The 71842-nt window shown below is 31.0% G+C and overlaps 6 protein-coding genes and 2 pseudogenes across 8 annotated transcripts; 1 reads left to right on the top strand and 7 right to left on the bottom strand.

The window, feature by feature from the left end:
- Positions 1-25510: 25510 nt before the first annotated feature.
- On the top strand, positions 25511-28907 carry LOC105134562 (E3 ubiquitin-protein ligase RMA1H1). Of its 2 annotated transcripts, none has more exons than XM_011039019.1 (2): positions 25511-25809; positions 27830-28907. In XM_011039019.1, exon 2 carries the CDS (start codon positions 27870-27872, stop codon positions 28659-28661), a length of 792 nt encoding a protein of 263 aa, XP_011037321.1. In that variant the 5' UTR covers positions 25511-25809; positions 27830-27869; the 3' UTR covers positions 28662-28907. The 2 variants fall into 2 exon arrangements, with proteins under 2 accessions (XP_011037321.1, XP_011037320.1); XM_011039018.1 differs by lacking the exon at positions 25511-25809 and adding an exon at positions 27568-27611 and having other exon boundaries at positions 27793-28907.
- A 3517-nt stretch (positions 28908-32424) lies between these two features.
- On the bottom strand, positions 32425-34399 carry LOC105134662 (serpin-ZXA-like; annotated as a pseudogene).
- Positions 34400-34545: 146 nt separating this feature from the next.
- On the bottom strand, positions 34546-37654 carry LOC105134561 (pentatricopeptide repeat-containing protein At2g20710, mitochondrial-like). Of its 2 annotated transcripts, none has more exons than XM_011039016.1 (2): positions 37253-37654; positions 34546-36419 (listed from the first exon to the last, which is right to left on the bottom strand). In XM_011039016.1, exons 1-2 carry the CDS (start codon positions 37538-37540, stop codon positions 35298-35300), a joined length of 1410 nt encoding a protein of 469 aa, XP_011037318.1. In that variant the 5' UTR covers positions 37541-37654; the 3' UTR covers positions 34546-35297. The 2 variants fall into 2 exon arrangements, with proteins under 2 accessions (XP_011037318.1, XP_011037319.1); XM_011039017.1 differs by lacking the exon at positions 37253-37654 and adding an exon at positions 37171-37252 and having other exon boundaries at positions 34919-36419.
- A 2161-nt stretch (positions 37655-39815) lies between these two features.
- LOC105134559 (pentatricopeptide repeat-containing protein At2g20710, mitochondrial-like) lies at positions 39816-41072 on the bottom strand (annotated as a pseudogene).
- LOC105134560 (pentatricopeptide repeat-containing protein At2g20710, mitochondrial-like) lies at positions 40300-44140 on the bottom strand. The gene is made up of 3 exons (XM_011039015.1): positions 43846-44140; positions 42219-43499; positions 40300-40717 (listed from the first exon to the last, which is right to left on the bottom strand). Exons 1-2 carry the CDS (start codon positions 44101-44103, stop codon positions 42252-42254), a joined length of 1506 nt encoding a protein of 501 aa, XP_011037317.1. The 5' UTR covers positions 44104-44140; the 3' UTR covers positions 40300-40717; positions 42219-42251.
- A 1886-nt stretch (positions 44141-46026) lies between these two features.
- On the bottom strand, positions 46027-46923 carry LOC105134661 (pentatricopeptide repeat-containing protein At2g20710, mitochondrial-like). The gene is made up of 2 exons (XM_011039155.1): positions 46534-46923; positions 46027-46389 (listed from the first exon to the last, which is right to left on the bottom strand). Exons 1-2 carry the CDS (start codon positions 46921-46923, stop codon positions 46027-46029), a joined length of 753 nt encoding a protein of 250 aa, XP_011037457.1.
- A 5550-nt stretch (positions 46924-52473) lies between these two features.
- On the bottom strand, positions 52474-54660 carry LOC105134558 (pentatricopeptide repeat-containing protein At2g20710, mitochondrial-like). The gene is made up of 2 exons (XM_011039014.1): positions 54237-54660; positions 52474-53798 (listed from the first exon to the last, which is right to left on the bottom strand). Exons 1-2 carry the CDS (start codon positions 54534-54536, stop codon positions 52719-52721), a joined length of 1380 nt encoding a protein of 459 aa, XP_011037316.1. The 5' UTR covers positions 54537-54660; the 3' UTR covers positions 52474-52718.
- Positions 54661-55605: 945 nt separating this feature from the next.
- LOC105134556 (probable LRR receptor-like serine/threonine-protein kinase At3g47570) lies at positions 55606-60061 on the bottom strand. The gene is made up of 4 exons (XM_011039013.1): positions 59810-60061; positions 56428-58992; positions 55905-56321; positions 55606-55818 (listed from the first exon to the last, which is right to left on the bottom strand). The coding sequence occupies exons 1-4, from the start codon at positions 59958-59960 to the stop codon at positions 55811-55813; spliced, it is 3141 nt and encodes a 1046-aa protein (XP_011037315.1). The 5' UTR covers positions 59961-60061; the 3' UTR covers positions 55606-55810.
- Between the last annotated feature and the right edge of the window lie 11781 nt (positions 60062-71842).

Raw genomic sequence — 71842 nt, 5'->3', positions numbered from 1 at the left:
TGTCTTCTTCATTTCATTTTTTTTTAATGAGTAATATTTAAGAATTCAAACTATATTTATTTCTATAATCTATATCTTGAGTATTAGTATACAAAAAAACTTCTTATGAAAATTTAGTATAAAAGTTTTTCTATAAATATTTTTTCGTATTCTCTATTCTAGGAACTCTATAGATTTGAAAGAAAAAAAAACCAAACAAAACTTATGAACTTGTAAAAATAATAATATTTAATTTATACAATTCCAACATTTTTCTCTAAGAACTACCTAATCACCAATATTGGATTGCAGTTTAACGAATATTAATTTAATCTCTCTTCGTTCTTAAAAGTTGGGTTTAGTTAGTCTCACAAGATGGAAAAAAAAAAGGGTGGGTGGGTAAATACAAAAATAGCAGAAGAGATTTTATCTCTTCAGACCTCTTATTTCTAGAGTGGGTAAATACAAAAATAGCAGAAGAGATAAAACCTCTTATTTCTAGGAAAAATACTTTGAGCTGGTTGTTGAAATATCAAAATATAATTTATATTATTTTTTAATATATTCTATTAAGTTAAAGTTTTTTAGACTTGAAACTTGTACAATTCAATACTATTTTATGCTTAGTTTTTATCAAATAAATAAAGAAAATGAGATTTAAATCCATGATCAATTGGTTATGAAAGCTCCAATATCATATCAAAAAATCATCTTAACCCAATAACTTAAATTGTTAAATAAAATTTTAAAATATAATTTATATTATTCTCTAACATGTATTTTTACATGTTAAATCTACCAAGAGCCACACACCCACGACTTGGAATTTTAAATATAACTAGGTAAGTTTATATAAATTAATGGTTATTCAAAAACATAATAAAATTTAAATGTATTGAAAAAAAGGAGTTAGAATTTATTGTTTTTGAAAATTTCTATTCAAATACAATATTTTCTATCTAAAAAAAATGAAAAACTAGTTTCCCACTTTCTCAAATTTGTACTAAATTTGAAAAATGTATTCCAGAGGTTCCCATAGTTTTTCTTTACAAGTTTCTCAGTGTTTTCAAATGAAGAAAAGACAAGAACAAAATATTTTTTTTCTGTTCTACACAATTACTTTTTACTAATTTATAAGATTATTTTTTATATAAATGTTTTCATATTTAGTTAGTGTCTTAAATTTAATTTTTATTATAATTATAATATAAAGATTCTTCTAGTTAGTAATATAGATTTTCTTATTATTATAAATGATAAGTTTTAATTTTAATGAAATATAATTAATATTGTATAAAATATTGAAATGACTATTTATAAATTATGGTTTTGATTTTTTATTAAAAAAATTTGTTGTAATCTTGATGTATTTTTATTTTTTGATGAAAAATTTATTTTCATTTTTAAAAAATGAATATCTTTTCAGTTTTTCATGGAAAAAGAAAAACTAGAAAAGAAGAAAAAGTGAAAATGAAAAAATAAATTAAAATAGTTTTTTAATCATTAATGAACAGACCGATCTAGCATCTCTAGTCTTGAAGTTTCAATCGTGGAAACCTTTTGATTTCCTTTGCTATTGATGTGCAACAATTTTTAGCTTCTTCATGGTTGTCTTCCATTTCAGTCATCTTTGTTGTCGTTTCGAGTCTGAACAGAAGAACCTTCAAGTACCGATGTTTAAATGTTCTGTTCTTTGTCTTCCTTTTGCTCACTGTTAGTTGGTTTTTGTTTGTGTCGTTCTCCTAATTAGTGGCTTAATCTAGGCACATTTATCGACTGATTAATCGATAAAGCAAAGAATTAAAAAAACATAAAAAATAATTAGGACAAGAAATGGTTTGGATTCTGAACTGACTGTTTTGCTTTCATGGTAAGAAACAAACTATTTCATCACAAATAACGTACACTTCCTTACATCAAGACAAAAAATGTCTCTCGTTGATTTTTGGCTCCCATGTCTTTGTTTGTACAAATTTAATCATATTATAATTGTAGTTATCATACTCTATAGTTATCAAACTTAGCTGGACTTAGTAAATTGATATAAAAAACTTGAGACCCTGAGCTTAGTCCGGTCAAGTTTGTAATTGAATTAGATAAAAAAAATCACTACTTTCTTAGGAACTTTATTAATTTAACAAAATTAAATTTAAATTTGATTAGGTCAACATAAAAAGAAACAGAATATTATTGCTTTAATAAAAATAATTAATTTAAATTGACTCAATAACTCATGAATTGATTAAATAATTTAATAACTCATATTTTTCTAGATTAATTCCTTAATTGGTTAAGATAACTATGTTTATAATTATTTTTTGGATAAATGACAAATTCTATTGTTTTAAGTTGGTGATTTGGTAATATTTTCCGGCCCTTTAATTATCGAAAAGTTTGCTTGAGCTACAGAAGCTTCACACTGCGAGATTTAATGGAATTTTGTCAATTTAACTAGCGAGTGCTCCTATATATTATATACATTCATCACTATTAATTAAAGGGTCTTTTTTATGCCTGGTGGAAAAAAAAAAAATTGTACAGGGATGGGAAGCTGGGCAATGTCATTTTAGGTATCCCTCTATGTTTCCAGTCTTATTTATTCGCCAACGAAGACATTTCAGTAGTTAAAGCTTGAAATTATCATTTTCAAGTCTTGATTAGTTAGGTTAATCTTGAGATTGATGGAGTCCACGTCACTTTCCTGCAAAATAAGGCTGATGCTTAAGTCAAGAACGGTAAAAGGAGGAGTGTGGTGTGTGTGAAAAGTAACGTATAGTGAAAAATGTATAAAGAGAAATACTCAAGCTTGTATGACATGGAATGATATTCTTTCATGACCGGCTTTTATGGCATGAATGAGAATATATATTGCCATATATGGCCTTCAATGTTTGATTGGGACATTAGTTATGAGCTTATAAATGTTAGGTGATCATAAATGTGCTATATAGTGTTTTTTTTTTTTATTTACATGAGGTATTCGGGCCAGCTTGCGCGCATCACGACTAATCCCCACGGCCCACTAAATACCCTGCAAACCCAATAGGTATATAAGGCACCGCGGGGGTGACAGACGTGTACGCCAGAGCTCGAACTCAGGTGCAGTGGAAGGAGACAAGCCCTTTCCACCACTAGGCCAAGCACTGGAATGCTATAGTGCTTTTTTTTAGATGCTTTAGTGGAAGATTGATAATATCATATCTTACATTGAGAGAAAAGTGTCTAGAGTTAGGGTCTATAAAACAGGTGGTACCTAACCTTGTAGAACGTGTTTTGGAGCTTATGGGCTGTCAGAAACAAAACCGTAAAATATGAAAGTCTGGTTGATATTTTGTAAAGAGAAGTTGGTCGGGCCTTACATATGATATCAGAACCAAGGATGACTTGTTCTTAAGATGAGGGAATTATAACATCTCACATCGAGAAAAAAGTATCCAAAGCTAGAGCATACAAGGCAAGTGATACCTAACCTTGTAAAACGTATTTTGGGGCTTGTGGGCTGCCAGAAACAAAATCATAAGGTGTGGAAGCCGGGTTGGGCTGAGCTAAAGTGGATAATATTCTGCAAAAGGGAGTGGGTCGGGCCTTACAGATGACATCAAAGAGACTTTACTATATATGATTGGAAACAAGGGTGTCATTATTTGGTTATACTGGCTTCCTCTACCTTAATATAGTTTTTCATTGCATGTCTAATGCTGACAAGAGTTCTGTAATCGAGAGTATATAACTTTTCCTATAAAAAATAGTTATAGACTCCCATTAATAAAAGCTTATGTGATAATGGGCTCGAGTCTTTCTATATTGAGATTTTCTCTATTGAACCTTTAGAGATACGCTATGATGCTCTCATCTTCTTGTTTGGTGGTGATAAAGAGCTATATTGTGCTTTTTTTGTTGGAATGCTTGTGTTAAAAAAAAAAGATAAGTTTAGTGCTGATATCATAAAAATAGAGGATAAAGTCAAACTCTAGGCTATGGTACCATGAACATATAAATAGACAAAGCATTGCTTAAAGAACTTTGCTCATAATATATCTATCTTTTGTGACAAGCTCTAGGGTCTATGAGTCATTTTTAGTTGTCCGAGTTGGCCTTTGTAGAGATATAGTGTTTGGAGAGTTATGTGTATAGTATTCTATAACAAGGATGGATATTCTTCCACTTGGCATGAATTGTATTCATCCTAAAAAACTTATAGAGTCATGAATCTTGTTGCTACCTAAATTTTTTACTTTATATTTTGATTTTTTAAAAATAAAATATAGAAAAAACAAAACAACAAAAATTGACTTTGAAAAATACATTCTTGACATATTTATGTTATTTTCAGCATCTTTTTCAAAGAATTTAAAATAAAAAAATTTACTTTCAACACGTTCAGTAGTTAATGTGCTTTTGAGTTATCATTGATGTTGCTATTTAGAAAAAAAATCAAAATATAAAAAAATAAATAAAAATTTACAAAGGGATTACATGTTAGAAGAAAGAAGTTAAGGGACCAAATTGTTTTTGGGTTACTTGGTCACCAAGTTTGTATTGAGACCTAGCAATTAAAAATAACAAACTTATTTTCACATGTAAATATGTGGTTACACATACACACATAATAGAGAAGGAATCGAAAAATAAAAAAAGAAACAAATAGGAAAGTGATTCCTACATATGCTCTCCATCATCTTCACCAACCCGTAACACCCCTTTTACTGCTAGACTCATCGCTAACCCAACCATCATCTTCTTCAATCAAAACCAACAATTCGATTGCCAGCCTTCATTTTCAACTACACACAGCCCCTAACTCCTCTTAAACCTGAAAACACCAACCACTCACATCACATATATCCTTTTAACTAAATCCACACTTACTAGTCATCAACGACTCACCATGGGCTACACAACCCAAATTTAACAACTTTTCAATTTTTTTTTACAACATTGTTAAGCACCAAGACAACGATAACAACTCAACAACCAAAACCAGCTTCTTTTTTATTATTAGCCACCAAACAATCACCTTCGTCACCTTATGATTTTCTCTGTTTCAAACCTCACAACCTCTTTCACCTTTCCATTATCAAGATCAAAACTAGAAACCTTTACCATGAATACCACCAGCAACCCTTTACAAAACCAAAGCAAATGACATCTAGCACCATGGTTTGCGAGTGAGAAAAATCATTGTTCTAATCACTAACAAAAATTTTCGCACTCTCTCCTTAGCCTTCTCCTGTCATAACTTATTTATGGATTATTCCTCTAAAATTAACTCTTTTTCATTTAAAAAAAATAAAGTAATAATAGCAAGAAGACTGATAATTTGACAAAAACAGGCGAAAGAGGATTTCAAATGTATAAAAGAATTAAGTTGCAATTTTGGATGTAATTAGGAGTTTAATCGTACCCTATTGTACTCAAGACTAGAGAGACAATATGGATTGAAGGTCAAATTAAATTTTTGTTGGATGAATTTGCATAAAAATTAATTTTAGAGAATTAAATTAGACTTTTAATAGGCTAATTTGATTTAATCATGGCCCAAATTAAATTTTTAATTATATTTAAAAATTAATTTGGATCAAATTAAAGGATTTAATTACATGTAATGACTTAATTATACTTTAAACGAGTCAAATTAATTTTATTAAAAACTTAATTGGTGAAGAATTAAGTTTAGGAGTTCAATTTAGACTTAATTGAGAAAATTAAAATTTTAGAGGACCAAACTATATTTTTTCAAAGTCAATTGCTTGAAATTAGGGGTAAAATTGCAAGAAAATCAAAGTTGAGGATTAATTAGGGGTTAAATTTTATGAAATTCATAACAAAAAATATTTTTAAAAAGAGCGTGAAATTCTAGGGACTTAATTTGATTGAAGGCAGGGGAGAAATTGAAAGTTTAATGGTCAATTTATATAAATCCAAAATTAAGAACTAAAAAAAAAAAGACATTAAAATTCAGGGCTGATATTCAAGTTGGACAATGACAAAATTGCATGAAATTAGAAGTTCTAGGCCAATTAAGGATATAATTGAAATAAATTAAAAGCCAAAGAACTAAATTGCACTCTAGCCAAATGCTAAATTAAAACCCTAAAGCTAAAATGATGTCGTTTGAAAAAAAAAAAAACAGATGACATGTCGTTTAGTTATTGTTCATCATCTTTTTTTTTTATCCGGATTACATGAGTAACTACTTTTTAAGAGCATTTAATGTTAGTTTCTCTCATTAAACTAGGCAAACCATGCACTACTATGATGGCCTGACATTGCATTACACTTCATAGTAGGTCTCGCCTACTAAATATCGCTATGGCCATTACGGTGCCACCCAAAGAGACCAACTCAAGGGCTTTTAGCTGTCAACTTTTTAAATCCATGATTGCATCTTTAAGCCAATGTTGGAGATTATTTACAGTTGAATCAAGGGTCAAGTTTTATCTCAAGTAAAGACAAAGTGCCCCTCTTTCACCATTATAAACATGGATGGATTTCAGTCATTAAGCATGAAGAAATTATATGCAAAAGATGGAAAAAATCAGCTCCTTCCCCTCGGTTTTTTTTCCTCTCTCGATTAGTCTTCTCCCCTTTTTCCTTCAAAACGCCTCCATTATCATTGTTGCCACCAACTAGATATCAGACTTCCCAACATCACTAGGAACGCCACCAGCAACCCTTCTCTTCCAGCTAGGCAAGGTTTGTTTTCTTTTCTTGTTTTCTCCTCTCAACCATTACATTTTGCATGTAATGACATAAATAATTAAGCATGGTCATTGGACTGGGCTAGTAACCATGCAACAATGGGTTGGACTCGTATCAACCAAACCTAGAATGTTAGACCAGATTCATCCCAACATAAAAAAAGAGAGAGGTTGTTGGGCTATTAGTCAACTCAACTCGATTGAGTCGGGTTGGACCCGTTTCAGCCCACCCAAGATAGTTGGGTCAGGTCCAACCTAATATATATTTAATAAATAATATAATAGTATTAAAATATGAAAATATATTATTTTTTTAAAAATAAAAAAATTAAAATTTTCAAAAGGCATTTTAAAAATATTTATGGGTCCCTCGCATGTTTTTCCAACTATTTTGCATAGTATCAGACTATAGACTTATATTATAAGATACATATCCAATATTAAAAATATATGCAAGCATTGATGTGAAGGGATTAGTAAAGAAAGATTATGCTTCCCATTTCAATTCACCATCATTACCACCAAAAAAAAAAGCACAATCAGGCACAAACATTGGAATTTCACGGGCTTCAAGAACAATTTTTAGTAATCCTAGCCTAAGAAATTAATTAGTATTTCAGTAAAAGGTCCCCTCTTAAGCTCATTCAATTCAAGTGGTAGATAGATGGAAGCAGCCGGGTAGTTCTGGTCCTGAAATTTTTATGAATAATCTATGCTCACGCTTCATTAAAGCATAATGTTGAAATTGAAGTTTGTAATGGATGGCCAGGCATTAATTCTAGAAGGTGAAGAAAGTACAAGAAATATTATTTCTTAATTAATACGAGTCCTCTAACCAAGCATGTTTGTCAATGCATGGTTTGAAAATGAGAGCTGATGAGACCTGTCATGGACCAAATCCAGCCTTCATTTGCTCCAGCAGGCAGTGGCTGTTCATGTTTTCTTCAAATCTAGAACTTTTGAACTCTTGACTCAATTCTTCATCTAGATAGAATGGCTGATGACTAAAACTCCCTGGTATTTCTTTCAATATCAGGCCAAGTACTGCCTTGCAAATTCAAACTTGATCATCTTTTTCTGGGCCGTTCTGCTCTCTCTCTCTCTTTCTTGGTGGAGAACTTTCTTTCTTGATGTTGATAGGTTAGACCGGGTAATGCAAGGCAGCTTTCTCTACACACGAATGGTATCGGTATGGATCCCATACGTCCACTTTGAGTGCTGGTTGAAAGGATTCGCCATTGCTTTACATTGTAGGAAGAAACAAAGGGTTGTCTGAGCACCAAAGCCATGATCTTGTCAGAAAATTCTGTGGTGATAGAAATGGATATCAAGTCAGTCCAATATTCTCCACCCATACAAATATGAATTTTTAAAAATATAATTGTAATTATTTTTTATATTAAAATAATATCAAAAAAATTATTTTTAAAATTTATTTAAAATATAAAACATTTAATTTTTAATAAAAACTTTTTAATAACACGAGTTCCATACCAGTTAGTCAAACATAAATTTTTTTATGAAACTTAGATTTATATGAATAAGTAAACTCAATTCTATTATTTTTATTTTTAAAAATTATTTTTATTATATTAGTTATTTTATTGGGTTTATTTAAAAAATAAAAGAAAAAAAATAAAATTCATATCTCACAAAAAATAATAAGAATTCCTTTACCTAATATTTCTTTATTTTACTTGTTCCTATTTTTTTTTAAAATGAATTTTTAAAAATGCTAATATGTAATTTTATGATAGAAAAATTCATTGACAGACCATAAATAACCGATAAGAGTTTTACTAACAAAATATTTCCATTCATGAGCTTATTAGTAAAAATAGTGCTGATGAATTGAGAATGTAAATACCAATAAAAAAAATATATCAGTAAATCTAAAAATTCTAGTTGTGTAATAAGTTAACCCAAGTTGTTTTTCCTATCTCTTCTCATTGATTTTTTTATTTCATTCTTAAATATTAAATTGGTTGAAAATTAAGTTTTATTTTTTATTTTTTTATAGGGTTATCTCAATCTTATGTCGCAAGTCATGAGTTTAACAGGTTAACCGAGATTATCTCGAGTAATTTTTTTTTATCATTTTTTAAAATTGTATCCAACTTTGGCTTGATTAAAAAAAAAATTATAATTTTTTTTTATTAATATTATATAAGGTTATAACGGTTTCATGACTCGAGTTGTAAATATAATAATTATCTTCCAATCCAATATATCATTATCTTAATATTTAAAATATAAATATATTAAAAAGATATCTTTCATTAATATATATTATATTTTAACTTCATGATCAGTATAGACCGATTCCCTCTTCAAGTTTGCCTCTTTGTTTTTGTTTAATGTTTTTGTTCTCAAGAAAGGTGATGGCGAATAAATTAATTCTTTTAAATATTTGAAAATTCTTTGACATCTTAGATAAATTCATAAGAGATTTAAAGGTACATTCCATTGATCGGTTTTATAAAGTCCATACATCACTTCGATTGAGTCAATTTTTTTATCGAGTCAATTATTCACTGCGTACTTAATCATATGTATGCTTACAATTAAACGGACCGCGTGGCACCATTTAATTCGATATTTCCCCTGCAATTTGGAAAAATAAAATAACGTTAATCTTCTAGTTTAAGAAACTGTTTATTTTTATATTTTAAAAGTATTAAAAAATAATTTTTTTAATTTTTAATTTATTTAAAATTAATATTTTTTTAGTGTTTATAAATTATTTTAATGTGTTATGTTAAAAATAATTTTTTAAAAATAAAAAAATAATTATTTTAATATATTTTCTAATAAAAAATATTTAAAAAAGCAATAAGAACCTCACTAATATATTATGCAATCCTCTGGTTTTTTTACTTCCTAAATCCATAATAAAATTTAAAGTTGTTTTCCAACCACGCAAGGATCATGAAAATTTCCACTTGACAATGAACATGCATTCGTATATATATATATATATATATATATATATATATATATATATATATATTTCTTAATTAAGATTACTGTAACCAAGAAATATTAAATAAGCTATCATTAGTAACTTCTTTGAGTGGAGCTTAATAATTTCCTGTGTTTATCCTAATTAGCTAAAGTTTCAAGCACATATGAAGACAGTCAAAAGAGGATTAGCAAGAAGTTAATTATAAACAGCTACCCAGCATAGATTATTATCAAATTAATTGCATGCGCGCTTGACCTCAGAGTTTCTCGAGTTAAGAGCAAACAAGAGCTTGAAACGTTTTTTTTTCTTCTTCTTCCCTTTCCTTTGGCAATGGCAGACAATTTCAACTAGTTACTAGTAATGATAGCGAAACCCTTTCAAGAACATTAACCTAATTCATATGCAATTAGTAATTTAATTATTGGTATTTCTTTAATCAGTCAACCGTGGAGTCCTTTCATAATACAGAACTCTCAATGTTAAGTATTTACAAAATATTACTTTTCATAAAATAAAAATCAGACTAGAATATATAATTTTACTGATAGTGACTTGCTTACAATTAGTAATTAATACTTTAATTACTGGTTTACAAGTTGAGTTTCTATACAATAAAACCCAAATCAAATAAATTATAAATTATAAATTAATAAATATCGAGTCAAAACACATCTCGTCCCTTCCATTTCTTTGTCAATTTTATACTTACTCCTCTGATTGCTAATTGACCTTAGGATTTATATATTAACATGATTAATATTTAATTACTTTCTCTTCTTTTTAAATTCATCAGCCAAAATCTCAATCAATATTTTGTAATACCATTTCAAGAGTATATAGGACTATGATATAAGAAAATGATAATTAATCAATTGGGCGTAGTGCCTTTTGCTCTGGGTTCATTGGTGTAGTGTTTAATTTTAACTTTCTGGCACGTTGGTGTTTAGTGGGTTTTTACCTGCTCCTTTATTTTAATGAACTAAACGTGTGCCTGCGCTGCGGCTTTTTTTTTCCCCTCATAAAAAATAATATTTAGGATTTATAAGCTTTTTTTTTTTGAAAAAAATCAATGAGTCAAGTTGATTTTATTTTAATTAAGCTATTAAAAAATAAAAATTACTAATATATGGATCAAAATTAAAAAAAAATAATAATAATATAAAAAAATTATTTAAAAGTACAAAATTAAATAAAAAATAAAAAAATTACCCCTCAAATCAACCTGAGATAGCATAACAAATATGAAATTTAAGTAACTAAAAGCGGATCAATTTAAGTTAACATGTAAAATATATAGTTTAGATCATGAAAATAAAATAATTTGATAGAAAATAAATCAAAGAACCATAAAAAAATTCAAAATAAAAAAATAGTAAATAGAAGAATAAAAGATAAATTATTGAGTATCTGCAAAAGGAAAAAAATAATAATAAAGACCAAATTAAAATATATAATATATCATAAATTTGAATTGGGGAATAAAATTGAAAATTAATATAAATTGTATAAAAATAATAAAATTAAAAATAAAAAAAATTAAAATGAAAGGATGAAAATAAAAAAAATATAAATTGTATAAAAATAATAAAATTATAAATTAAAAAAAAAATGAAAAAAAATGAAAGGATGAAAAAAAAATAAATTATAACATGATGAATATTAAAAATTTATAAATAAAAAGAAAAGAGATATCTGTTGAAACCGAGAGAAAAAAAGAATTGTCAGCACCAAATTGGACTCTCATTGATGACACGCTCCATCGAAGGCTGGAGGTGCGGTATATATAAATTGGATGCTGTTGTTGTGGTGCCAGGTCACACCGCATATGCCACCATTCAGGTGTTAACATGTGCAAAGCACATGTTTTTAATATTTATTATATAGTGAAGCCCACATTTCCACTAATCCCACTCCAAATATATATATGTATGTCTGTATATATATATGTATGTATGTATATATATATATATGTATGTATAACATGATGAAATGACAAAACATGACCCTAGAGTCTAGACCAGAGTTCCAAGAATTTTCAACCTCAAGGGCAACTGAGTAAATGCGATGTGCATCTGAAATTGAAAAGGCGAAAATGCATTTCGCAGCAAGGTTTAATTTTGTTTTGCTCCGAGGATGATTTTGTAATTTAACTATTCAAAATTAACAAAAATACTGTATAACACCTATCATCCATTACAATCTATCGCGCTACCGAGCTTAGAGCTACAATGATTTCCATTGTGAATTTTCCACTTCCTTTCTAATTTTTAGTATATTTTTTTACTTTAGCTAAAAAACATAAATTTTTGTAATGATATGTAAAAAAATTATTTTAAATTATTATAATAGATCATTTTATTTAAAATTATCAAAAAAAAATCTCAACTTAATAATTTAAGCGATTAAGTAAGTTTTCAGGATATAAATACATACACACTTTATTTTATATTTATTTTTTATTAAATAAATAAGAATGATGAAATTCAAACTTGTAATTGTTTGTTTAATAAAATTTTAATATTATGTTAAAAAATCATCTCAACCTCATAATTTAAGTTATTAGATAAAATTTTAAAATATAATTTCTATTATTTTTTAATAAAAATATGTAAGAAAGTAAATTTTTTTGAGAAGGGACCAAGAGAGATTGGTTGCAATTTTTTCATGGAATATTTTTTTGTAATAACTTTTTCCAACTCAAAATCTTAATTTTGTACAAATTTCTTTACCATCACCTTTTTTATTCTCTAAATTTTGATGATAAATTTATTTGTCAAATGTCATGAAATTGACCCAATGAAAATAAAATACCAAAGAAAAATATGATGACATTTCCATGCTTTTTTAATATATAGAAATTATTTATATATTTGAGTATTGTGAATGAGATGTTATAATAAAAATAAATTTATTTAAGCTTTAGGAATATTAAAATTTATATTTTTTACAAAAAAAAATTGTGAGGATTTTCGTTAATATAAAAATATTAGTAAAATAAATGTTGTATTGGTAATAGAAAAGTAAAAAAGAGCTAGTTACTACTCACTATTAGGGTTAAATAATTAAATTCTAGATTTCCAAACATATAAGATTAAATTATAACTGGGATTAAAATTCAAGGAGTAAAGAATAATTTACTTATTGTATATCCATATCTAAAAGTTAAATTATAACTGGGATTAAAATTCAAGGACTAAAGAATAATTTACTTATTGTATATCCTATTGGATGTTGTGGTTAAAACGTTTTTCATTTTTCTACTTTAAATTAATTTTTTTCTGTTTTTGAATTGTTTTAATATGGTAAATATAAAAATAAATTTTAAAAATAAAAAATATATTAATACATTTATAAAATAAAATCACTTTAAAACAAATCCACTATCATATTTCTAAACCGTCCCCCTGGATATCCAGACAACATATGAAGGTATTATTTTTCAATAATATTGGCCGTCCAGAAGCTAGTAGAAGGTTCGGGACTATGATATGGAGGTCGGACTCGAGAACTTGGGATCTGTGGTCAAAACGTTGACGGAGCCATTGTTTTCCAGTAGGATTCTGCCGCGTATCAATCTGATAAACACAGATTAATCCTCAGTCTATTTTCCACGTGTTCTTTCTTCTAGAATTTCAAATGTAAGGAAAAAGAAAGGCAGAAGACTACTGGTATTTAGTAAGAAAATAATTCCATCTAGAAGGGGATTATTTTATTTATAAACAGGAATCTAGATATTTTTTAAGCATGATTGCTTGTAGATAATGTCAATTCTTTGAGGATACACTAATCATTTTAACATATACTTATTATCACATGGCTGTTTCAGACAATATTTGGATTGTTGGGTAATTAGCTTAATTCATGAGTTATAGATAAATTATTTTTAATAAAATAATAATATTTTAGTTTTTAAAATATTGATTCAGACAAGTTTGAATAAGATTAATTAAATTTTTAAACAGTCAATGTTATTAATTGAAGTTTTTTTGTATGACGTGTAATTTTTATTTGTAAATCTATAGTAATTATTTTAACATATAATTTTTATCATATGACTGGTACGGGCACTCTTTGGATTGTTGGGTAATTAGCTCAATTCATGAGCTATAGGTAAACTATTTTTAATAAAATAATACTATTTTGTTATTAATTCAGCAATTTCAGATCAGATCAATTAGATTTCTAAATGCTTAATCGGGTCAATTGATGTTAATTGTTTTTGGTTTAATGTGCATTTTTTTAGTTTTTTTTTTGTTTTTCAATGTAAAAAATACTAGTTAAAAAATAAATTTCTTGTTAACATAAAATTTCTAATAAACCATCTCAATCAAATTGATTGCTAATCATAAGCTGTTAGCATGTATACAACTTGAATTTTATTACATTTGGAGGGTGAACTCTTCCTCTTCTTATAATGATATAAATTTTAATTAAAAAGAAAAGTTGAGATGGTAGGATTAAACTCATGAATTTTTTATCATTCAAACTTTAACTTTAATAGTCTAATAAATCATCTCAACATAATATTTCAACACAATATTTGAGTTGTTGGATGAAGGTATAGAATTACTATGGTTCTATTATATTTTGTGATGGCGAAACAAATAATTTTTTTTGAAAAAAAATAAAAAGATTTCTAGACCATATCACATGGAGTGTAAAATTTCTTTCCTCTGCTACAACTAAATTTTTTTAACTTCATCTCTTGATAGAATAAGGATATTAATAACAATTAAGTTTCAACATATTAGTTGTGAAATTTTTTATTATTTTTTTACTTTTTATTAAAGAATGATCTCAATTCAATAATTTAAACTATTAGGTGAGGTTTTAAAAATAGTTTTATATTAGTTTCTAACACATCACCTCAAATAAAAGCCTTTTAGACTCGAGTTTTGAATTCATGATTGCTTGGTCATTAAAAATCTAATACTATTGTAAAAAAATCATTTTAATCTAATATTTTAAGTTGTTAGGTAAGATTCCAATAATAATTTTATATTATTGATGAGGTGTGTATGAGAATTATATAAATCATATCGAATAATTTAATTTTTTGGATTGAGATGTTTTTTAGACATGATATTAAAATTTTATTAATCAAATGATTATAAATTCAAATCTCACTATTTTTGTTCTATTTAATAAAAATTAAATACAAAGTAATGTGAATATATATAAGTTTTAAATCTAATGGATTTTCACTTGATTAAGAGGTATTTTAAAAAATAATATAAAATTATTCTTGAAATTTTATCTAATAATTAAAATTTTTCAATTGAGAAAATTCTTTTATATAATATTAAAGAAACAATCACAGTGAATTAAAAGATCTGAAATGACAATCATATAGCATTAATGAGGTCTCCCGGTGGTGATCACAAACTTGCTTCATGCATGGAGTCATGTTTTTCCTTGCTTCGATGTGTAGCCTGCATGCGGAATCTGCAGATTGTCAAAGTAACTACAACGGAATGCTTGTTTCTCATTTATGGTAGCTAGGTCAATGTTCATATAACCTTAACCCTTTCATATATATATATATATATAGACACAGACACACACACACACCCTTTTATATTTCAGTAAACCCAAAGGACAAGCAATACAATTTCTGAATCAACAACACACTCCTAATCCAGTTATCATGAAAGCATATCACAGATATTAAATTAACGATTATATTTTAAATAATTGGAATTAAATACATATAACCAATTAAGTTCTTTATCTTCTTCTCTTAGTCTCAACCTGTAAGAACGGCTATTTATGATTTGCTTGTATGACTAATTAACATCTCTTTCAGAACAGCAAAAGCACGGCTACCCGCTACTTTTATATATTTCAAGTCTGCTTAAGACTTTTCTTTCCCCCACTAAATTATAGAAGTTGAAGAGGCGTGCAAGCAAGAAAATTGGAGTACGTACGTACTTACACAAGCTCTTGAACTTGCATGGGTAGGCAAAGCCATGCCACATCTTGGCAGCCATACAGAAGTTGGGTTCCAAGCATCCCACATGGTTTTGTAGCTTCAGAGATGTCAAGTCCATTTTAATTTTTCACCTTGTTGATGGCTTGTATCTTTTCAACCTGACTTATAGCTTAGTCTTTAGTCGCGACTGTGGAAAAAGCAAAATTAATTTCTCATAAACATTACCCATATTGTTGGAGATCTAAAAGGAAAACAGAAAACCACATGTATCAGGAGAAGCTAAATAATAAACAGAGTAATTGCCATCTTGTTGACAAATCTTGATAAAATATGTAACTTTAGATTACACCAAATTTAATTTTTGTTTTTAAAATGGATGCAAGAAATAACTATTCATAATCACTTCTTCTCAGCTATATTTATAATACTCTTGTGATGTATAGGAGAGGGACCTAAATAATAAATAGAGTAATTGTCATCAATTGTTGATTAAATCCTGGTAAAATATATTATACTTGCAATTGTAAGATGAGGAAAATCTTTTGGAAGCCTGGCTAGTTTAGGATGTCAATTACAAACAAACTATAAAATAGAAGCTCGAGACTCTATAGACAGTCAAAATTTCCTAAAAATTTAGCTAGCAAATCTCTTAATTCTTAAACCTGATGATCAGTTGTATACACTCTTAATTAATTCTTTTAATTTATGGAGATTTGGGTGGGGGAGTGTTCTTTTATTTTTATGGTGTAATATTATGTGTAAGCTATTAACATGCATTATTGAAATTCTTGGAATCATGTCGCTGATCATTTAAAAAAACAGATTTAGTTGCTTGATTTTCGTTTGTTTTAATTTCAAAGTTTGGTTTTTGTTATAGTTTAATTTGTGGTTTAATAGGACATTATTTTGTTTATTTATGTTTGGTTTGTAAAGTAATTATTTTTTTTTGTTTTTCTCTCTCCCTGAATAACCGGCTATAAGAGATCTTAATGAGGTTATTGTTTTTATTTTTTATTTTTATATAAAAATAAAATGCATTATTGATATTTAATTGCAATATTGTAAATGATCGGCAACATTACCCTTGATAGTACATTAAACCCAAAACACAAGACATGAAATTTTGTTGAAGAGGAAGAGAAATGTCTTCGAAGCATTAGGTTTTTTTTTTTTTGTTGGTTCTTTTGAAGAATGAAATTTTGTTGCAGTAATTGAAGAGACGTACAAGCAATAAAATTGAAATTGATAATCATTGATTATTTATTGAAATGTTGCATTTTACTTTGTAAAATCAAATCTGAGTGATGTTGCATTTTACTTTGTAAAATCAAATCCGAGTACGTAGATCGATATTATCTTTGAACTAATCTCTTGACTTTAGGAGTTCATGCACATCATGGTTAATTTGCACTGATTTCAACCCTTAAGCTAACTCCTAAGCTGGCTAGCAGCAGTATATATATATGTAGAGTCAACTATATAGCTACGATCGATATAACAAATAGATTATTTGCCCAGTACTCTAATTATAATTAATTGACTGTGTGTTTCTATTTAGTTTAGTTGTCTATCCCTTATCGTTATCCTCCACGCCTTCTATAGCTTGGATCATCACATCCATGTCCTCAAAGTTTGATAGTGTTTGTGATTTTTTTATATCATGTAAACATTGATTCCTTGACGCGTTCTTTATGTGGATATTTGGTCATTTTTAAGACTTAAATAACAGGAGAGAACTTATCAACTACTCAATATTCCTAGTTCATAATATATATACTTACATATAGATTCAAAAATATAAATTGTAGAATTCAAAATAGGAATATTGTCTACTCAAGATTCCTAGTTAATAATATATATACTTACACATAGATTGAAAAATATAAATTGTGGAATTCAAAACAGGAATATTATTTTTTTCTATTTAACTCTCTACTACTTAACTATTGCGGGATTTTTATAAATTTAGTGTGTTTGGTGAGGTGTGAAATAGATTGATAAGATGGCTTATGATCATGTGAGTACTTCATGATATCCAACTTTTTTGTGCTTGTCAAAAATAAAAAATGAAAACCGTGGGTATTAAAATGTCACCCACTTAAAAGGGGGTTATTTATTTGCTAATTCTTTGGAATTTTATTTTTCTAATGATTAATATTCAAGAATTTAGATTATATTTATTTCTCTTGTGTAATACTGTACAAATAAACTTTTTTTTAATGAAAATTTAATATAAAAGTTTGTCTGTAAATCATTTGTCTTATTTATTGTACAAATAAACTTTTTTAGTTTGTCTGTAAATCATTTGTCTTATTTCTATATTAGGAACTCTAATTTTGTTTTTTTTTATAATGAACATATAGAGATAATCAAATTTAATTCATACAACTCCAATCTTTTTCTTTAGCCATTTATATGTGTATTGGATTGTAGTTTGACTAATATTAATAGTTTCTATCTTTTTCTTTGAGATTATGTTTGTTTATTGTTTTATAAAAGAAAAGATAGATATATAAATGAAAAACATTAATATATTTGATTGAAGGAACATGTATGGCTACATAGGACACAAATGTATATTTTTGGTTCAAAGGATGGAGACAATAACATTTATTAAATGTATTTTTGAAACAGTTTTAGAGTAAATTTATACTCAGTAATGGAATAACAATCTATAGTACTCTTGATGTGCAACAATTCTAGGCTTCTTCATGGCTGTCTTCCATTTCAGTCATCTTTGCTGTCGTTTAAAGTCTGAACAGAAGAAACCTTCGAGTACTGATGTTTAAATGTTCTGTTCTTTGTCTTCCTTTTGCTCACTTCTAGTTGGTTTTTGTTTGCTTTTTGTTTGTATCCTAGTTAGTGGCTTAATCTACGCACAATCTACTGATTTATCGATAAAGAAAAATATTTTCAAAAAAATAATTAGGACAAGAAATGGTTTGGATTCTGAAGTGACTGTTTTACTTTCATGGAAAGAAACAAACTATTTCATCACAAATAACGTAAACTTCTTTACATTAAGACAAAAAAATGTCTCTCGTTCATTTTTGGCTCCTCTGTCTTTGTTTTTATAAATTTAATCACATTATAATTATAGTTATCATTATCTGTAGTTATCAAACTCAGCTGGAATTAGTAAATTGATTAAAAAAACTTGAGACCTTGAGCTTAGTCCAGTCAAGATTATTATATATATATATGTTTTCATATTTAGTTAGTGTCTTAAATTTAATTTTTATTGTAATTATAATATAAAATTTTTTAGTTAATAATATAGATTTTATTATTATTATAAATGATAGTTTTTAATTTGAATGAAATATAATTAACGTTGTATAATTAGATTACGACAAATGCAAAATATAATTAGTATTATAAAAGCCTTTCATTTCAGTCATCTTTGCTGTCGTTTCAAGTCTGAACAGAAGAAACCATGGATCATGTTGTCATTCTCAGGTGTTCTGTTTTTCGTCTTCCTTTAGCTCACTTTTAGTTGGTTTTTATTGACTTTTTGTTTATACAGTTCTCCCAATTAGTGGCTTAATCTAGGCACAGTCTACTATTTATCGAAAAAGCAGAAAGAAGACGAAGAAGATAACTCCTTTTTTTTTGGTAAGTAACGAAGAAGATAACTCCGAGTCTGAATAAACAATTTTTTTCCGAGGATAATTAGTTTTTATTAATGGGCGGCAGAGATTCTTAAAACAAGCAAGGTTAGGTTAAATGAGATTTGCTGGATTTAATAAAGATTAAAATTCAAAGGAGTATCATAAATCTCATGATTATTAGAGATTTATTGTATTATTAATTTTAAAACTTTTTAAAATTAATTAAATATACATAAATTAGATTAGATATCCACAATTATAAATAATAATAATAAAGATCGCTAATAATCAAAGATTTACTTACTTATTAATTTTAAGGTTTTCAAGGATTAGTCCTTATATCCACATACTAATTTAAACACCAATAATTATAAGAAATTTGCTTCTCAATTATTTTTTTGAGATATTAAGTTTGAGCATTTTTTTTAATACAATAAAATAAGATAAAAGCAAACAATTAAGACTAACTAATATCTACACAAACTAGAAGTTAAATTATAAATATCTTAGTCATTTAAAAAGAGTTCATGCATGATCAATAAATAAGTGTTCATGAACCTAAATCTAATGGCTCTGGATTTCGTACAAACCAATTTGTGTAAAATGGATGCACTAAATTTCATCTGCTCAAACCTCCATTTTTCTTTACCCAAAAGAGAATAGTGACGATACCCCACCACCCACTTGTTACTTGACGTCAAAAATCTTGCAGGCAAACCAAGTCTCCATGTGAAGAATAAAGAAGAAAAATCCTACAAGAACAGAAAAGTTGCCGTCAAAATCAGATTGTACATGCACTGCACATTCTCATGGATTTGTGTTTTTGCTTCCACACACAAAAAAAAAAAGTTGGAAAATTGAAAACTTACTCAAAACCTTTTTTTTTTAATGATAATAGAGCAATATTATTTATTAAAAAGCTAGCCATTTAGTAGGTGGCTCAGGAAAAAGAAGAAGAAGCGATTCATCTATCTAAGAAGCTCAACAAACACGGTCCTAGTTTGGATCATTTGTAAAATTTGTTTGCATTTCTTAGCAGATCATTACCTGTGTAACCAAAATTTTCTTCACAGCTTTAACCAAGCTGATAGCCAGTGGAGATTGAAAAAAAAATAAAATTAGTTATTCCCATTTCGGCTGTATTTCGTCAAAGATTAGGTGATTCCTGCTTAACCAAATACACCAAGCAATATCATATTAAAGGAGGTTTTATGCTTTCCTCTGGAATTTGTCATCTGTCATCTGTCATCTGTCAATGGTGGCCATTGAACCAGAAGCTGATCCAGATTCCTTGGAATGCACCAAGAGACCCCCACATGTTAGGAACTTTGTCCATACTTTCCAAGCAAAGTAGCACTGAAAGAGAAGATAATCTGCTGATTCTATCTCTGATGCACAGAATGGACATAAAGCTTGCTCCAATTGAAGAAGGTATCGGTCGAGAAGAAAATCTTTTGTACATAGACAAATTTGTATTGCTAATTAACCATAAGAAAAACCTGTATTTTTAGCCTTTTTTCCCATTTTCTGATTCAAAATATAACATTTTTTTTCCCATTTTCTATAACATGGTAGGAGCATCGTCGTAAGTCCTGATCAGAAGTATCATCTTCAGGATTGATCACAGACATGATTTCTTGTCGAATTCCAGATGGAGGTTTGAAGAAGGTTGGAAGGCCCTTTTCCAAAGGTGGTTGGCACTTTTAACAAATAAAGTCCTTCCACCTAACGTTTTTTCTAGTATGGTATTTAAAAATATTGTTGTGGTTATTTTTTAAAGTATTTTTTATTTTTTAAAAATAATTTTTAATATTAATATATAAAATAATTTAAAAATATTAATTTAAAATAAAAAATAATAAAAAAATATTTTTTTAATGAACTTTCAAAACACAAAAATAAATAATTTCTAAACATCCCAAAAAAATAATAATTTCAGCAGCATGAATTTATTTTTTCATAACAGTGATTCTATCCCCAAATCACCTCAATCATTTTCCCTCACCACTGCTCACCAATCTTGATCTTCTCAATCATGAAGTTTCTCCATGATTATCTCATCATACTAATAGGCGTTTTTGGACCCTGTGATTCACGACAAAAGGTTTACGTTACAACTCATAAAGAAATCCCATATTGGCAAGTTAATGTGCATCATTCCTTACTGATCTTTCACATGGATCATGCATATTTAAATTTGATGCCAAGTTGATGAAGCCATGATTGCTTTTTGTCCTAAGCTTTTCTGTCGCCATGTCTAGTTCAGATGCAAAATAATTATCCACTGTCATTGCTCATTGTAGGTTAAAAATTACATATAATCCATGACTCATATGGAATAAAAATTAAATTATAATTTCGTCACTAATAAGTTTATCAATGTTTCACTTTCATCCCATAGTTTAAGATCTCTTGAAGTTTCTCTTGTAGTATTAAAAAAAATACCCATTTCCCTTTAACTACTAAATAAATGGAATAATTAAAAACGGATATTTCATATTCTTGTTGCACTTTTTCTTTAATTTTTTGTTTCTCTCAAGTCGCATATGAGTAGTGACACTCTTTCATGTAAAAAACAGTTAAAAACCTACAGAAATTAAAAAAAAAATCAAATTCAAAAGGTAGGGCTATGAAGGCTAACATTAGAACATTTTGAGAACAAGAAAGGCTCTAAAGTAGTTTATCCCTCAAGTTCAAATAATGCTGACATCTCAAAGATCTACAGGCTTACAAGTACAGTGGTGTAAATATCTGAAAGGCTCGAGAGAGCCTCATGGACATAAAAGGAATTGAAATATATAATAGAAGGACGTATGTGAAATTTTTAAACCTTGGAGAGCTAAAACCAAGGATGTGTTTGAAGATTTCAACAAATTTGGGATGTCCATAGCCATGCCTAATCTCCACAAAGAACCGCTCATTCCACTGGGAGTTGATTCTAAGGCATATTTATAATAATGATATTGTTTTAAATTTTGAGTTTAACTGAGTTAAAATAGGATTATATTATTTTTCAATATAATATTTTTTTATCGAAGTTGCTTTAGCCATGTCCTTGATTGGTTCTATCAGTACTGGGAATGGAAGATGCAAGGAAGCAGCAGGGTATGTCGTGCCGGTGCAGAGATTTTTCTCGGGAGGCCAGTTATAAATAATCTATGCTCAAGCTTCATGAAAGCGTAGTGTTGGAATTGAAGTTTAAATTGGATGGTTAGGCATGGATTTCTAGAAGGTGTAAAGAGTCGTCCAAATATATATTATTTTTTAATTAATACAAGGTTAATACTAGTCAAAAAGATTAACTAATCTTTCGCTTGTCTTCTCCACCTTCCACCATATCTCTTGAATTCGTAGTTAATTATTTTCTTCTCTTCTTCGACTTGATGTTCATTGTGCGGCCATGCAAGAAGCTTCGGCTGCTGAAAAGATCCACACCCTATGTGCTAAACGACTTTCAAATGATCTAGAAAGCTATATTTTATGCACTTTAACTTGTTTCTACTAGGCCAGATAATTTGATTTCAACTTGTTTGAAAGGAAAGCAGAAAAATCTGGAAATGACAAGATCAGTTTTGCTGACGCCTCTGCAAACTTCATGTTTGACAAGCTGTATTGAATAAATGTTCATAATTTGTTTATTTTTCCCAGCTTAATTAACAATAAGAGTAATTAGAGATTAATTTAATTTTAGGGTTTAATTAGTCCGATCGAATTCCCATTCCCATTAATTTCTAGCTCTGAAAAACATCCATTTTGGCTAATCATAGCGGTACAATTATCAAAGGAGGTGACTCTTAATTAATACTTGATTTTATTCTACCCTTTTAAAATATATGATAACTTTCAATATTTATTCAAAAATTATTCTTTATTAATCAGGAATGAGGCTGATTTCGAGTCCTTGCACATAACGTTAAGCAACTCATCAGCCAATAGAATATTTAATTCTATAATTTTGTGCTGATCACCCTGCCTTGCCGTTAATTATATGGCAAATTAATGAAGATTAATTATTTGTATAAGATAATTATATTTTGTGATTAGCAAATATCAAGCTATGTACTGCTCTCTGTTGGCATGAGATGGGTGTGCAAAAGGGCAAAATTAGGGCACCACTTCATGTTGTTTCCATAGCCATCAGCAAGCAAAACCGCGTGGCAAGGTGTGTGTGCACATAGCGGTAGACTGCAGGCCTAAAAGAAAGAAGATTATGCAGGCCTAATCTTGTTTAAAGCATTTTCTTAATCAGTGAAAACAATCAAGCTACCAAATGTCCAATAATTTAGTAATCACTTGTTACGTCGTGTTTATTTATTTAATTGTAATTTAATTTTGTTAGCATTACTCTCTCACTTTCTTCTTAAAAAAAATCTTATAATTATACATGGACAGAAAATAACTAATGATATTTTATTAATTATTTTATATGATTTATTTTTAATAAAAAAAATACATAATCCACAAAAAATAATACAAATATATCTACCTAGGATTCTTCTTCTTCTTCTTATATCTATTTTTTCCCCTTGAAAATAGATCACATGAGATAACAAATAGGATATTATTAATTCTTTTCTAAATACAATAAATTACTTTGCCCAAATTGCTTACTATTTTTTATATAAAATAATTTAAAGATAAATATGTTATCTCATCGAACATTATCTAACTCTTTACTTTATCAAAGCTATATATATATATATAGAATGGAGCTTTATTAGGAATCTTTTTCACTAAAGGAAAATAAAAAAAAATGTTTGCTTGCTTTTGAAGCATCCTATTGCATAAACTAAAGTTTTGTGTCGTCATTGCAAATTCTATAATCAATACCGTTAGATAAAGTAAAGTGAAGTGAAGTTAAATGTGCTAAAATTGAACAATGGAAATTTTATATGACTTGGAAAGATCAAGTGACTCTTTATATATATATATATATATATATATATATATATATTTGAGGCAAACTTTTTAGCTTTAATTCTTCTCTTTATAAGAAATCAAATTCTTATTTGCTAATCTAAACCGACTATCTTTTAAATTCCATTTAGTTGTTGTGATATTTTTTTTTAAAAAATTCTTTAAGTTGAAAAAATATCAAATTGATATTTTTAGATTTTTTTATTATAGTTTTGATGTGATAGTATTAAAAATAAAAAATTTATAAAAATTTATTATTTTAATATATTTTTAATTAAAAAATAAAAAAAAATAATAAGAAGTAGTTTTCACTTTAAAATTATATAAACTCATTAAAAAAATGTTTCATATAAAAATTTATTTTATATTTTAATTTTTGCTTCTTCAACCAAATATATTGTTGTTTATTCTATATTTGTCTTCTTTTTTGTAACTAATAATAGAATAATTTTGGATGAACTTAATTTTATATTTTTTAAGTAAATCATTTTACATATTTGATAATCTAAATTTTAAATATCTCTATTTTGCATTTTAACCCAACTCTACTAATAGGATGGATAAACTCGTGTGAACATCCCTACATAAGTGTCCCATATAAGATAAAACAAGCAAATCATGTTCACATGAGTTTATCTATTTAATTATCTTTTCCTTATTTAAGTAGGAATTAACTCAAGTTTAATCTAACCCTCATCTAACCACACATACACTTTAATTATTAAAAAACAACAACTCTATTGTATGGTATGCTTTCAATTCCTCGTCACTATTTTCAGTCTAAGAAATACTTGCTGATTAAGAGATATATATAAAGCTAACAGGAGAAATAAAGTATTTATAATATATTAAGAGGGTATTTAAGGGAATGATATTAGTTGTTTTTCAATGTATTTTTTACTCAAAAATATATTAAAATAATATTTTTTAATTTTAAAAAAATATTTTGACATTAGAACATTAAAATAATCTGAAAATATATAAATATTAATTTGAAGTAAGAAAAAAATTTAATTTTTAAAAAATATTTTTAAAATACTAAAATAAATGGACTTTAATAATTACATATAAAAACTAAAACTTAATTTGTTGATGAGAAGCTAGTAAGAGCTATCCTTAGTTAGTTGAATTAAAAAATTTATTATAAACATACTTATTTTAGTATGAATAATTTATTTAATTAAATAAAAAAGAATTAGTTTCTTAATATTTTTATTTTAACAATAAGTTAAAAAAAAAACAAAAAGGAAAAATCCATAATGTACGCGCTATCTCAAAGCCACGTCAGTGACACCATAAAGAAAACGGGAGCGTACAAGAATTGCAGTGTTTATCCCTTATTTTTTGGCCTCCTGTATATTTATTTATGGTAGCATCACCTCTCTGTCTCTATATATATCTCTCTCCTCGGCTACGTCTCTCTCAATTCTCTCCTCACTATCTTCATCTCTTCTTCTCTCATTCACGGCCATTGCTCTGTACCTTCCTGATACCCCTTGAAACTAATTTCTCTCTTCTATCCATTGATATAACTCTCTCTCTCTCTCTATCTCTCTCTTTTGTCAAAGATCAAAGCTGTGTTCTTTTTTGAATTTGCCATTGAAGCTTTGCTTTATCAATAAAGAAACTTCGAAACTTTTTTGGTACAAAGACCCTCAGAGTGTTTCTTTCTTTGTTAAACATAACCAGACTTGAAAATTCTTGGTATGTGTTTCTTTCTTTCTTTTTTAATGTATTCATCTGCTTCTTGTTTCTCTGTTACCATTTGTGTCTTTGCAAAGAAAATTTAGATCTCTTTAGTTTGTGTTGCTGAGTTAATTCATGTTTTATGGGATCAAGTTTGTTTAGTGATTCATTCTTAAACTTCGGTTTTTGATGTTTTTGGCTTCTACAACGTGAAGATTGAGATGTTGTGTCATAATTTGATGAAACTGTGTTTCAACTTTTATATATATATATATATATATATATATATATATATATATATATATAAATCTAATGAGAGAAGTGGTTCATGTCATGTTTGTTTAAAAAGGAATCACTTGAAGTAATTGGTTTCGTCAGAAGGTTTTGTCTCGCAGCTTCATTTATGAAACCCGAGGAGGGCCCCCTTAATGGTTTTATTGGGATTAGCTTTGTTCTTGGGGATAGAATCATCTATTTCATTGATGTTGTGGGGAAGTTTTCTAGGCATGAAAACTTAAAATTTCTTCTAAGGTGGTTTCAGTTTTGTTTCTATACCATTCTTGTTGGCCACCTTCCTTCTTAGTTCTTATCCTCTTTGTTCTTTTCCTATCATCCGGTGGTTATAAAGTTATCTGAAAAATGGCTGAGAAATGCTGTGTTTTTGGGAGTAGATTTTTTTCAGTTATAAAACCTTACACAGCTGTTTTCTTGTCTTTGTAAGAATTATGGTTGCTCTAGACTCTCTGTTGTTGGACATGGGCTGGCCTAGTTAGTTACTGGCTTTTTTTCTTTGTTAAGTTGAGCTGGATTGAGTAGTGGTTAAGTTAATTCAACATCTTGGTGAAGTTAATTCAGGATCTAGGTTCAAATAATAAGGCAACGATAGTGATTGATTGGAGGTGGAGTTAATTCAGGATCTTGGTTCAAATAGCAAGGCCACGTTACTAGTTATTCGATTGATTAGAATAAGATGTGCTTGTAAAGTCATGTGATCATGGATCTGGTTCCTTTCCTTGCTTAATATCATTCACAGTTGTATATTGCAAGGATAATTCGAAATGATGAGTGAAAGTTCTCATCTCATTTACTTTTGGCTCTGCTGTTATAATTGATCTTGAAGAACGTTAGTGTTATGTGCAAGGATATCATCAAGAGTTCTTCGTGTAATCTCATGGTTATATATCCTTGAGTGTGTTCTTTGGATGATAATCCTTGAAGTCGCTAGGATAATGAAACCAGTTAGAAAATTCAAATTGTCCATGGAATAGAACTTTCCCATCTAGAGGTGATTGATGTTCTTAAGGAAAGACTCTTTTGCATCAAGGGGTTAATCTTTGATGATTTATAAGATGTGCTATGTGCGGTGCTTACTATTTAAGTTGAAAAAGGAAGGTAGATGGATGGCTGTTCCTATTCTGGCCTTATTCTCACCTACCAGAACAGTTTTGAGCAGATCTCGTCCATGCTTGAAATCTAGAAAATCGGAGCCTTCCTTGTTTCTTCCAAGTTTCTTTAAAGGATAAGAACAGCCTACCCACATGGCTAAAACTCTTCAATATATTGTCATACTTTATTTACTTCTAAGGCTTCGGTTTCTTTGATCTGTTTTTTTATATCACTTTGTAGAACAACCCATATATTGTTTATGTCTGAACCCTTTTATGCAGCTTACCATTCATGAATTCATTTGTTCGGCCCTGTAATGATGAGACACCTTTGAATTTATTAATATATCTAACCTCCCCAAATACTGATGGTTATCAAAATATGCCTGCCTTCTTGCATAATTGTATTCCATTGTAGCAGAGATAACTGTTATCCTGATCCACTGATTTATGCCTAACCCTGTTTCTTTGGCACCACTGATTTATGCCTAACCCTGTTTCTTTGGCACCACTGATTTATGCCTAACCCTGTTTCTTTGGCACCACTGATTTATGCCTAACCCTGTTTCTTTGGCACCACTGATTTATGCCTAACCCTGTTTCTTTGGCACCACTGATTTATGCCTAACCCTGTTTCTTTGGCATATTTTCAGATCCAAGGCAGCAAAAAATTCGCGACTTGAACCAGACACCATGGCCTTAGACCAATACATGGAAGAAACTGTGGCTCAAAATGACTATAATACAGAAGATAAGCCATCACTGCCAAACTGGAAATCTGTTTCTGAGACAGCCATAGATTCTGATGATAGCCCCTCCAGTGGTTTTGATTGCAATATTTGCCTAGACTCCGTGCATGATCCGGTGGTCACTCTTTGTGGTCACCTCTACTGCTGGCCCTGCATATACAAATGGCTTCATTTCCAGAGCATCTCGGCAGAAAACCAAGATCAGCACCCACAACAGCAATGTCCTGTATGCAAAGCCGAAGTTTCCCAATCTACAATAGTTCCACTCTTTGGCCGGGGCCAAACCACAAAACCCTGCAAGGGCAAAGCCCCCAATCTCGGTATAATCATTCCACGAAGACCTCCTGGTCGTGCATGTGGTTTTGACTCACCAAGATCACCTATTGCCACCAGCAGTCCTCGCGTAACACCGCAAATTCATCATCGGCATAATTATCCGCATCAATCGCAACACTACTATTCTCAGCCAGGGGGTAACTCTACTTCCCCGATGCGAAGCCCAGGGGGCTCGACATTGAACATGCCTGTGCGAGAGGTCGGGATGTTCGGCGAAATGATGTACTCAAGGGTTTTCGGTAACTCGATAACCAACATCCACAGTTACCCAAATTCGTATCATCTTGCTGGAAGCGCCAGCCCAAGAGTGAGAAGGCATGTAATGCAAGCTGATAGGTCGCTCAGCAGAATCTGCTTCTTCCTCTTCTGCTGTGTATTTTTGTGTTTTCTCTCTTTCTGACCGAAGCGTTTATGTTTTTTAGACGTCATGTATACCTGTAATTACAAGTCCAAGATTATACAGATTCAGCTCGATGCGCTTTTAGATGTTCAAGAAATTTTACTTATCCCGTGCTGCGATATATGTAATTATGAGTCCTTTATCTTGAGCTTTATCTTGTAACTTGATGGAAAATCTTGCCCGTACTGTTTTGGCCAGATGAATGATCAAAGATTTGGAATCTCTTTCTTTCTGAGAGTTAAGAACTAAGGAAGGGGTCCAGTGTTTTTGAGGTTAGAGTTACCACTGGGACGAAGGCCCCCAATATTGTAATAGTTGTAGTTTGCTTGAAGCTGAGGTTTTCTTCCATTGACACGCATTTTCCTATAAAGAACTAAAATCTAAGCTCACCCCCCGTCAACTCCACCTGGGAAGCTTACCTTATCAGGAATGTCATATGCCTGCACTCAGACAAGTACCACTATGGATGTTCTGTTCTCTGCATCAAATCCAGCTACAGACAGAGATGCGCATTGGCTGGAGGAGCGTATGCTAAATCTTCTTATCTAGAACAAAGTGAAGTTGCACTGTCACTGACTGGCATTGATTGTCTGATGAGCTACTTTCCACGAGTTAATTTGTGGTGGGGATCACGGCTCTATTAATTTAGCACCCCATGCCTCAATGGAATGCCAAAGAAAAGTCCGCAGTGGCCCGAAATTAAGCCACTGAAATGTCAATTTTTACCCTGTGTAATATTGATGATGGCTGATGGGCATAAGCTGCCATGACTGTATCAAAGGATAAGATCCTTGAAACTTTAGAATTTGAAACGTGGGAGGCTTTTTTTTTTTTTTATTTTTTATGTGGCTAATCTCAAGGTTGCATAAGATGATTTCAGTGGTTAAAGATACAAACCTAGAAATAAGTCTGGATTCCCTTAATAAAAAAGCATTTTCACTCATAAACTAAGTATATTAATGGGTTTGTCGAATTCTATGATATTAATATTAAGGATGATCTCTCTCATGTTATACCTTTAATATTGCTAATATTGATAGCTATAGTAAATATATTGGTTATTAACTTCAAAATTTATAAAGATTAATTAAAATATAAAAAAGTTGATTTGGATACCCATATATATATATATATATATATATATTAAAAATGAGTTTATTTTTCTATTTTAAAAGCGTGTTTAAAAAAATAATTTTTTATTTTAAATTAATATTTTATATATTTTTAAATTTTTTAATACGCTAATATTAAAAATAATTTTTTTAAAATAAAAAATATTTTTTAATTTATTTTTATATAAAAAATATTTTAAAAACCAATAATTATAATAATATTAAATAAAAAATATATAAATGATGGTGGTGTTAAGTGGTGCGATAAAAAATATTGTGGGGTACAATGTTTTTATTTTTAAAAAGAAAAAAAAATTTAAGTGATTAAACTCTAAAATTATAGCTTGATATTATAGAAAAGTTAAGAAAAGATTATGACATTCTCTAAAAAATTTAAAATTCAATAATTGAGAGAAAACTAGGTATTTATATTAGCTAAACTAATTAAATCCTTGTAAACTTAACACTTAAATAAATATTATAATAAAAACAATTACGCCACACATAATAATCCAAGAAAACGTGTCATTTTAGCCTTGTAAATCTGGAAGTTGATCAAATTTGACTGATCGGGCTCAAGGCATGGGAAGGAGCCAAAAGAGGTCACTACCACCATTGAAATGAGGTCACTTCTCTCCTTATTTAACTCCGAAAGGTTGCAGCCAGGTTTGAATGGAGTTTGCATCTCTCTAAAGCCAAAATAGTTCACATCCACCCCATATGGAGCCTGAAATTATTTGTTTAAGAAAAATTAATTAAAAAGTTTTACATTTCAGCAATTTAAATTGAATTATTTCACTTTACAAAGGGATATTCGTGGGTATCCAATGGGTATTCATTTCCTAGGATTATTTATTAATTAATAAAAATAAAATAGTTCATATATATATATATATATATTATGTGATGTTAAAGTATTTATATATGTATTTAAATAACAAATCTAAATATTCCACTAAAATATTTATATAATATAAATATATGTTTTAGATTAAGTTAGATAAATTTCAAGTCAGTTTAATAATATTTATACTCTATTTATTATCTATTAGCTTCATAAGATTCGTACCAAGTTAGGTTAATAATCATCAGATTAAATTTTCATTCATAATTATAAAGTTTGGTAATCATAAAAAAAGGGAATTTACATTTCATGTGATCCTCAAAGTTTTTAATCTTGGCCTTTTTGATCCCTTTACTAAAAGTTTGGATACTTTAACTTATTTAACTTATTTGCTTTAAATTTTTAATTTTTTGGGTAATTCTTTATAAATTAATCTTTATTATATATTAGACAAATATACTTTTTTTATTATTTTTATTAATGTGAGTGTTTGAATTAATTTACGTATTCTTAAACTGATTTTATAGACTTTAAAATTAATAACTATACAAGTTTATACTAGCTCTAAAATTTGTAAAATTTAAATTGATAATTTCTAGAAAATAAATGTAAAACTTGGATTAATTAAGTTATACTTCTCAGTATTCTATTGATAAATTTAATAATATAAGTGGTGGAGAGGCTTGGATAACAACATGAAAAAACAACGTTCGTGTTATGTCATTTGTTGTCATATATTCTCAAGAAATTGTTGTTTGCTTTGAATTTTTAATTTTTTGGGTAATTATTTATAAATTAATCTTTATTATATATTAGACAAATATACTTTTGTTTTTGTTTTTATTAATGTGAGTATTTGAATTAATTTATATATTTTTTAACTGATTTTATAGACTTTAAAGCTAATGACTATATAAATTTTTAGTGGCTCTTAAATTTATAAAATTTAAATTGATAACTTCTAAATAATAAAAGTTCTAAATGTAGAACTTGATTAATTGAACTATACTTTTAAGATTCTATTAATAAATTTAATAATATAAGTGGTGGAAACGACATGAAAAAACAAGGTTCGTGTTATGTCATTTCTTGTCATATATTCTCAAGAAATTGTTGTTTTGAGTGGTTAAAGAGCTTGTTTCATTCATTAATTTATAAGTTTAAATATTAAGGTTAATATCTAGAAGAAAAATATTAAATTTCTCTTAATGTACTTAGATTAGGTGGAAGATAACTTTTAAAACACCAGATATTTTATTCTATAATAACTATGGAATTTTATTGATATTTGTATATGGTTGCATTTTTTGCACACAAATATATATATATATATATATATAATTCAATTAATTTGATTTATACCTACATGTGTTTACATTCTACTAAACAATTATTCTTTTTATATATATATATATATTAATTTGATTTATACCTACATGTATTTACATTCTACTAAACAATTATTCTTTTAACGAAGTACAAAAAAATGAAAAGGCCAGACAATCACCGAGCTCTGCCCCTGTTTATCTAAGTACATTTATGGTCTATCCCAGAAAGTTTCTACGTACATTTATGGTCTATCCCAGAAAGTTTGGAACAAGATCTATCTCACAAATAATGGTCTATTTGTATATCTCCAAGGATCTTTTCTAAAAAATATATATTATGACAGAAAAGTGTGATTCCTAGCAATCAAAATAAATATTCCAGGTTAAATGCTCACCTATATAATCAAGCGAAAGGAATGCCATGATCAGACAGTGTTCTTAGTAATTGAAAAGATTTCAGGATATTATGAAGCTTTTCACTGAATAGAAATAAATAACGATCCAAATCCTACCAAAACAAACGATTCAATCTTCTCTTTCTAAGGTTTAAAAACAGTTCCAGTAAACAAAACTACGTCGGACACCTCTTCCTTAACCATGAAGATGAAAGGATGATCTGCGATATAAAACATGGAAGTGGAGGTGGTGGACAAGGTTGTCTTGCACCTCCAACCATTATAAGAGCACAAGAAGCAGCAGCAGCTTCTGTACCTTCCTCGTTTACTTCAATAAAAGATTTGTGAAATATATGTGAAGCGTGCGTAAACCAGATGATTAAGAGGAGAGTCCACCATCTCAGTAAAATCCCCAACAAGCTTGAAAGGGAATTTCATTCCCAATTTTTCCATGCTCTTCGAAGCTTCAAATCTATATGAGAACTTAAATTTCGGAACCCACATCTTAGAAAGCTTTGAGATTCTTTTTTAAGAATATTGTTTGATCAGAATTGAAATTTTGCATCAGATCTTGCAGTCCATCATGTCTGTCAGGAAGAAAGATATGCATAGGAAATTGCTTTTTGTCTTGATAAATTTCATATGGAAGTTTGAGAATCTTGAAACGTTCAAATGATCCATAAAATTAGCTTTCCCTGATGCTTTTCATGAAAGGAACCTTGACAGTTGTTCCATCGAGGAGGTGAAAGTCTTCATGCCGAGTCCTTGAAGTGTCAAAAGGACGACAACATTGTCCTTTGAAGTAGAGTTCATTTGCAAGAATGAGTATCGTATCTTCATTGATGAAATTACCTGGTGGGATAAGATCTTTGACGAGTCCTTTTGTTTCATTTTCTGCCCACGATAGTTCACTTCCTTCCTCACTTGCTCACCCTTCACATAAAAAAGAAAGAATGAAAAAAAATGCTCAACAGTTTATTATACTACTTAAATTCTACTGATCACATAGAGGTTAATGACGTAAGACGTATACAAAAATCCATGTTTTAGTCTTAAGGACTAGGGTTTGTATTCAACAAACAATGTATCGCTGCTGGATTTCGACTCAAATGTTTTTTTCTTTTAACAATGGCTTTTATAACAGACAACCCCTAGTTGCTAAATATCACTTAGGACCCACAATAGAACTGCTTGTTTTCTTGTTTTTTGGGAAAATAAAGAGAATAAATCAGGTCATTGACTGGATTACACCCATTTAACTCTTATCCAATTTAATTTAAAACCATTAATTTTAGTATGATTCGGGCAGGTACGTTTGCAAAGCATGGGCTGACATGTTACAATTTCTCGAGTTTCATAAGGTTTCATAAACGCACACCTACGTCTTTCAGATTGTGGCCTTGTCATCCAAAATCTTTTCACACCAGCAAGGCTCGTTTATACTTGTTTTAGTGAGTGGAATTTCACACCAGCAACGCACTCCTGGACGTGTAATGGATAGTAATGATGGTATTTTATTGTTCTATCGAAATGATGATGACACTGTCTTATGAGCTGCAAATCTTGTTACAGAGCAAGGGCGGAAACTCCCTGATCTTCCCACAAGAGTTCCGCATGTTCACAGTAAAAATGTACACATGCTTGACTCCGGGGTGTTTAAAGCTGTCATCCCTGCCACTCAGACTGATAAATCATACGATCTTTTGGCTTTGACGATGGGAGTTGACATGTCAGGGAGAAATTTTCGGGTAACGTATACCTGAATGTGACCTGTCATGCATTTCTTTCCGAACATCGATCGATACCTGTTAATGGGGGGGTCTTGGGCTCTTCGATGTCAGATACGTTCGTTTGAAATGGAGATCTAATTCCTGTCTCAAGCGAGTAATTAATATAGAATCTCAAGTTTTGGTTCTCAAATAGATGTATAGTTCGAAAGATCGACTTTGTACTTACAATCTGAAGACCGAACTGGTTCCTTTTAGTGGTTCCTACCAACAGGGACAAACCTCTTAATTGCACAGGAAAGATCTGCCGAGTTCAGATGAAGCTGAGCCATAAACGCGGTTCTTGTCTTATTAACGATAGTATGTTTCTCACTAGAAAATTGAATCGGGGGCATAGTTGTTCTTATTCGGTGTTGCTACCGGTGTCCCTTCAGGGCTTGGGCTTCAATTGCTTTCGTAAAATGAATAGCGATCAGAGTTTCTCAATAACATGTTATTGCTTTATTAAAATTCATAAAATCTCAAGAAAGTGCAGTAAGTTTCAAGTGGATGGAAATATACAGTGAAAGAAATAAAATCAACCCACCCTAACCACTTTGAATGACAACTTCACTGTCTTCATTTCTTCAGAGGATCACTTTGAACGACAACTTCACTGTCTTCATTTCTTCAGAGGGGAATTGCTCAAGGATTCCAGCATAGAGAATCATAGCTGGATAATGGCATCTTAACAAAAATCACAAGCCAGCAATTACATCAAATAACTTCTCTTCAAATTTAACTCCTTTCCGAATCATATTTAAGAGGACAATGCCACAAGAGGAAATTTGATTTAATCTTTACGCATAATATGTCAGGTTAACCTCAACCAACCCTTGATTTAATATATATAGCAAGAAGAGAAATTGTCCCACACATATAGCATCTATAGTCAGATATCATATGACAAGAAAAAAGGGATACTTTATGCTTTACCAAAGACTAGTTAACATACCTCAACTACAAGGGTAAAAGGATGTCCACTATGAGATATTCAGCTTACCAAAATATAATAGAAACAATCACATGATTCTTAGGCAATTTAGTTAGTTCTCTTCTCAAAACAGCATAAGTCAGCGCTGTCCTCATCCTTGATCTCCATAAATGGTGTTTCTCCATTTAAGGTTAGATCATCAACTTCCATCTGACAAAAGGCTCTGGCAATGAGGTTTCATATGTCAACAGTGTCCTTTAAATATCATTCTTACCTGGCGAGACAGGATGATGTTCACTGACAAACTTCAACAGTTCTTCAGCTGCCTCTTCATCCCCCTTACTTTCCAAATACCAAAGACATGTTTTCAAAGTATAAGGATTTGGCTTCCATCCTGGTTTGCTTATTGAAATTGCTTTCTTTAATGTTTCTACTGCCTTTGCCATCTGACCACCAAAGTTATACCCTGTTGCCAAATGATCCCATGAGCTTGCTTCGAGCTGCATCCCACTCTCAACAATCTTGTTTACATATTCCTCAGCCTTTTTCCAAAGGCCCTTTCTGGAATAAGCTCTAATCATTGTATTTGGTATTCGAATATCATAAAGTGTCTTACGTGATACCCACTCCTCTGAAATCCACTCAGCCCCATCAATATCACCCAACCTCATCAATGAGCTTATCATACATATATATGTTGAGTTGAAAATCCTCCCTGTATTCTTATATGAATTCCATACACGATATACCCCATCTTTATTCCCAGCAGAACCATATAAAGTAAGGAGCATTTCATAAGCATGTGCTTTTGTGGTGCCCACTATTGGAACAGTTAATTCCTCTGCTCTCTTCAACATTGCTATAGATTTTTCTAATAGGCCAGCTTTTAAATAACCATTCGCCACAGCAAAAAAAGTATGGAAGTCAATATTGATGAGAGAGTCTGTTTCCATCTTCATTAAAAGTTTCTCCATTTCCTCAAAGTTGGAGGTGGCAACATATGCATGCAATCTGATGTTGAATGTGTAAATGTCACTATTAACCCCCTTTTCTTCCATCTCTTTCACTAGGGCCTCTAGTTTCTCATATCTTCCCATATGAGAATAGAGGCTTAGCATTACATTGTAAGAAAGAGTTTGTACAAGCCCCAACTCCCTCATCTTTTGCATTGTGGCCTCTGCTTTTTCCAAGTGCCTTTTGTGGGCATAGCAGTTTAAAAGGGCACCATAAACTTGGATGCCTCTCAAATGGTCAGGGATACTGTTATAATATTCCTCTGCTTGTTCTAAGCCATGAACTTTTGAAATCAAATCCAGCTGAACCGCAAAGTCTCCAGGTGATTGTTCAGAGCCCCTTTCATCACTCATCCATTGTGAAATCTAACACAAAATAGAATGAAGATTCAAAAATAAAGATTATACAATCGTATCTCACTTATCAAAGACAAACCTAAAACCAATTAAACCGATAATCGGTCTTGCTAAACTTTATTTTGGCCCCATTTAGCATATAAAATTGTTCAGAACTCAATATAATGTACATGCATGAAAAGCATGCAATCGAAGGTAAACAAATCGATATCATTAACCTCATTTACAACAAAATCGCATCTCTTTATTCTACTTTTCCTACAACTGATAATTGTGTTTATATTCGACCATATTAACTCATTATTTTATGCACCCCTAATGAGTGACTTTTAGATACCAAATTATTAGTGTAACCTCAAAAAATTTGGAAGTTATAATCTTTATATATACCTAAAACAAGTAATTCATGAAGCTATACCAAACCTTCCACAAGCTTTCATATTAGCCTATCAGTGAGCCCTTATACAGGTATATCCACGAACTTCAAAGGAACCAACTCATGTCCCTAAGTGAGTTGAGCTTTATATAACTCAAGCTAAGCTCATTTATCAAGCATGGCTCCTACTACCTCAACTTACAGTCAAGATAAGCATGGTTGTTTAATTACAACAAATATCAAGAACCATCAATATTATTAGCCAAAACATCATAACATCCAACAACTCAATTTAAAACAGCAAAGAAAAAGAAAGCCTTTTACAAAATCTCCTAGAAAAGTAATAAATCAAAACAGAAAAAGAAAATAAAAAAAGAAGTTTACCATTTTCATTAAGACCCAGAATTTCAATCTTTATGGTCTACACAAAAGAAAAATGCAAATGGATTGTTAAATATTGAAAGACCTGAAGGGCATGGCTAAAGCGGCGATGCCTGCGAAATAGCTTGATAAAGTTTTGAAGATCAGATTGTTTAATGGAATTGCCTTCCTTAAGCCATTGCTCTATAACTGGAATTATGGAGACCTTTGGATTTCCAGCCCTTGAAATCCTAAGTTTCAAAGAGTCTTTCCGTTGTGTACTTGTAGAAAAAGAGAGAGCCCTTAAAACTTTATAAAGGAAATAATAACCTTGGTGCTGCTGCTGCAGCAGCCATGGCCTGGGGTTTGATCTCGAGAGAAGATTCATAATCATAAGAGAGAGAAATGGGAGAGAAGATGATTGATGGCTTTCAGGGTTCTTTTAGGGTTTAAGAGGCCATTTTAATTTTAGTTTCAGTTTTAGGGTTAATGGATTGGACTTTAGGTAAAGTAAAAACCCATTTATCCTCTCTCTTATTTTTTAGTTTTAGTGTTAGTTTTATACAATGGAGAGTAGTCTCTCTGTATCTTCTTCTTTTTCTTATTCTTTTTATATATATATATATATATATATAGATTTTAAACGTCTTTACTCTTCTATCCTCCAAAAAGACTCACATTATTTAAGGAGCTTCCTCTTCATACTTTTTATTTTTATTTTTAATTTTTAATTCAATCCTCTTTTTTCTTTTTCAGTTTCTAATTTTTCATTGTTTTTTTTTTAATTTTATTCTTAAACTTCTTAATTGTTATACAAGTTACCTTTGAATTTATCAAATCAATTATATTACATAAAACAATTCACATATAATTTAATTTTAAACCCATATTTCATTAAAAATCTAGTTAAAATTTTTTCTACTTATTAACTTTATTTTATTTTTTAAAATTTATCCTGAGTTATGTTTAATCTATCAAATTAATAATGTTTAAAAGGCCATTTTAGTTTCAATTTTAGGATTAATGGATTGGACTTTAAAATATTGTTAAAAGGCTTTGGTACATGGTAGAGTTTGGATAAAAATTCATTTATTCTCTTTTTCTCTTTTTCTTTCTCTCTCTTTTATTTTTTAGTTTTAGTTTTATACAATGAAGAGTAATCTCTCTTGATCTTTTTTTTTTAATTTTAATTTTTTATTTTTATTCAATTCTCTCTTTTAGTTTTTAGTTTTTATTTTTTTTTAAATTTCATTCTTAAACTTCTTAATTGTTATATAAATTACCTTTGAATCTATCAAATCAATTATATTAAGTAAAAACAATTTATATATAATTTAATTTTAAACTCGTTTTTCACAAAAAATCTAGTTAAAAGGTTTTTTACTTATTAATTGTTTTTTAATTTCATCTATGTTTAATATGATCAAATTAATAGAATTACATTAGAATAACTTATATATAATTTAGTTTTAAACTTAGGAATAGAATTAATAATAATACCAAATAATTTTATACAAACCAAATATATTTTTTAAAAACAAGCGCGTGTCTACACTGATATTTTCACAAAAAAATAAATTAAACTTCTTAATTGTTATACAAGTTACCTTTGAATCTATCAAATCAATTATATTACATAAAAACAATTCATATATAATTTAATTTTTTTAATTTTATCCTAAGTTATGTTTAATCTATCAAATTAATAATGTTTAAGAGGCCATTTTAGTTTAAAAAATTGTTAAAAGGCTTTGGTACATGGTAGAGTTTAGATAAAAACCCATTTATTCTCTTTTTTTTTTTTAGTTTTATACAATGAAGAGTAATCTCTTTTGATCTTTTTTTTTTTAATTTTAATTTTTTATTTTTATTCAATTCTCTCTTTTAGTTTTTAGTTTTTATTTTTTTTTAAATTTCATTCTTAAACTTCTTAATTGTTATATAAATTACCTTTGAATCTATCAAATCAATTATATTAAGTAAAAACAATTTATATATAATTTAATTTTAAACTCGTTTTTCATACAAAATCCAATTAAAGGTTTTTTACTTATTATTATTTTTTTAATTTCATCCTCAAATGAGTTATGTTTAATATGATCAAATTAATAGAATTACATTAGAATAACTTATATATAATTTAATTTTAAACTTAGGAATAGAATTAATAATAATACTAAATAATTTTATACAAACCAAATATATTTTTTAAAAACAACCACACGTCTACACTGATATTTTCACAAAAAAATAAATTAAAGGGTGTTTCTCCATTAAGAGTCTGACCAAAGGCAGTTGAATACCAGATAATTGCTGCAATAGAAAATATTTTCACCTTTTACCGAAATCATGCATCATAATTCAGCGCTGTCATTATCTTTAACCTCGGAGAAAGCAGGTGTTTCTCCATTAAGAGTCTGACCATCACCTTCCAGATCAAGTGCTCTGGCATGGAAGTTTCCTTTTTTAGTACAAGGCTTTAATTTATCATACATAGCTGGAGAGAGGAGAAAATGTTCCCTGACTAACTTCGAAAGCTCTTCTTCTCTTTCGACAACTCCCTGACCTTTTTAACCCTGACGCATTCAGTCAATGCATAAAACTTTGGCTTCCATACTGGTTTACTTACTGAAATTGCTTTCTTTAATGTTTATACTGCCTTCACCAACAAGATATCCAGTTACCAAATGATCCCAAGAGCTTGGAGGAAGCTCCATCCCACTACAATCTTCTTTACCAATGCCTTAGCCTTTCTTCAAGGATCCCCATTGGAAAAACCAGTAATCATCAAATTTGGAATTTGAATGTCAAAGGACGTCTTCCTCGATACTCACTCTTTCCAAATTTCCTCAGCACCATCAAAGTCATCCAACTTCATCAGCGAGTTTATCATATGTTGATAGCCCGAGTTGAAAAACCCTCCTGTATCCTTGGACTACTACCATAAACGATATACTCCTACTCTATTCCAAGCAGCACCATATTAAGTAAGGAGAGCCTCGTAAGCAAGCCTTTTTGAGTTACCCCTTGTTTGGGTGATTATATGCTCAGCTCTCTTCACCTATGCTACAGTTTTTTCAATTAGTCCAGCTTTCAGGTAACCATTTGCCACAACAAAACAAGTATTCCAGTCAATGCTGATGAGAAGATCTGTTTCCATCTTGGTCAGAAGTTTATCCATTTCCTCAAAGATGGAAGAGGCTACATAAGCATTCAGCCTAATGTTTATACATGTCACCATCGATTCCCTTTTCTTTCATCTCTTGCACTAGAGCATCTAATTTCTCATGCTTCCCCATCTAAGAATAGAGGCTAAGTAATAAAATTATAAGGTCATGTCGGTACAAATTCCAACTCCCTCATCTTCTGCATCAGGGCCTCTGCCTATTCCAAGCACTTTTTGTGTGCGTGTCCAAAAGGGTACCATAAACCTGGACACCCCTAAAACGATCTGGAATCATTTTCCAAGCATTTGTTCCATACCATGAACTTTTGAAATTAAGTCCACCCGGATTGCAAAGTCTCTAGTTGATTGGTCATAGCCCCTTTCGTCACTCATCCATTATGATATCTAGCATAAAATGAAATGCAAGATTCTTGAAAAAATAACTAAGATTTTAAAATCATATTTCACTGATGAAGAATATTATATCTAAAAATACAAACGGTGATTAAGTGCAGCCACAACAAATATCAAAGAACCCTAAATGCTATAAGCCCAAAGATTTGTAAAATCCAACAATTCAAAACTAAAAGAGCAAGAAAAAGATACCCTTTAAGAAAAAAAAGCATGACTAGTACACAAAGAATCAAACTTTATACAATTTGCAAGCAAAAACAAAAATCCAACTATATGAAATACCTGAAGGGCATGAGAAAGGCTCTTTTTTTTTGTTTTTTTAAAAAAAACACTCGTTTTAAACCTATTTTTACCTAAAAATACTTAATAAACATCCTTATAATGTCAATAAACTAAATTATAAATCAAAACACTCCTAAACTTGTAAGAAAAACACAAAATCAAACTAGAAAAAAAATCTTCACAAAATCAAACCAGGTAAAGAATCTTCTCCCACTCCCGATCTATTTTTTAAGGAAAGGTGAAGGGCACAAAACAACTTAATGGAATTCCTCTCGTCAAATGGGATATTTTGACACCAAAAACAACTTTTTTGTGATTGAAGTGTGCCCAACTAATAACTTTATTTTTCCTTGCCATTATCCGATGATTTTTTCTCTCCTCTGTCAAACAGAGGGATCAAAATATGACAAATAAAGTTTTGAACCAAAACAACAAAGTGGAAAACTACAGGGACCAAAAACAATTTTTGTCAAATCTCTAGGGCAAAAAATGTCAAAAAGACAATGGACAAATAAAGGATTTAAAAAAAAAATCAATTTTTTCCTCCTTCCTTGCTTCATTCTCCAATCTGATCCCAAATGCCAAGAAAGTCGTCTGATACAACAATAACCACGTTGAAAGTAAATCAAAATAATTTTTTAGACTCGATGATGAAACAACAAATTGTCCAAGAATAAAATAACCGGAACAATGCTTTCAGAAATTAATCTGAAATGGGAATCTATTTCATGTTGGAGGCAAATAAGATGATCCAATTCTCATCACTTCAATCTATAATTCCAAATAAAGCTACTCTTCAACAGCTGAAATTAGTATTTTGCATGTTTTAAAGAAAGCGTGTTAAAAATTTACAATCCAGAGAACAGGTGGAGAGAACACAATGCGTGCAGCATAAAGAAGCATGAATGGATTGTTCTGTGCTGTTTTAATTAAATTCACATGCCAGCAATTCCAGCAGATGGCATAGCTTCGAATTGAGGATCCTGGTTTATGTACAGGTCTACAAAAGCAAGTCAAATGACAGATGTTCAATGAATTTATATAAAAATGGTCATTCCAAGGAAGGACTGGCCTCAATATGCTCTACTTTCATTAACATGTGCGAGGAAGATGGGTAATCTTATCCCTACTTCTATGCTTGCACGCCATAGTGACCACAACAAAAAATGAAAAAAACCAAGATGAAACTTCACTTTCACAAATGACATACTATTCTTTCGCAGTCAGTTTACTTCTCAAAGCATCATATTTCAGCACTATCTTTGTCTTCGAACTCTGTGGCAGCAGGTGTTTCTCCATTAAGAGCCTGGTCTTCACCTTCCATATGATCAAGGGCTCTGGCACGCATGTTTTCTTTGTCAATGATACTGCTGTTTAAACTGTCACAAGAAACTGATGATAGATGACAATGTTCCTTAAGTATCTGCAGAAGGTCTTCTACCTTTTTCACATCTCCCTGACCCTTCAAATACTCAAGACATGCAGCCAAAGTATACACATTTGGCTTCCAACCTGGTTGACTAATAGAAATTGCTTTCTTTATTGTTTCCGATGCCTTCAGCATCTGACCTCCTACATGATATCCAGTTGCTAGACGATCCAATGTGCTTGCTTCAATCTTGATCCCACTCGCTACAATCTTGCCTACAAATGCCTCAGCCTTTTCCCATATGCCCTTTTTGGAATAAGTACTGACCATCAAATTTGGAATTCGAATATCAAAAAATTTCACAATGGAAACCCACTCACCCCAAATCCTCTCAGCACCATCAACATCATCCAACTTCAGTAATGAGCTTATCATGCAAAGATAGCTCGAGTTCAAGGACCTCCCTTTAGACTTGTACAAATTCCACACACGATACACTTGTTCTTTATTCCCAACAGAAGTATATAAAGAGAGAAGAGTTTCACAAGCAAACCTTGCTGACTTACCACTGATTAGTTGTTCTGATCTCCACAACATTGTCAATGTTTTATCAATTAGACCAGCTTTCAAGTAACCATTCGCTGCAACAACATAAGCATACCAATCAATGCTGACGAGAGGATCTGCTTCCATCTTCATCAAAATTTTCTCGATTTCCTCAATGTTGGAAGTGGCTGCATAAGCATTCAACAAAATCTTGTATGTGATATTGCTAAAACAAATGCCCCACTTTTCCATCTCTTGCATTAATACCTGTAGTTTCTCGTATTTCCCCATCTGATAATAGAGGTTTAGCATTACATTATAAGACAACACATTTCTTACAAACCCCATCTCCCTCATTTTTCGCATTGTGGCCTCCGCTTCCTCCAAATGCTTATAGTGCGCATAGCAGTTTAAAAGAGCACCATAAACCTCCAAGCCTCTCGAACTCTCAGGAACGCTATTAAAATATGTCACAGCTTGTTCTAGGCCATGAACTTTCGAGATTAAATCCAGTCGAACTGCAACATCTCCGGGTGATAAATTATGCCCCCTTTCGTCACTCATCCATTGTGATATCTAACACAAAACAAAATACTTAAACAAATTCCAAGGGATCCAAAAACTTTAGGATGTTATACTAAATATCAAACATTAAGCTACTTGATTAAGTAGAAAAATCAGTTTCAAAATACTACTACAGCCTGCACAAAACTTTCAACCAAAGCTAATAAGGCTACTCAACAAAGCACTGATCTTTTCAACAAAAACTAAAACATTTACCAATTTGCAATGAAACCCAGAAATCCAATAGCCATAAAAGACAGATTGAATCTATACAAAGCGTCAAATGCAGATTTAACAATCAATAACTAAATGGGCACAAGCAAAAACACTAAAATAAGTAGATAAAAGAGAGAGGGACCTGAAGAGCGTGGCTAAAACGATGGGTTTTACGGAGTTTTCTGATGAAGTGTTTGAGGTCACTATTTGTAACCACTTGGACTTCTTGAACCCATTTTTCTATAACTGGAATAATAGGGACCATCGGATCTTCTACCATGGAGATCCTACGGTTGAGGGAGTGGGATATAGCGGTTGTGTCTGTGGAAAAGCAAAGAGCCCTTAAAACGCCATGAATGTGAAGGCATAAACTGGGGTTTGATCGAACAAAGAGGTTCATTTCATGGAGCAAAAACAGAGAAATCTTGAAGCTCTTGAGTTGTGGAAGGCTGTTTTGTGGGTTTTAGAAAGGGTTTTATTTGAGTAAATTATATTTTAGTCCCTATTCTAGAACACATTATGAATTAGTCCTCCATTTTGAAAACTCTATAATTTAATTCATTGACTCTTGCTTACTGTTGTTGTATGTAAAATATTTTGGTTTTCTTCTAAATTCTTACCATTTTGGCTTTTATATACCACTTAAAATAAAAAAAGGTACATTTACGATTCAGAAAAAATTATAAAAAAAATGTTTACAAGAGACTAAGATTTACTTTATATGTTTAAAAAAGGAGTGAATTGTAATTGAATTGACAATCCAGGAACCAAGGAATCAAAAGTATAAAAATACTTCAAAACAAGTCAATTAAGGCCAATAATTAAAATCTAAATAATAATAAAATTATATCAAAATTAATGAAATTATTAAATCATAGCCTTATATATATATATGGAATCATTAGTTATTGCCTTAAATATTATATTCGACTCTCTTAGCTGCATAAATATTCAAAAAAAAAAAATTGTTTTTCAGATGAACAGTGTAAAACAAGGGACTAATATTTATTTTTGTTATTTTTTAGAGTTTTATCAAGAATTTTCAACGATATTACTAAATATCAGTAATAAAAAAAGAATTAAGAAATAATTTTAGATTATTATTTATCTAGAAATAATTTTCTAACTATTAACTATTTAAAGAATCCATGAAAATATCTATAAAAAATATTAAATATATGTAAAGAAAAACTTATAAGTCTACAAATGTAATAAAAAAATTTAGTATCTTGTTTATTAAAGATTAATTCATTAATGTTTCCAATAATGAGAAAAAGGAGATATATAACAATATATTGAACTTTTTTTTTCATTATTTTTAGTAATTTTTCCTCAATAGTAATATTTTTTATTCAAATATTATTCCTACGTAGCATTTGATTGGGTTCTAAACTCTTGGAATTTTTCTTTAATTTTTACTGTCGTTTTAATATTTTTATAAATTGATACACACTTGCAATGTAGTTGTAAAAAACACTAGTGGAGTAAAGATTTAGCTTCCTAAGTTGCAGTGTGTCTCATTCTTGATACAGCACAAGCTGAGAAGCTTCCGAGCCTCTGTTGTTATAGTGGAGCTTCTGTTTCATGAGTCTTGCTCCATAGCAATGGTCATGCTGAACTGGTGAGCATCTCACATGGCAATAATGACCTACGTCATTGTGTCGCAGAGTTGACGTCATGTCTCTCGTAGTGGTGGCGAGGCTACAGCCAAGCTGAAGGCCGCAGCACCTTTACGAATCGCTCTAACCCATGTGTTGCGTAGGCATCCACCACAAGGTTTCCACACTACAGTTCCTAGCATAACTTAGCAAACAAGTAGATAAAGGATTTTGCTGATGAAAGCTTGTACAAATCTTTCCATTTTCCAGTTTAACCGAATCCACTCGTTCGGAGAGCTATTTATTCTACAGCAGATGTTCCCAGAAGACCTCTAGCGGAGAGGATTTACTGTCAGCCTATTTTGGATATTAATCTATCTGATTCAGAAGGGAAGGACTTGCATCAGTATTTCAATCCTGTTTAAATATTGGTTTGATTCGTGCCCGGTATTTTGAGAAATATTTACAATCTGAAAAAAAGAAAAAACAAGTGTCTGCCTGAAGAAATGCGTTGAAAAGGGGTAGATGTAAACAGCTGGTGGTCTCCAAACACATCCTGAAAGATGAAGTCAGTGTGTGTCAAAGAACTCGTTTCCTGATCAAGTTCATCCTAAATTTCATCCACAATTTCAGGTGTTTCTCCATTAAGAATCTGATCATCACCTTCCATTTGATCAAAACCCATGGTGTTCAGGTTTCCAAATTCAATACATGTCTTCAATTAATCATATATAGCTGGATCGAAATGACAATGCTTCATAACTGGCTTGGAAAGCTCTTCTGCTGCTTCCACTTCTCCCTGGCATTTCAGATATGCAGATAGAGCCTTGGTATTCGGCTTCCTTTCTGGTGTACTTAGAAATTGCTTTCTTTATTGATTCGGCTGCTTTCACCATCTGACCAGCAACACAGTATCCAGCTGCTAAATGAACAAATGAATCTGCATTGAGCTCCATCCCACTCCTCTCTATTATCCTTACAAATGCCTCATCCTTTTCCCAAAGACCCTTCTTTGAATAACCAGAAATCATTGCATTTGGAAAAAGAATGTCAGGCCATGTCTTCATTGATAACCACTCCTCCCAAACCTCCTCATCAGCACCATCTTAGTCATCTGACTTCATCAATAAGCTTATCATATGGAGATAGCTTAAATTATTGCCAGTATAAGCATACAAAGAGAGGAGATTCTTATAAGCATATCTTCTCTCCTTACCCTTGATTAAATGTACTGATCGCTTCAACATTGTCGAAGTTTTTTCAGTAAAGCTAGCTTTCAAGTAACCCTTTGCGGCAGAAACACGAACTTTCCAGTTGATCCGAGAATCTCTTTCCATCTTCATCAGAAGTTTCTCCATTTTCTCAATATTGGAAGAACCTGCATAACCATTCACCAAGATCTTGAACGCATTTTTGTTGCACCAAATTCCCTTGTCTTCCATCTCCTGCATCAGAATTTCTACATCCTCATTTTTTCCCATCTTGGAATTGAGGGTTAGATTCCAATTGTAAGACAACGCTTTTACTAGCTCTAGTTCCTTCATTGTCTGCGTCATGGCCTCTGCTTTTTCCAAATGCTTAGGGTCCGCATAGTAGTTTAAGAGAGCATCGCAAAGGTGCATTCTCCGATGGTAAGGAAGGCTGTAAAAATATTTATCTGCTTCTTCTAAGCCATGGATTTTAGATATTAAGTCCAGCTGAACCAACATTCCCCCCACTGTTTGTTCATAGCCTCTTTGCCTCATCCTTTTTGATATCTAACACAAAAAGGGGATGCATAGTCACATTTCTCTGATTAGGGTTCATATATTCAAGTTGATCGATATCAAACCTTTTAGTATATATCCACTAAAAACAAAATCCTCTGTACTTCATAATGGAGCTAAAGCACACAAGAAAACCAAAGAAGACCAAGTTTAAGAAAACCACAAGAACAACACTGGGCAGTCATGAATCATGATCAAGACCAACAAAGTACATCATATTCAACCAATCCATAAGAAAGGCTGCAGAGAAAATTCCAAAACCAGAATGAGCCGAGATATTTCAGGATTATGAAAAAAAAAGTTAGACAAAAAACTCAGTTTTCTTGGAACCCAGCAACCAAAAATCACTGCCACCTTAAACTACCAAACGCCAATTGAATTTTCCTTGTATTTCCCTTTTGAACCAATCAAGTGTTGTCAGACATGCGTAATGCAAAATAGTGAGTTTGTATTCAAACAGGTGCATGTCTATCTCTGTTTTTTTTTTCCTTTCATTTTTTAAATAGAATTGAAGTGGTCAAGTATTATTATATCCACGTTCGAGGTCAAATGTTTCAAGGCTGATTTATGATCTTTTGGTGTTACTGCATTGGAATTGGCCCATGGTCGACCTCCTTTGTCTCATTTTCCTCCTTCAAAGTCTTTGGTCATGAAGATAAAGCAGAGGTTTGGGTTCTCTGATTATGATGATGAGAAGCAAAAGAAAGATTTCAAGAACAAGAACTTCTCCATAGGTTTTAAAGACGTGGTTGCTTCTTGTCTTGATCAAGACCCTTCAAAAAGACCTACCGGTCAACTTTTAGAGCATTCTTTCTTCAGGAACTGTGAAGGATTAGGCTTTTTGTTCAAGAACGTTTCCGATAGGTTGCCTAATGCTGAAGAAAGATCAGAAGAAACCAAAGATTTACATTATGGGACATCAAGCCAGATTACTGCTGGTACTGATACTGAAGAAGAAGAAGAGGGTACTACCTCTGCGGCTCCGGTTGAACAAAGAATCAGTGGATGGAAATTTAATGAGGATGGATTCGTGCTTGACCTAGTATTCCATAATTAGTCAGAAGATGATCAAGTTGTGAAAATGGTTCGTTTTAGAGGTGAAACCATTATTCCTAAGCTGGACATAGAATTCAGTAAGTCGTCAGGTGACTTGGAGGGTTTAGTGGGAGATCATACTGGTGCAAACATGAGTGGAATACAGGGAATTATTGAGGGTTTAGTGGCTCTAAAGAAGACTTTGGATGAGCAGAGGAAGCGACTAGTGAGTTTTTTAAAAATGAATAGGCTTAACTCTCAAGTGCATCACTCAAGCTGTTAGTTATAGACTTTGCAAAACTGAAATTCTTGAGAATTTTCTTCAGAATCCCAGATATCATTTGATCTTTGCAGCAATTGGTGTCTGATGGGCTCTTAGATTTGTAATAGGCCTTGGCCTTACCAGATCCTGTGCAAGATATGAAAGGTGAAGATGGCAGAAACTGTAAAGAAGTAATGAAGCTGTTCAAATAGGAAGTACAAACTACAGTCTACAAAGAAATGAAACTACAGTATTTCTAATCAAGAAAAAGAAAATTAGAATGCTCTTCTGAAAAGGAATAGAAGTCCTATGTTAGTCATCATCACTTTAATCAATGTTGGCCATCATCACAAGAAACTTGGAATGTTGTTTCGAAAAAGAAATTCCTGCCCAATACCATTTAAAAAAAAGTTTCTTCAAGCTTAAAATCACTTCATTTTCTTTTGTCTCAACCCTAGCTCAGCTTATTGTATACTTTCATGGGAAAACAAGGCATACACCAAGACTGAGAAGATCAAGGACAAGAAGTCACTAACTGCCTCTTTAGATCATCGACATGCATGCTTCTCTTGGAAATTTTTTCAAAACTATTACTTATGCCGCACAAAGGAAAAAGAAAGGTGAAAATACTGAAAGTGAGACAGTTGATGGCATGTTGGGTCAAAGTTCCTTGTTTTCTCGAGAAGAGGGTTGCAGCTCTTGCCAAAGCATCAGGGCTAGATTCATTTAACATATGCAGGTTTATCAATTTATCTTCTTTCCTTTGGAATGCAAAAGTTCGATACAACCTAAGATGATGACAAATATTTAGTAACTAGATCTTGGGATAAACCTTGCGTTAATATTCATTACAGGATGAGTAAGAATACTCGGATGAATATTCTAATATCCTGCCTTTCCTTTATTTGAAGTGTCTCTAGATGATCAGTGCTAAGAAGCTCATGAATTGTGGGGGAAATGGCTGAAGCATTGCTGCTACTTGGGGAAGAAGGATCAAATTATTGCCACAGAATTAGTTGTGTTGAGTTCAGAAAATTGCAGCAAATGCAAAGAAGAGTCAATTTCTTGTGTGTAACATTATATTCCTGATATATGTAAAAAAACAAATGCTTGGTAATTCCATCATGTAATGTATGTAATGTATGGTATGTTGAATAAAGATGGGTTGTACATGATATATATATATATATATATATATATATATATATTTGAAATTGTGAGGTGTATTTTTTGCCATTATATACAATGTTATTTTAGTGGAGATAAACTTCTCCAATTTTCAATATAAAATTTATTATTTATGAAAAAACTATATTGACCTTCAAATAAAATCATTTTAAAAAAAAATAAAAAGGAGCAAAACATTAAAAAAAATCTAAACAAAAAAATCAACAAGTTTTTAACGGATTTCTCTTGGAGTGTAAGCCAACTCAAGTTTTTTCTTGGTTCAATTAGGTTAATTATTTTTTTTATTTTTTTAAACTCAAATCTCTGTTATTGACCTATCAATTTGATTGATGAGTGGTAACTCAACTCAAGAGTATACTAAGAACAAGGCCTAGATCACAAGTCATGTTGACTAATAAATCGGGTCAATATAAAAATAAAAATAATTATTATTATAGTTTTAAAATCTAACTTGAAAGTTAACCCTAGAGAAGGTTTAAGTTAAGAGTTAGAAATGTTAACTCGAATCAACATAAAAATAAAAATGATTATTATCATAATTTTAAAACACAATTTGGGGATCGACTTAAGGCAAGGTTCATGTTATAAGTTGAGAGGGTCAACTTAAATTGATTTAGAAAAGTAATTATTATGATAGTTTTAAAACTCAACTAGAAGGTTAACTTGAAACAAATCCAAGGTCACAAATCAGGAGGATCAACCCGAGTTTACCTAATATTTTCTTTAAAAAATCAAAATAACCTCATTTTAACAAAAAAAAAAAGGATCAACGGATTTTTACCTATGTTTTATCCTAGGTTAGCCAGGTCATAGATTTACATGAGTTTTTAACTAGTGAAGTCTAATCAATCCTTCCTCTATAATTTTTAAAATTTGGACTAGTCAGGCCCGAGGTATGTTAGGTTCTTAGTTGACTTATTAAATCATTTCAAGTTTTATAATTAAAATTATTATAATATTATTAATTTTAATACTTAATATAAATTAAAGTAAAAAAAATAATATATAATTATTTTTAAAAATATATAAGTTTGACAATAACATCTACTAACAACAACAACTATAGTAAAATATTTTTTTTATATATTTCACCTTAACTTTATATTTAAACATGTTTTTTAGATTTTGATTTAGAAAACAATATATGTTATAATCTACATTTTAAACATTAACATAAGACAAGATAAGATAGAAGTATTATTGTCATTTGTTTATAAAAAATAAACTAAGATAAATTATTTAGTTTAGTCCATTGTACACCAAACACAATTTTGCCTCTCCAATGTCTACCGAACACAATAAAATAAATTTTCCAATCCATTATAATGAATTCCAAGCATGAGGCATGACGATTATTTATCAAGTCTGATCCATTCCAATCAATACTGTGAAACATATCAAACACTATCTTAAATTATCTTAACACAGAAATTGTTAGAGCTATACAGTATACTGTCTTTATGGAATATACAACCACCGTGATCCGGCAGAATGCGGCTAAAGATGAAGAGAAAACATTGCCGAAGATTGTTGCTAGCAGTGGATGCTCATCATCTCTGTATTTTCATTAAGAAGTTAGAAATCAACTACTGTCAACATGTGGCTTTCTCAGATACATTACTTTGCTTACACAATAATAACGCACCCATATTTTCAGGCATTTCTCCATAATTTAGCACATCCCTCCTCTGCTACTGTCAATCTCTGTTGCAAGATATAAAAACACACCCTTCTTCGGCTATCAGACTATCACAATTTAGCACTTTCCTTCTATTCTGACATCCATATTTTCAGGCATTTCTCCATTAAGATCTTGACCATCACCTTCCATCTGATCAAGCGCTCTGGTGTCCATGTGTCCACTCTCAATTATAATCTTGAATATAATGGATGGAAATAGCATCTGTTTTTAGAAAGTAAGCTGGCTGAAATCTGGTTTGAAGAATTTATATTGGGAAGTTATTTGGCTAACCAGTAAGAATTCTAAATTACCAGATTTAAATTATACTTAAATTATTAAATTATTAGGAGAGAAATTATATTTAATCATGATTTTTAAAAGTATTATTAAAGTTGCTTTGAATTATATTTAATGAAAGCAAGTGTTTTCAATTTTGAAAAGGTTGATAAGAATACCAGACCAGGATATTATTTAAATACTTATGTGATTATAAATAATAAAAAAATAGCTCAAATAATTAAGAGATTAAATTTTAATTTATATTTTTTTAATTTATTTGAATTTTTATTTAAGATTGTTTAATTAGATCTTGACCCGTTTGTTTTTGTATTTCAAGTTTTTGAAAAAAATTATTAATGATTTTTTTTTTGCTTTAAATTATGTTTTTTAGTGTTTTCATATTCTATCAATATAATGATGTTAAAAATAATAAAATTATTAATGATTTTTTTTTTCTTTAAATTATTTTTTTTAGTGTTTTCAGATTCTATCAATATAATGATGTTAAAAATAAATTTAAAATACTATTTTAATAAATTTTTAATTAAAAAATATTTTAAAAAACAACCGCTATCATAAAAACAAATAAATAAAACTTGATTTAATTATTATTAAGTATTTTATTTATTAAACTATAAGCCTGATTATTTATTCTTGTTGAAGTTTTTGTATTTATATCCTATTTTTTCACATATTAGACAAAATTTGATGATTTAATAAAAATAACAAACTATTCCTCTTTTAAATTCTCTCTTCTTCCTAACTTTTCCTTTCCCTGTTTTAATTCTTGACTTCTTTTTTTCTTTGCTTTTAGTTTTTTTTTTTCCCTGCATCACTTCTAGTCTCTTTTTTCGGGGAGGCAGAAGTTTAAAGCAATATGAAATAGAGGATGTTATAAACAAATAGATGATCGTTCAAAAAGATGAACTTAGCAATCCAAAACAAGTTGCTTGTCCAGAAGTTAATCGTTCAAGGCGTGATCCTAATGCATTATACTGTCAGATCGTCTATTTAAAGCCCCATGGTCACTGGTTACACCTTTAAAATTTACCTGTCCCGCGAGTTGTAGGATGCTATAAACTTGGCAACTGATTTTCGTGATCAAAGACCCAAGTATCCTTTTGTGTTTCTTCGTCAACAGCAAAACCATCCATTTTCATCTGATAAAGAACATCGGTAACTGATTTTCCGGCTGCCATAAAGTTCCTAGTTTTTCACCAACCGGGTGAATTCTTTCATCTCTCCAGCATCTCCCTGACCTTCCAAGTACTCCAAACAGGCATTCACAAGGATGGGATCTGGTTTCCAGTCTCTTCCAACATTGACGGCCCTCTTCAACATCTCAATGGCCTTGGGGATTCGATCATGTTCCATATACCCCTTTGCCATTACATGCCATGTGCTCGCATAAGGTGTTCTTCCTTGCACTGCCTTTTCTATGGCTGCTTCAGCCTTCTCAAAAAGTCCCCTACTGCAATAAGCAACAAGAAGCCCGTTCAATACACGGAAGTCATACGTGGTGGTGCACTGGAACTCCCACTCTTCAAAGATCTTTTCTGCTCCCTCAATATCATCCAGCTTCGTAAGAGAGTCAATCATGCAACAATATGATGTGTCCATGGATTCACTCGAGGGCTTGTACAAATTCCAAATTCTATAAAGCTCATCCTTATTCCCTGTTTTTGCATGGAGACTCAAAAGAAAATTAAATACTGCTTTCTTCTTTCTCAAGGCCATCCATTTCTCCAGCTTCTTCAACATTGTCAAAGCTGTATCAATGGACCCAATCTTCAGATACGCATCAGCAGCCATTGCATACAATTTCCAATCCAGACCAAGCTCTGGATTCTCCTCCATCAAGTTCAAGATTCTTTCCACCCCGGAAATGTCAGATGCAGCAGCTGAAGCAGCAATTAGATTTCTCAGTGTGTATTTATCTTGAGCAATTCCATTCCTTTCCATTTCCTTCAGCAATGGGGGGATTTTGTCAAAGTCTCCGGTTTGAGAGTAAAGGATGATCAAGATGTTGTATGGAAAAGATGATGTTGTCATGCCCCCTTCTCTCATTTCCTGCATGACTGCTTCTGCTTTCTGCACAGATTTCTCTCGCACACAGCCATTAAGAATAGCACCATATGTGTACTTAGTTTTTAACTTAACCGAAAGTTTATTAAAGTAGTTCTCGGCCTCCTCTAGTCCACGAACTCTATGAATTAATCCCAATCTGACTGCTGCATCTTCCGTAGTAAATGTAAAGAACCGCCGGCCTGTCATCCATTCTGATACCTGAATTAATCATGCTCTCTATCAAGTTCCAATTTTACAGGAAGCATGTACATTAAACTCATCAAATTACAACTACACTGCCAACACAGAGGTGCATTTAACCATATCTTGAATCATGATATGGTCCAAGCTTCATCACGACAAAAATAATTGGCCTCGTGCTGACTTGCTAATTATATATCAGATCTTAATTATCTTATCTCTTAAAACTAGACATATGAAAAATTCTCAAACTTTTGAATCACATTGAGACTGACACAAATCCAATAAATGACATGTCGTCCGAAAGCTGAAACTTTACCCCAAATTCAGTTCCACCATGAATAATTCAACAAGGTCCCACAACAATCTCTATATTTTACTCAATGGGTACACATAAAACAATCTATAATGAGCAAAAAGAAGTCAAAAAAATGATGGGGATTGAGAAATAGAGACCTCCAAAGCATGTTTGAACCGTTTATAATCTTTCATGAGACGAACCAAGGACACAAGATGGTGTTTGTCAACAGGGTTGCCTTCTTTGACCCATTGATCAAGAACTGGTACGATGGAGACCCTGGGGTCTCTTATGGCTTCAATTCTTCTGCATAATGTAGTAGAGTGTGAAGAAGATAATGGTTTAGTTGGGGTTTTAGTAGAGAAGAGTAAAGAAGCTAAAACCCTTGTGGAGGAGATGGAGAATTGATGGTTTTGAGGAAGTAAAGAAAATAATTTTCTAGAGAAATGAAGCTTCATTATTATTTCTCTGAGTGAATGTTCTTGAAAGAATTGATGTTTGTATAAGGGCAAGGGAATAAAGGTAAATAGAGACAGGGATTTAACTTAGGGTTTAAGGCCAGGAAGAAAACCAATTTGGTTTGGTTTACGCCATCAAAACTCTGGATTAATCGTATATTTGAGGGTTGTGTTCTTGGCATTTTATTAATGTGGTCCCTGTATTATTTTATTTTTCTTTGGTTGGTCCCTTTACTTACAAACATTTATACTGTGTATTGTACTCTCTAACTAATTCCTGCGTTTTTTACGGCTAATTCTTATCAACTAGCCCGACAATATCGATCTAGTTACATGTCTGAGTTTTTTTTTTTTTTAACATGTTGTTAACAGTGAATTAAATGGAAATTTGAAGGAAAAAAATCACACGAAGAAACTTTCTTTAAAAGAAGGGACAATTAATTAATAATAATAATAAAGTTTTGTTAGGTGAAAGAGTCATTAGGCGGAGTTTAAGACTAAGAAGATATTTAACGTTGTGTTTTTATCCATAATTGAGTGTCTTTTAAATGTATTTGGCAAAGAAAACATCATATTAATGTTTTTTTAATATTTTTTTCTTATATAATCTTGATAATTGATGTCAAAAATAAAAAAATTATAAAAATATATTTTTAAATAAAAATTATACATCACAATACCAAACTGTTATTCCTATCTCCTATCTAGGTATTGATTTCTCCATGAAATTATTGAATCCCACTTAGTTCCGTAGTCAATTTAATGACTTGTAGTTTTATTAAAGATATATTTTAAATTATTTCAAATATTATTTTAGTCAAATTTAAATGATTTAGTGGGTTAATCTAATTAAATTTAAGTAACATTTAACTAGATTAACTTCAAGAAATTAAAAAAAAAACCTAGAAACAAAATCGTTTTAGATAAAATTTTGACTAGGTAATTCATAGGTTAAATTAGTTTAATTTAATAACACTGTATATTAAACTTGTATCATTGAAATGACCCATCAAGTTAAAGCAGGTTTAATATATCATGGATCCATTTATGTCATGGGTGGATACCTGGGTATCAAAACTATTGACATTTATTACCATAATAATTAATATATATTACATGTTCCCATTTCTATCACGCTAGTCCAGCTCTTGAGCAATCATATGCATAGAAAATAAATGAAGGAAAAATGTTTCAAGGAGGTAACCATATTATGCATTGTCAATGCTATTCTACTCCACCTTGAACTGTACTCTTCATTTGCCAAAGTAATGGACTCAAGCACCTGCAGAAAGCAACAGTACAGAATTAGAAATATTCATTAATAATCTTAATTTCTTCGGGAGTTACACTATAATAATAGAAACTTACCTTCGCGTAGGGAAACGTTTTCATGCTGTCCACGGATCCTGGTTCCAGAAAGGATGTCCCTAACTCGATGCAATTCGGCCACAACAATGTTCATATCCATCCTCTCTCGTGGTAACTCTACAGAACAAGCAACTCCTATCTTGATAATTGAAATCAGACAATCCAGGATTTTTCCAGTTTCAATATGGTTAATCCTATGAGAGGAATGGATACTACTTTCCACATCTTCTCGGAGAAGTATTGGTTCCACGACCTCCGAAACTCGGCCATGCAATGCCATTTCAGCATAATTGTGAAGGTTCAGCCCATCTTTAAACATGCCGTCTGTAGGTCCTTTTCCTGTGAACATCTCCAACAACAGGATGCCAAAGCTGTACACATCCCCGTAAGTTGACACATCGCTGCCCACACCATACTCTGCAAAATTCATATGAACAGATGCAAATAGTTGTTTACCGCCTTAGCTTAGATCATAAACTGAGAAAATAGAACTAGACACTAATGAAAATACTTCTAATCGCACCTGGTGCTGCATAGCCGATGGTGCCTTTCAAGCCAACGGAGCTGGTCTGTCCCGAAGATAATTGATGGGAAACTTCTGGACGGAGCCTCGCTAATCCGAAGTCCCCCACACAAGCAGTCATTTCAGCATTTAAAAGAACATTGCTGGGCTTCAAATCACAATGGACAATAGGTGTTCCGCAGTGTTGGTGCAAATAGTTGAGCGCATTAGCCACATCAATTGAAATATTTAACCTCTGAATGAGATTCAAACTTCTCAGCTCTTGTGCGTTGTTTGGATGATGAATTGGGTGCAACCATTCTTCTAGACTTCCATTGACCATGAGCTCGTAAACCATAGCCTTGAAATCATTTCCTTGAAAATCAATGCTAGAGCATGCACTTACTACTCCAACAAGATTTCGATGCCTGATGTTTACCAAGGCTGCACATTCTGCCATGAAACTCCTGGAAGCTCCTCTGCGTAAGAGGTTAAGTACCTTCACTGCAACAGCCATTCCATCCGGAGGAAGGATTCCTTTGTAGACTGAACCAAAACTGCCAACACCGATTAAATTGGCCGAAGAGAATCCATTAGTTGCTAGAAGGAGATCTTGGTAGGCTACTCTCCTAAATGGTATTCCCCATGAAGATGTACTAGAAGCCTGCTTATCTTTTGTTTTTCTAAAGAAATAGAGAAGCATGGAAGAGACCAACAAGATTACCACGAGCAAGCCCCCAGACATTGCGACGATCAATATCCTAGTAGAAGATTTCAGCTTTTCCGACTCATTGGTTGTGCATCTGGACAGATTCAACTGAGGTATACCTCCACAGAGCTTCTTGTTTCCTGCAATGGAAATCACACTTGTATTGCCAAAGACACCTTGCGCGGGCACCTGACCTTCAAGGTCGTTAAATGACAGATCCAGACTCTCTAACAACTTTAAGTCTCCCAAAAACCTGGGAATTTGGCCACTAAAGTTGTTGTAAGAGAGATCAAGAACTTTAACTGCTCTCAAAGGACTCAGAGACTCAGGAATGGACCCTTCAAAAAAATTACCCTTCAAACTCAAAAGCTCTAAACTCGCGCAACTACCAAGACTATGGGGAATCTCACCGGATAACCTATTTTTAGAAACATCTAGCTCCCCAAGATGCACCAGATTACCCACTTCCAAGGGAAGAGAACCTGTCAGATGATTTTCAGATAGGTTTACGGAAAATGTTCCGGAAGGGATACTTAGTAATTCTCTGGGTATGGGACCGCTCAAATTATTATTAGAGAGACCCAACTCCAACAAGTTTTGGCAATTTCCAAGATTCGATGGGATACTTCCATGTAAATTGTTGAGTTCTAAATGAGCAGCAATCAACGACGTCATATTGCCTACAGATGATGGGATACTGCCTGAGATTTTATTTTGATCTAGATATAAATAACCTAAATTTTGTAATTTACCAATAGAACTTGGTATCATGCCGCTCAGTTGATTTGACTCCAAGCCCAAAGCAACAAGGCTGATGAGATTTCCAATCCCATCTGGAATTGCTCCACGTATTTGGTTTCTCCCAAATCCCATCAGCCTTAATTTTTTGGAGAAGTTGCCTAGTGTTTCAGGAAGTACCCCTCCTAAATGGTTGTCAGCTATCCCAAAAATTTCCAAAACGGTGTTGTTTTCCAGGGGGTAGAGAAAACTCAGGTCATCGTCCTGGCCACTTCCAAGATCATTGTAATCAATTGACAGGTGCCACAAGTAAGGCAAGCTTCCTAGGGTGGGTACTTTCCCAGTGAAGAAGTTGTCTGAGAGTTCAACATTAGAGAGATTTGAGGCATTAGAGATCGTCATGGGAATCAGTCCACTGAAGCGGTTTGTGTGAACTATAAGGATTTCGAGATTTGGAAGCGTGTGGCCCAAGTCAGGAGGCAGAGTCCCATGAAGTTGATTCATTGGCACAGCAAAATTAGTAAGAGTAGAGAGATTGAATATAGAAGGAGGGATTGTACCACTCAAATTATTGATACCGAATGAAAAGATTTGTAATCTTTTCAATCGCCCTATACTATTTGGAATAACTCCTTTCAAATTATTCCCCATCCCACGAATTTCTACGATAGATGAAAGGTTTCCAAATGAAGGTGGTATTTCGCCGACCAGATCATTCATTTTAAAATTGAATACTTTCAATTTTGATAATGATTCTAGTCGTTCAGGAAGCTTACCAGTGAGATTGTTGCCCTCTAAACGAAGGGCAAGGAGATTTGTGCAGCTTGAAATGTTAACAGGGATTTCACCACTAAACGAATTGTTACCTAGTCTCAACATTTGTAGCCGAAACAAATGACCCAGTTCTTCAGGGATATTGCTGCTCAAGCTATTGTTTTCCAGGTTCAGTAGCCTAAGGAAACTCAAGTTGCCAATAGATGGAGATAGGCCGCCCACCAGTTTATAAGAGTGCAGATCAAGCTTTACAACTCGCTGATGTCTGCGTCCACATGTAACACCAGACCACTCGCAGAAGTGGAAGGATTCGTTCCACGAGTTAAGTGCACCAAAGGGATCATCTGTAATTTGAGCCCTGAAAGCTAGCAAAGAGAGTTTGTCTGTCTCATTTCCTCCATGTAATGTGAAGGAAAACGAGTGCCCAATCACTTGCAAGAAAACTATCCACAATATGCATGAATTCATGCTTGGTAGCTTTCTTTAATTAAGTATTAAAGATATGATTAAAGTGATTCTAAGTTTATGTATACACACACACACACACACGGAAAGTGCAAAGGTAAATGGCAATATAATTGTGCCCGCGCAAATAATCAACAGCTCGAGCCCACAATGATGTTAAGTTGTACGCAATTTTCTTGGTGCCATTAATGTTGAATTCTGTGAAAATGAAGGCCGAGTCCCTTCAGCACGTTTTCTACCGTGCAAAAGACTGCAAGGAATCTCCGGTTAATGTGGACCAAGATTTTCAGGCGGTCAAACTTGGTTTCCAAATTTCACTCCCTTGATTTTCAAACTTTTGCAGCTAAATCTCAGACAGTAAGATATTTTAGGTGGAATTCAATGCTGTTATAACATTGTGAAGACATGAATTTTCTAGACCTTTAAAGGAAAATATAGAACAGGAACCGCAAAAGCTACCGGAAAATCTAGAACCAAGGTGCTAGACATTTCTGTTCATTAATACCTTTTAATACTCTTTTTTTTTCCTGTTATAATATTGTATCTTTATTTTATTATTACTCCCTTTTTTTTTTCAAATTCATTTAAAGCAACAGTTATCTTTATTTTCATGATAGTACCATAATTGAATAACTGTTTATACACAAGAATTTTATGCTAGACACTAAAAAAAATCACTAAAAATTAAGGAGTAAGAAAGAAGAATACGCAGCTTACCAAGAAGAAGCAAGTGCGGACCCAGTGAAGAAGTTGTTGAGGGTTCAACATTAGAGAGATTTGAGGCAGTAGAGATTGTCATGGGAATGAGTCCACTGAAGCGGTTTGTGTGAACTCGAAGGATTTCGAGATTTGGAAGGGTGTGGCCCATTTCCGGAGGCAGAGTTGATTCGTTGGCGCATTAGAATTGGCAAGAGTGAGAGATTGAATATGGAAGGAGAGCTTGCAGTGGGTAACTATTTTAGCGTGTGTTTGTGTTAGAGTTGGAAGTTGTGGTTTGGGTATGGATCATTAAAAAAAACTAAGAAAAGTAGAAAATAATAGTTTTTGTGGTTGAGTTTTGTGTATAAATAAGTTGTACTTAACCATAATCTCAACCACAAAAGCTAAAACAAATACTCTCTTAGTTATTGTACCCGATCTTAAGCTGACCCTGATCTCAAGATATATAAGCTAACTCAATTCAATCAGAATTAATTAAGAAAAATTAAAAAAATTAAGATTTTAATATTTTATATAAAAAATTTAAAAACAATTTATATAAATATAAGTTATAAATATTGAAATTTAAAAAATTATTTCAATTTTTTTTTATTCCACTTTAACAAAAAAACCTTTGGTATAATATCGTTTTAAATCGAAGTATTTAAATTAAAACAGTTTTTTATTCTATATTGAAAAATGTTTTTTTTATGAATATATATATATATACACACACACACATACACTAAAGGGTTTCAAATCTCATATTAAAAAAATAAAATATTCTTTTGTATAGTAAAATTTGAAAAGGATTAATAACTAATTAAAAAATATATATAAAAAAAACATCTTTGGTTAAGAGAAAAAACACATTTGAAAAAAAAAAAGTCTCAACCGGGTTTTGTCAGGTTGCAAGTCAACCAGATTTTTGTTAATTCCAATCTTTTACCTTACCCTGACCGGTGTAGCTATCGGGTCAACCGGCTCTAGGTTAACTTATCGAGCCGATTCTGGTTTAATAACTATTTTAATGATAAACTGTTTATAATTGTAAGAATAATTATTTTTAAAAATATTTTTAGTTTAAAAATATATTAAAATAATTTTTAAATTTAATATATTAAAATGATATAAAAATATAAAAAAATTCAGTTAAAAAAAATAAAAAATAAAAAAATTAAATTTTTATTAAAAACTATTAAATCACGAAATCAAATATGCTATAAATAAAATTTCTTCCCAATTGCACGTTAAGCTAATGTGCACATACATGTACCACTTGTATGAAAAACAAAATCTTTTGGAATAAAAAAAAATATTTTGTAATAAAAAAAAGAGAGTGTATTTTGTAATAAAAAAAAAGAGTGTATTTTGTAATACAGTTGAATATGCTTTTTTTTTTAATTTAAATAATTTTTTTTAATATATTTTTTTGTTTTTGGTATACTAATGTTATAGTTGTATTTAATTATAATTTCAACCACAAAAATTAAAACAAACACTTTTTTAGTTACTGTACCCAATCTTAAGCTGACCCCAGATCTCAAGATATATAAGCTAACTCAATTCAATCAGAATTAATCAAGAAACATTAAAAAAATTAAAATTTTAATATTTTATATAAAAAATTTAAAAACAATTTATATAAATATAAGTTATAAATATTGAAATTTAAAAAATTATTTCAAAATTTTTTTTATTCCTCTTTAACAAGAAACCTTTGGTATAATATCGTTTTAAATAGAAGTATTTAAATTAAAACAATTTTTTATTCTATATTGAAAAATATTATTTTTTTATGAATATATACACACACACACACTAAAGGGCTTCAAATCTCATATTAAAAAAATAAAATATTCTTTTGTATAGTAAAATTTGAAAAGGATTAATAACTAATTAAAAAATATATATAAAAAAAACATCTTTGGTTAAGAGAAAAAACACATTTGAAAAAAAAAAAGTCTCAACCGGGTTTTGTCAGGTTGCGAGTCAACCAGATTTTTACTAATTCCAATCTTTTACCTTACCCTGATTGGTGTAGCTATCGGGTCAACCGGCTCTAGGTTAACTTATCGAGCCGATTCTGGTTTAATAACTATTTTAATGATAAACTGTTTATAATTGTAAGAATAATTATTTTTTAAAATTATTTTTAGTTTAAAAATGTATTAAAATAATTTTTAAATTTAGTATATTAAAATGATATAAAAATATAAAAAAATTCAGTTAAAAGAAATAAAAAATAAAAAAATTAAATTTTTATTAAAAACTCTTAAATCACGAAATCAAATATGCTATAAATAAAATTTCTTCCCAATTGCACGTTAAGCTAATGTGCGCATACATGTACCACTTGTTATACTTTAATGGTAGTAAGCATGTCATGACTAATTAAGAGTGTATTTTGTAATACAGTTGAATATGCTCTTTTTTTTTAATTTAAATATTTTTTTTTGTTTTTGGTATACTAATGTTATATATATATATATATTTTAAATTAAAAATATTTTTAGAAACACAAACTAAGTCCGAGATTATTTTATTGCTCCTAATTTTAACTAAAAATTTTAAATTCTATCCCAAATAGGTTTTTTTCTTTTTATTTACGTGAGAATTACATCAACAACAAAGTGATCTGCAACCATATGCTAATTGTTTTAATTCACAGTAGTTTTCCAAGATTAATTTGAGCTAATTATTTTGTATTGGATTATAATAAAAACATATCTAGTTATGATTTTTTTTTTATTTCTCATAAAAATTCTAGCTATATCTAGCTAATTTTTTTTTTTATCAGATATACATATATTTTTAATAATAATAATAATAATATTATATCGTATATCTTGCACTCTCTTAAAACATATCACAATTTGATTTAATTTAACGCTTCAAAAAAGAAAAAAATACGCACTGTCACATCATTTTCAACACCAAAGTCTAGTTTTTTTTTTTTTTTTTTAAGATTTACATGAAAATAATATCTCCAGACATGTCACAAGACACATGTCAATATTATTATTATTATTATTATTATTAGCAAATCTTCACGAGACTTGCTTCTGCAATAGAAGCGCCGGGTACCATCCGTCTGTTATATTTTTTTTCCCCTTGCGAATTTTGCCAAAAGTTACTCTAATTAGAATCACTTCTTAGTTTTTTGTATTTTTCTTAAAAATAAAAAAGTACATTATTCATAAAAAGCATTAATTTTCTAATTAAATTATTTTTTAATAAAAAAATATATCTTAATAATTTTTATGTGACGGTATATAAAATAAAGAAACAATTAACTTGCTAAATTTTTATAACAACTACATAATAAAAAAATATTTTATTTTCATTGAATATATAGAAATGTTTTTTGATTACAAACCACCACAATCTAATATTGCAATAATAGTTTCATCATATCCTTTCATTAATCCTATTATTCTAACTATGTAATTTAGAAATTTCTCTCCTTACATCCATAATCAATATCTATTTTTTCTTTCATAGATCAATTTCCTCCTAGTTTTTTATATATGTCATATTTTAAACGAGTTTAAAATTCTGACACTTCACATCATATGTCTTTAAATTCTTTATCTTTTGCTTCTGTGTCTCTTTTATTTTCTATTCTTGTCATAATTGCTGATAGCACTTCTAACCCTTTAACTTATTTTCTATTCTTGTCATGATTGCTGATAGCACTTCTAACCCTTTAACAAGTGTTGGTTCTATTATCATACCTCAATTTTTTATTCTTAACTTTTATTTTATTCCAAAACTCACACTGAATCTTGCTTTTATTGGTCAATTAGTCAATTATGTGATTTTGGTAATTATTTAGTTATTTTTTCTCTTTTTTATATTTTTATTATGTGTAGGGTCTACAGTCTCATAGCTGACTGGGATAGATCGTAGAAAGGGGAACTATATATTTTGAACGAGTTAAAAGTGAAAGTTGTTGCTACTATTAGTATGCTAGTTGCTCCTGCTACTAGTGTTGACTTTTTTTTTTTATTTGAGTCTTTCTTCTTCGAGTTTTTATTTATGGAATATTTATCTAGGTCATGTTTAGCATCCACTAAAGCTTTAGAAAATTTACAAACTTGTGACATTTCTGATTGTAGTGGATGTAAAATGATAAAACTATTTGTTTTACCTTTTAATCGAAGTATTTCTATTTCTTCTTCTCCTTTTGATATGATTCATTCTGATATATAGGGACCTTATCTTATTACAATAATAGAAGGGTCTCGATATTATGCTTTTTTATTATTATTATTATTATTGATGATCATACTTGTTATTATTGGATTTATTTAATTTAACATCGATCTGAATTTTTTGACATATATATAACCTTTCACACTCATGTTAAAACTCAATATTCTACGGTTATCAAATATTTTAGGTGTGATTTTGGTGGAGAATACACCTCTAATAAATTTTATAAGTTCCTTGCTGTAAATGGAATTATTCACCAAACTTGTGTACAGATACTGCTGATCAAAATAGCATTGTTGAAAGAAAATATAGGAACATTGTTGAAACTACTTGCTCTCTCTTGTTGTCTACTTTTGTTCCGAGTGTGTTTTGAGGTAAAGTTGTTCTTACTGTTGTAGGTTTGATTAATACAATTTTATCTTCTTATATTTCAGGTTTATCTCCTTTCAAAAAATTGTGTGGGTATGCCCCTGAACATATTTTTCTTTAGAGTTTTTTGTTGTATTTGTTTCGTTCTTCATGCTTATGAAAAACACAAGTTGTCCTCTCAATCTGTTATTTATTCCTTTTTTGGTTATGGTGAAGGTAAAAAGAGGTATCATTATTTTAATCCAATAACTCAAATTTTTTTTGTCTTTTTCGAGCATATACTTTTCTTTTTTATTATATCGACTATTCATAGCTTGACCAAATCTGATCTTATTTGTATAGATCCTTATTTCAGGATTCTGATAATTTATCATCTCGAGTTCCTAGTACTTAAAATCATCATTCTTATGTTTTTACTCCCATTATCTTTACGTTCTACTCTACTAATTCGTATTGACCATTCTGCAGGTATTGCCACTTTACTCTCAGATACACCTGAAGCTCCCTTTTCTTTTATGGTCCCTCAAGCTCTATATGAGATTGTGGAATATCCACCTCTACATCAATCTATATGCATTCATAAGTATATAAAGTTACTAGATTTTTCATATTCTTATTATTCTTCATCTTTTACTTTTTTTTTTAGCTTTTATTCATTGTCTCTCTGAACTTTCTTCCTATAAAAAGAAAATTCTTGATCCTCTTTGGCAGTAAGCTATGGATGAGGAACTTTTAGCTTTGCATAAGAAAAATACTTGAGATTTGGTTTCTTTACCTCTTGGTAAGAGTGGAATTAATTGTCGTTGGGTGTATAAGATCAAGACTAATTTTGATGGATCTATTAAGCAATACAAAGGTAGGTTGATTGCAAAAGAAAACTCTCAATAATATGGTATAGTTTATAGGGAGACATTTTTTTCTATTGCAAAAATAACTACTATTCATACTTGTTAGAGAATAATATAAATTATATCATAAGACCTCACCTAACAGCTTAAGCTTTTAGGTGAGATGGTTCTTTGACATGGTATCAGAGCCTTGATGACCAAACGGTCTCGAGTTCCAATCTCACCATTCCCATTTATTTGATAAAAAAAATTAAGCACAAGGTAATGTGGGCCTGTGCAAGTTTCAAGCTCAAAGGGCTTTTACTTGAGGGAGTGTGTTAGAGAATAATATAAATCATATCCTGGGACCTTACCTAACAGCTTAAGCTTTTAGGTGAGATAGTTCTTTGACAATACTTTTATTATAGTAGCTTTGGTTCATCAATGACGTGTCTCTCAACTTGATATTAAAAATATCTTCTTAAATGGAGATCTTCAAGAAGAAGTTTATATGGTACCCCCTCCTAGTTTTTCACATGACTATAGGTATATTTGCAAGCTCAAGAAAGTGTTGTATGGTCTTAAACAACCACCTTATACTTAGTTTGAGAAATTTTTTGTTATGATCTCTTCCCTTGGATTTGTTTCTAGTACTTATGATTCTTCTTTTTTTGTTAAGTGCACTAATGCAAGTCACATCACTCTATTTTTATATATATTATTAGTGATGATATTAATTGTATTTCAGTTTTGAAGATAGAGTTAGCTAGAAGTTTGAAATGAAGGATTTGAGTTCTTTATGATATTTCTTGAGTATTGAGATAACCTACTCACTCAGAGTTTATCTTTTTTTCTCATTAAAAAATGTTATAAATATTCTTGAATGTGTTAGACTTATTGATAATAAAACTATAGATACTCCTATTGAGGTTAACATAAAGCATTCTTCTTCTAATAGTTTACTTTTTTCATATCCTACTTTATACTATACTATTATTGGAAGCTTGGTATATCTCATTATTACTCGTCCAAATATTGTTTATATTGTTCATGTTGTTAGTCAGTTTGTTACTTCTCCTCCTATTGTTCATTAGACAACTATTCTTTGTATTTTGAAATATCTTTAAGGTACAGTCTTTTAAAGTCTTTTATTTCCTTCCACCTTTTTCTTAGAGCAGCATGCATATTCTGATGTTGATCATAACAGTGATCCCACATATCACAAGCCTGTTACTAGTTTCTATATCTTTTTGAGTGATTCTCTTATTTCTTATAAGAATAAAAAACCATTTATTGTTTCTCAATCTTCAACCGAAGTTGAATATTGTGTTGTGACATCTATTACGAAAGAGATTGTTTGATTATGTTAGTTACTTGCAGATATGAGGGTTTCTCTTTCTCATTTCACTTTTATATATTGTAACAACCAAAGTTTTATTCAGAATGCTCACAACTTATTTTTTTTTATAAATGAACTAATTAAGCATATTAAGATCAATTGTTATCTTATTCATTATCATTTCAAGTATGATACCATTACATTGCCCTTTGTTTCTTCTTTTTGTAGATTGCAGATTTCTTTGTCAAGTTGCATTCTATTTCTTGTTTTCCTTTTCTAGTTGGCAAACCCTCGATTTTTGTCTTTACCGCATTGTGAGTTTGAGAAAAGATATTAAAAGATATAGGGTTATTTTATTTTATTGTCTATTAAGGGTAGAATAGTTGTTATATTTTCTTTTCAGTTTTCTTTGTTTAGCTTATATATAGTCTCTTTGTATTTAAGTTAAACTTATTTAATTTGATTGCATTATGTTGTATTAATAAAACCCTAACTTACTGCTTTTTTGTTTTTGTATTTTTTTTTATTTATTTGGATTTTTTTAACAATATACAACTCTTTGTAGTAAGAAAATTTCCTATTTTGGTTATCTTTTGCAAATGAAAACCTATCGATCATCAAAAAAATAAAAGAAAAGGATGTTGGGACTAGTCTACTATATTTAATTGGATCAAATATATGTCACTCCTTTTTAAGTTTTGTATTTCTCTTTATTTCTTTGGATTGTTTAACAATATACAACTCTCTGTAGTAGGAAAATTTTCTATTTTGGTTATCTTTTGAAAATGAAAACCTTTCGATCATAAAAAAAAATAAAAGAAAAGGATGTTGGGACTAGTCTACTGTATTTAATTGGATCAAAAATATGTCACTGTTTTTGCAAAAGTGATGAATTTAAAGGTTTTGCAGAGGAAGCTTGGACAATCCAATGATACGACTCTTTAAATTTGCAGCAGCTTTTCCTGTTAGGAATTGCTGCTTTATTTGCTTCAGTACTTGACTTGTTTACTTATCTAAATAGTTTCTGTTAGCATTCATCTTATTCTCAACAGAGCCTGATCATGGTTTCATGTCTTTGTGGCATAAGATTTCCTGTTTGTGCTAAATCTGCTGCTTACCTCCATTTTGTATTCTTATAATTGCTTAGTTATTGTCTAATTTTTTCATTCAGTAAGACAAATAATGTTAGAAGTTTTGTACCTAAAACCTTGTTATTATATTCCTCGATGAACTTAATCAGACAGATTTTCAACATGAAATCGGACAACCTTAATTAGTACTGCTTAGGTGAAGATACAAAAAAAGAAAAAGAATTCAACAATAGCTCTCTCAGTTCATAACTGGCAAATATAACTTGACTGTTTCCGTCGTAGTATGTATTCTATACGAGACAAATATCAACACAACACAACATAAGCAATATGCTATTGTTGAGCAGACAAATTATTGGTTCAGTTGATTGCAGGACTAGGTCCAGATGGTGGCAGTGGTGCACCTTTTGGAAGCTTTGCGCCAAGGGTTCTAACGCCTGCCTCATAACTGTTCTCGGTTTTGAATCCTGAAAGCTTCCCCCGAGGCAGCGGCCGAGCCTGAGAACTTCCCATGAGTGCACAAACCAGAGATAGAGCAACTAGGAAGCATATGAAATTCATGCAGCTGTTAGAGCACCTCATTTTATGTATGCCTAATGTTTGACAGGACAAAGGTTATATATAGCCCTTCAGAAAATTGGCCAGGTTTTGCTTGCATGAAATGTGGGCGGCTTGTCAACAAGGATTTGGGTACATGAAATTATTTATTTATTCAATGAACTAGCTGATAAAGTGTCTGTCCGCACATTTCTAAATCCAGAAAGTGCCCAAATGCATCCCCTGTTTTTTTTTTTTATGACAAAACGTTCTCAACTTCTGTCCATATGTAACTCAGAAGCATCAACACCAACTAGCATCAAGGAGAAGTCAACCTTTATTAATCTTATATCACCATGGAACAAAATCACTTCAGAATTAAACAATTTCCATTTACCTATAAAACAATGTCTATCCTTAAATATTTCGTATCATATATAGTGGACAAACATAACTTCAAAGGCTTGTGGCGCCACGTTGGATTGATAGTTAACACATTCAAGAACGTCAACTACTAGGAAATATATTTTCGTAAACTAAGTCAAACTACACTTGCTTCTTGCTAGCGAGCTTGGGTGAAATTCTAGAGGCTTCATGTGCTGGAAACCATCATTCTGTCTTGATTAAGTTGAAAACTGTCAAACTATACCTGTCTCTTGCTGGCTTGGATTAGGTTTGAGAATTTTCTCTCTTCAGTTTCTGAAAATAGACAAGACTTGTCATCACTTTTGTAGCTTGTTTTTGTTTGGTTTTCATGTTATTCATGATATCTTCAATTTAGTTTCTTGACATGATTTTCATGTTCTTCTTGTCTGTTGCTCAATTCCTCTGTGACTTTTGGAGTGCCGAAACTGCTGGCTTGTTGAAGGGCTGGTCTTGTTTCTTCCTTACTAATATTAAATTTTCATTCCTTATAAATGGACCAAAAAGCATTGAGGCAATTCAAGCTTTATCTATCTAAAACTATTCATGCCGACTTTATTGTTAATTCTTTGATGTATATATTCAGAAGCAGATTTTCAGTACAAAATCCTGCATATACAAAGCTCAACCACTCATTATATCTCAGGAAGAACACCAAGCTGTCTGCTAATTGACACGAGTTTAGAGGCACACAAGTCACAACCCGCTTAATCCTTATAATTAATGACACTGCAACCAAATAGGACTGTCCATGAATTGAGCTCTTAAATCAATTTGTAAGGCTCTATTAATTAAGCAACGGCACTGCTTAACAGATATGATCAGTTGATGCGAGGGCTGGGTCCAGATGGTGGTAATAGAGCACCTTCTGGTAAGCATTGCGCCGAGGCTAAAGCTCGCATCATCTCAGTTTTCTGTGTGGAATCCTGAAATCTTCCTCCGAGGCAGCTGCCGAGCCTCAAAACTTTGCATAAGAGCACAAACCCTAGCTATAACAAAGAGGAAGCATATGAAATTCTTGCACCTGTTTAAGCATCCCATTTTTTGAATACCTCCAGTCTGACATACAGGTTATCTATAGCAGCAAATGACCAGGTTTTTCCACGCAGGAAATGCTGGTCAGCTTGTCATCCGGCTTTACGTTCTTCTCTGAAGCACAAAACTGTGTATCCTTGTTTTTAATGCTAACAAGCATTCCCTCTGTCCATAACTAAGAAGCATTACCGTCTAATATTAAGAAGTCAACCTAATTTTATATCGCTATTGGAAAAAAGTCACCTACGAATTTAAATCAATTATAATTTATTAAAGAAAGTATGACTTTTAATCTTCCATATCATATCAGGGTGGCATGGCCTGGCCTTTTCAAGTTGGCGTCTCTTTACTTTTTAAATAAACTCTTCACAGCCGATCGATCCAAATGGAGAGTACACTATCATTTACTCTATCAAGTAAACACTCGTATAATATTTTGTATTATTAATTAATTTTAATTAAAAAAATAAAATAAAATAAAATTTAAATAAAAATATTAATATTTAAACTCATGATAATTTAATAACTAAACAACTAAAACTAATATATTATATCAAAACATTATCTTAATTTAAAATATAATTTATATTATTCTTTAAAACTTTAGGTAAATCATGCAACACAATTAAACAATTAAAGTAGATAAAAAAATATTTTTCTCCATGGATGTTCCCTTTCAAAACAACTAGGAGAAATAGTGTTTTTTTAAATGAGTAATGGGTCTGCTAGGAACTATTCCCATCAAACATATAACATTCAGCTTTGATCTTTAGCAGCTGAGTTTTGCAGCTTTCAGTGGCTTCTCTATTCTCTTTGCTTGACTAGTTTCTCATTGAGAAACTTGAAGTTATGTTGGTGTTTTTTTTTTTTTTTGTGCATTTTGTATTTTTCTTTCATCTTGTTGCGGTAGTTTCATGCTTTTGCATTTTGCTTTCATATGTTGGGTTTTTTTTGCATTTTGCATTTTGCTTGTAGCTAGCAGTGCTAATCTTGTTCCTTTCTTTTTGTAGTGATTTTTTTTTTCCCAGAGGGAGAGAGAGGGATCGGCTGAAGTTTTGTAACTAAAACTAATCATACCTACTTAATTGTTAATTCCCTGCTAGCTGTACTTGACTGACTGATATAAAATGTGACACACAACAATTGATTACTTCTTAACCATCATGTCTTACGAAGACCAGCACACCATCTAATGTTAACACACAACCCATCGCACCTCATACCTTTGATGCTTTTGTCACTGTAACGAAGAAGGACAAAGGTTGTCCATTTGAGCTCCAAATTGATTTCTAGCTTCTATGAAGAAGAACACTAAAGCAGTGGAGTATAATAGCAGCCCACTTGGATAGTTAGAATTAAAAGAAACGTGTGGGCAAAAGCAGAAGCGGTATGAGAAATAAATATAACGAATCTATATATAGTATGTTTGCATAAATCCTGTATGAGAGTAGACAGTAGTACTATAAACTAGACAGCAAAGAATATAGCAAACCTCTCTTAGTTCATCACTACCTAGTATAACATAACCTCTCTTAGTAAACATCCTATTCATCATGCATGAGAATCCGCAGAGACTTTAGCAAATGCCATCATCGAACGTCTGAAACTGAATCAGTTGATGATAGGGCTAGGTCCTGAAGGTGGCAGGGGTGCACCTTTTGGTAACATCGCGGCAAGGTTCCTAAGAGCTGCTTCATATGATGAATTCTGAGCTTGGAATCCTGGGACGTTCATGTGCAGCAGCGACCTAGCCTGAGAACTTCCGGTAAGTGTTAAAACCAGCGCAAGAACAGCTAGAAAGCATATCAAATTCTTGCACCTCTTTGAGCACGCCATTTCTAGTGTGCCTAATGTTTGACAAGACAAAGGTTATATATAGGAAAGAAATCATGCTGCAAAATGAACAAGTTTATTACGCATGAAAGGGGGGCCGGCTTGTCAACTGGGATTTGGTACAGGTAATGTTTTTTTGAATAACTTGCCGGCAAAATGGTCTTGCTGTACATTCTTTTCCGCTGAATGGTAATCCGAGAAGACTTTCTTTCACTAAAATGTGGATTCCGATGGGGCCGGCTGGTCATTTTTGTCAAGAGACTAATTGTGATTGGATATGATTAAGTATTCTAAGCATATAGATTAATATTAGTGATAAGGTTTTACTTGTAAAGGTAGAGCGTCACATCTACATAAACGTAAAACCATTGACTTTAAA

Source organism: Populus euphratica, unplaced genomic scaffold (genome assembly GCF_000495115.2).
Source record: "Populus euphratica unplaced genomic scaffold, PopEup_1.0 scaffold213.1, whole genome shotgun sequence".
NCBI lineage: Eukaryota > Viridiplantae > Streptophyta > Magnoliopsida > Malpighiales > Salicaceae > Populus > Populus euphratica.
This window is presented reverse-complemented; position numbering and strand designations above follow the sequence as displayed.

What these genes read in the sequence shown, in the direction of transcription:
- LOC105134556 (XM_011039013.1), bottom strand. Translation starts at nt 59,960, where the DNA reads ATGGGCCACACCCTTCCAAATCTCGAAATCCTTCGAGTTCACACAAAC. An exon ending in TCCGCACTTGCTTCTTCTTG is followed by an intron (nt 58,993 to 59,809) that starts GTAAGCTGCGTA and finishes TCTCTTTGCTAG; the next exon opens with CTTTCAGGGCTCAAATTACA. An exon ending in CATCGGCTATGCAGCACCAG is followed by an intron (nt 56,322 to 56,427) that starts GTGCGATTAGAA and finishes TGAATTTTGCAG; the next exon opens with AGTATGGTGTGGGCAGCGAT.
- LOC105134661 (XM_011039155.1), bottom strand. Translation starts at nt 46,923, where the DNA reads ATGCACCTTTGCGATGCTCTCTTAAACTACTATGCGGACCCTAAGCAT. An exon ending in CGACAATGTTGAAGCGATCA is followed by an intron (nt 46,390 to 46,533) that starts GTACATTTAATC and finishes GCTGATGAGGAG; the next exon opens with GTTTGGGAGGAGTGGTTATC.
- LOC105134561 (XM_011039016.1), bottom strand. Translation starts at nt 37,540, where the DNA reads ATGATTATGAATCTTCTCTCGAGATCAAACCCCAGGCCATGGCTGCTG. An exon ending in GCTTTAGCCATGCCCTTCAG is followed by an intron (nt 36,420 to 37,252) that starts GTCTTTCAATAT and finishes ATTTTGTGTTAG; the next exon opens with ATTTCACAATGGATGAGTGA.
- LOC105134560 (XM_011039015.1), bottom strand. Translation starts at nt 44,103, where the DNA reads ATGAACCTCTTTGTTCGATCAAACCCCAGTTTATGCCTTCACATTCAT. An exon ending in GTTTTAGCCACGCTCTTCAG is followed by an intron (nt 43,500 to 43,845) that starts GTCCCTCTCTCT and finishes GTTTTGTGTTAG; the next exon opens with ATATCACAATGGATGAGTGA.
- LOC105134562 (XM_011039019.1), top strand. Translation starts at nt 27,870, where the DNA reads ATGGCCTTAGACCAATACATGGAAGAAACTGTGGCTCAAAATGACTAT.
- LOC105134558 (XM_011039014.1), bottom strand. Translation starts at nt 54,536, where the DNA reads ATGAAGCTTCATTTCTCTAGAAAATTATTTTCTTTACTTCCTCAAAAC. An exon ending in GGTTCAAACATGCTTTGGAG is followed by an intron (nt 53,799 to 54,236) that starts GTCTCTATTTCT and finishes TGATTAATTCAG; the next exon opens with GTATCAGAATGGATGACAGG.